Here is a 71,090-nt window from a genome sequence, read left to right as displayed (position 1 = left end):
GCTTCTCACTTTCCATCAAATTTAATTTGGAAGAATCTCTGCAAGAATACACCCCACGCACCCAAATTTTTACGTATAGTTTTACGATGAATATGTGAGTTTGGCCAAAGAAGAAATCAAAGGAAATTCGATCTTCGCAATTGGAATTAATTGGTTAAAAGAAAGATTCAATTATCTCAAAATTACATGCATAGCTGTAATAAATCGCAGCAAACCAAATTCAAGCCTTTCGCATCCCTAGCTACTGTTCATAAAACCCTCGAAGATTACATTAAACCTGACGAAATTTAACAGGAATTCGCTTCGCAATTGTTGTTCTGCATGAAGGGCAGCCATTCATCCCTTGCTTTTCATGGATGATGTTGCATTCCACGCAAAGAACCTGATGAGCACAAGGCAAGAACACCACCGATATCTCTTCATTCATGCACATAACGCATTCCCTCGCACGTCCGCTCCCAAATTTATTCGGCAACACGAGCAAGTTCTTGGTGGTTTTCGATTGCTGCAACGCACGGAATGTGAAGAAGTCATCGCTGCTGCTCGAACAGGAACCATATCCGATGTTAAGAGCTGCTATTTTCGATCTTTCGGCTTTCAATCTCAATTCGGAGATCATATTCTCAAGATTCTTGATATCTTCTTTGGTTTTGTGAATGTTCATCTCGGCCATTTGTGTTAGGCTTTCTGCCTCAGCTATGGCCAAAGCTTCATCTTCCTCTCTTTTGGATTTAAGGTATGTGTAATTCGCGATGGCCTTGAGTTTCTCCCTCTCCTCTTGCCTCAACAGTACCTATAACAGATCATCACAAAAAGATTCGACTTACATATACGATAAACATATGATACAAAGGTTAAACTATCTTTTTGCCACCAATATAAGAATAAGCATACCTGGAACCGATCTTGGCGTTCTTTCATCTTTTCTAGCCGATTGTTTAACTCAGCTACTTCATTTTTTGCACTAGCCAATTGATCCAGGCATAAACCTTTTTCGGCATCCAACGACTGACATTTCCTTATCGCGTCCTGCTCCCTCTCAATACAATCCTCCAAATATTGGTAAGACTGTGTTGCCCGCAGATTGGAAACACCCATCTTCTTCCTCAACATAGAATTCTCCTCTTGAAGCTTGTGAAAGTAGGAGTTAGCCACCTCGATCTGGTTGACGGCATTGGACAACGCAGTTTCCATTTCAAAGATTCTCTTATTGGTACTATCCTCCATGATTTGCTTCTCCTTAATAAACTTTGCCCCCTCCTCTTTCTCTTGCCTCAACTTTTTCAACTCCCCCTGATCTTGGGTAAGTCTTTTAGTAGCCTGCATAACTTTCTCCTTCGCCCAATCTGCCCAGTATTGGAGCATTTTCTCGAGTTCTTGCTTACGAGGCATTAGTGTCAGGATGTCTCCGTCTTTCTCATCTTGTGGGATGTGCTTCTGAAGAGTTTCATCATACGGGATCCCAGCGTAATAATCAGTGTCCTTCAAAGTTTCAGAAACATGGGTCTTAGCCTTCAAACGAGGATCTCGAGGAAAATTGGATTTTGCTTCAACTGAGGCAGAAACCATTACTTTAACAGGCAAGGCAGGAGCAGATACATCAGGTTTGGATAAGTTTGCCTCAGCGATCTTCGTCAGCAAATTAGATTGCGACTTTAGTGATTTCTCCAGCACCATATTCCCCAAGGCAGTAAACTTTGCTTTGTAAGCGTCTTGTGAAGCATGATCCTTTTGATGTTTCTCCAATTGAAGTGCTTTTCGCCGGGACTTATCTTTCTTAGACTTAGCCTTTTTACCGACCCCCCCGGATTTCTCATTCATGAGTACTCCTGCTGGTGCTGAGGCCCGAACATGATCTCTAGCGAGGCATAACTGGTCCCTCATTTCCTCGACGGAAATAGAAACTTTTTTCCCTGGATAGGTGGTGCAATTTGGTGGATGGAGAGGAGGCCTGGGAATGGGGATGTCGGGGCATGAACTTGTAGAATCAGGCATTGGTTTATTTCCCGTATTCTGATTAGCTGAATGACTGGTTTGCGAAGCTCCTTCCTCCGCCAAACACGCCCTCGACAGATTCATATCACTCCTCAGCAGACACAGCATTGCTTCTTTGATTGTTAACTCCGGCCTTGCCTCAAGGATCACATTGGTCATCTCGAGTACAAAGTACTCTACCAAGCTCTTTAACCCATCAGATACAGGCTTCTTTGGTATGTTGCACTCCTTTTCTGTCTTAAGTAAATTCAAAGCACCATCCACAATGTTCGACAGTACATCTTTACTTCCACGACTTAGGCCGGAATTTAGAACCGCCCAGCCGGCAGCTACCTCGCTATATCCACATTCAACAACCTTTTTAATTGCGGTTTCAAAAATCGCAAGCATATTACTGGTCAAGAGCCCCTCAAGATGAAGGGCCCTATGTTCTTCCCAGTCATATTCGGGTAAATCATCATCTTCCTCTTCCTCGACAACCTTCTCCACACTTAAAGCGTCCAAAGTCAGCGCCTTGTGGCCATGAAATTCATTCAGAGGTGTGGCAGATTCATCGACCGGAGTTTCTATCACTGCATCAGATAAAATCTCTCTCTCGCTACCACTTTCTTTATCAATATTGGTTGTCAATAAGCCTCCACTGCTATCTTCACCACACTCGTTGCCACCCATGAGTCTTAAACGACGGCGCGGAAAATAGGTTTTGTAATCTCAAACAATTCAAACCTGTTGGTGCAATCGTCTGTGTGATATCAGTGTCCTACCATAACAGAAAAAATACTTAAGACTGCATAAAATTATTTTATAAACGAAAATCACTAGTCTATCATGAACTCCTGATCGATGATAAAAAACACAAAAAGAGAAGTTCATTTGAAAACATCATTAACCCTATGTAAATTCCAATAAAAATTCAAGGAAAAAAAATGCTGAAACCTGGGAACCTTCGGCAAAAAGCAAAAAATTAAGGTTTTTTCCTGCATAAAAACCACTTGAATAATAAGATTAAAACAAGAGGAAAGAAAAACATAGAATATTCATTCTGATTGAAATCTAAAACATGCCCATTCCATACCAACAAATCACAAACAGAAAAAACCAACACTAAAATCTCATCCGAAAAGGCCAAAACCCTCTCGAGTTGATGTCATGACCTTTCCCATTTGCGGGAGAGGCGTATGCCCAATGTACCAAAAAAAAAAAATCTCAATCCAAAAGGGAATTAAAAAACTGCTCCAAAGATGAAGAGCAAGTAAATTCTTGCTTGAACTTTGAATGAATTTTGAATCATCAAACAAGACAAAAGATTCAGACTTACCAGCAAAAAGGGCACTCACAAAACCATGTGAATCGAAAAGGGCTACATTCCATTCATGTTTGAATTAAAAAACTGCTCCAAAGATGAAGAGCAAGTAAATTCTTGCTTGAACTTCGAATGAATTTCGAATCATCAAACAAAACACAAGATTCAGACTTACCAGCAAAAAGGGCACTAACAAAACCATGTGAATCGAAGAGGGCTACACTCCATTCATGTTTTTCTCCGCTCACAAAACACCATGCACACTCACTCACGTTTTATACTCTTTCGCACACCAGAGCTCGTCTTATATAGGCCATCGGGCTACCAACTTTTTGTTAAAGTTCATCCAAACATAATTTTGCCAGTGAATTTTGTAAACCAGATGGCAAGATTACATGAATGATGCCCTTAATCCTCATTAATGTTTCGCACCTTTTTACATCAGCAGCATCCATTTTTGTCTCTTTTACCAGATTCTCGCTAATCTTTTTTACTAAATGGTGTAAATCCAATGAACTCGTAATTCATACTCAGCCCTATACATTAAATATATTCAAATCTTGCAAATATATTGAAATGACTTTTTTCTTAAATTTTGTGATTATTTCCAAGATATTAAAGTTATACTCGTGATGTTTTCACATTTCATGCATTACATAATTATGAAATTTCAGTTGGCAATGCTAATATATTGCCTACCTATATAATTTAAATGTTCGTTTATTTTGATTTTTTTAGTGGTGTCATATTTAAATTTGAGTCGCTTAGATAATTTATGCATGTTATTTGGTTTGTTTGTTGAAGTAATTCGCGTCTTTAGTGGCATCCTTCTTAAATTTCAGCTATATAAGTTAAATTTTTCGCTGTATAAAAAATATGCGCGCAATATCGTATTTGAATTTCAGTTATAATTTGAATGTTCGTTGAATAAATAATCCGCGCTTTTTTAGTGGTATCGTATTTAAATATCGGATATATAATTTAAATGTTTTTTGGGTAAAAAATCTGCTCTTTTAGTAGTACTACATTTGAATTTCAGTAGTATAATTTAAATGTTCCTTGAGTAAATAATATGAGCTTCTATATATATAATTTAAATGTTCGTTGGATAAAAAATATGCTATTTTAGTAGTATTGCATTTGAATTTATTGATATAATTCAAATGTTCATTGGCTAAATAATTCGCGTGTTTTAGTGGTAGCGTTTTTTAATTTCAGTTGTATAATTTATATATTCGTCGGTTAAATAATCTGCGCTTTTAGTATAACTATATTTAAATTTAGTTTATAGAATTCAAACGTTTGTAGGCTAAATAATTAGCGCTTGTTGTAATACCTTATTTGGTTTCATTCAGATAATTTTATTGTAAATATGTGCTCTTAAATCTTAATAGTATCATATTTAAAATTCGGTTATTAGTATTTCAGATGATTTATTATATTTCACTACAAGAAAAAACCGGTTCAACAATATATCAACGACAATAGTTTTTCACTATATATAGTTGAAAGAAATATTTTAAGTTTGCTTTAAATATCTGAATTTGTATCTATATATAGTTGAAAGACTTCAAATTTTGAATTCACCCCTAATCCTTGAATTTACTTCATTTACATCCCCATAACCACTTTTCAATGCCAGTTGAGGGTAATTTGATAATCTTATTATTTCAATAAAAAATAAACAACAATTTTCATACATTAACAAAAATGTTTCGGCAAAATATAAATTTAAATAACACGTGAACTATTACTGTTAGGATCGGGAAAAAGTTCAGAGGAGGTGAATAAACTCTTTAAAAATATTTTCTATTTAAAATTGGTTTTCAAACGTGTTTAGGCGGTTGAAAGTTTTCTTGAACGATTAGAAATATGAACAACTTGAGAAGTGTGGAAAACGGTTAACAATTTCTAATGCTAGCTTCAACTGGTTGTGTGACTTGTTAACAAGAAACAGTTAAAAAAGTAGCGAACGCAAAAAGTAAAGACGAAGGGTTTTTATGGATTTAAGAACCCAATGTCGGATGATGACGATTGGTATTTGAAGCTAAAGAAGGTAGATGCCTTTGTTGGGAAGAAACAGATTTGATAACAGCAGATGGTACTGATAGGTGATGAGCTGTAGATTGGTTTATACAGACGTGTATAGCCAGTAATGCGAGACTGATTCTGTCAGAAGAATTGAAGAAGTGTTATGACATGACACTTAACGAATTCTTATTCCAGACTGGAATTAGATATGGGAGTTTAGTTTAAACTCTGTGATACATTTCTTCTGATATCTTTGAATTGAGTGTTGTGAGTTCGAGGACGAACTCAGATCTAAGAGGGGGAGAAATGTAATGCCCAAGAAGTATAGAATTGATAAACCAAGATTATTAGTCTTCATTAACGTGAGACTCGGAAGATATGAGAACGCATGATATGCAATGAGGGAAGAAAAGACATGAGAAAATAGGGTTTGCAAGACCGCACCCGCGCCCAGAACAGGAGTGCACCCGCGGTCATGCAATGGTGGATTTTTGCAAGAAATTCCGAAGCATCACCGCACCCGCGGTGCTAGCCAGAGTGCACCCGCGGTGCAGATACCGCACCCGCGGTACAGAACATGAGCGCACCCGCGGTCTAAGCTTCTGCAAAATGGATAGGGATCAGAGCATGGAGCGCACCCGCGGTGCGACGTGCAGAACAAAGAATGAAGCCACGTTTTGGTTTTCATGCAAGATATATATATACATATAACACTTGTTCCTCATTCATTATTCAGAAAGAATCGATAGCTTGGAGAGAGAATCTTATTTCTTAAGTTTAGAATTTGATTTACGAAGGATCCGTCTATCAGAATTTAAATCTGATTTCGGTTTTGAGCTCCTCTCACCAAGAGCTACACAAGGACGTAAGTTTTGTTACGTTTTGAGATGTTTTGAGAATATGATGTTGCTAGAATTGCATGTGATTCAGATATGGTGTTTCTACAACCATAGACATTGTAGAATTAAGACAGATTAAAGAACAGACTGTTTCTGTAGTTGTTATGATTTTTGAAAGATATTGACTGAGATTCTACATCAGAATTGTGTTAGTATTCAGATTATGAATTGTATTGACACAGATTATGGGTTCTAGAATTATATTTGTGATGTACAGATTGACGGGGTTATTCAGATTGTATTGTTATGCCGTCGAAACATCAGTTGATTTAGATTGATCAGATTCAGTATTGATTTAGATTGATCAGATATGATATTGATTGAGATTCTTGGTTATACTGTTGATTCTGATCAGATTGTATACCGATTTGAGTATTGATCAGAACAGATTCTGAACTGAGATATATACTGATATTGTATTTCTGTGATTTGTCATTATCAGATTGACATGGACAGATTTGACTTCGAGACTTCGTCTTCGTCAGACCGGGACGGCAAAGGTATAAGTCAATGTGGTATTGGGAGATCGACTTGAGTCGGATTAGACTTGAGTTTCCCTAAATCACATACTTTACTTTATTGCATTGATATTTGCATGGATTGAATAATATACTTGTTCTCTTGATTTTAGATGACAGGTATTAGACGATTTATCTTGTGACAGAAGTGCCTGATAGTGGTGGGATCACCACGGGCACATTGCACGATGTCATGAGATATTGTGTTGGCGGAAGTGCCATAGTCTGCTACTGGATAATTGGCTATCGATGTGGATAGAATTATAGCTCATTCTATTACTGGTGATCAGTATTGTATCGATGTGGATAGAATTATAACTTCTTCTATTACTGTTGATCGATGTTATATCGATGTGGATAGAATCGGAGTTTCTTCTATTACTGGTGATCGATACTATACTGATGTGGATAGAACCAGAGCTTCTCTATTACTGATGATCGATACTATATCGACGTGGATAGAACTGGAGTCTTTTCTATTACTGTTGTTCGATATGGAATGCCAATGTCTGGAAACCGGGATCCCTAGACTAGGATTGAGTCTAGTCTGAATTATAGAATCATGTCGACAGATTGATATTGATTATGTTTCAGATTTTGATACATATATCTGTTACCTGATTACATGTTTTATATTGTTTTATATGATTGCATGTTTCGTTGATTTATACTGGGATTATATTCTCACCGGAATTATCCGGCTGTTGTCTTGTCTGTATGTGTACATGACAACAGGTGGGACAGGATCAGGGTCCAGGAGATGAGGAAAGATCGTGATTAGAGTGGAGGCTCCGGACTTGGATTAGAGATAGGGTTGGACACTTGACATTAGTTGTTAAACCTTAGTTTATTTTGAATGCATGCAGTACATGACTTGTATTGTATTTTATACTGATATGTATATGAGTTTGATTTCACTACGTTCCGCACGTGTATTTTAAAAGAGAAAAAAATTTAGACCCTGTTTTTAATTGATTAATTAGTCCCAATTATGATTAAGAACTTGATTAGCGTCCGGGTCCCCACAACAGGCGGTATCAGAGCGATAGATCCTTTAGATTGAGATAGTCAGAGTTGATAGATCTTTTAGACTGAGATAATAGAGAATGAGCGGGGTAGATTGAACTTTCTTCCTTGCATGTGATTGCTAGCATGAGAGTTATTATAATGTTGAATTACATTATGGGTGCTAGCATGATTTACTGTTTTCCCTATTACATGTTGTTTGTATCTGAGTTGATTGCAGCATGTAATTACTAAGCCTGGATCAGAACCGAGTCTGAATCAGAGGTATATGATCAGAGGAGGGCTGAGACAGATTGTATAGATTATGTACTAATCTGTTTGATTATCAGATATACCACCTCGAAGAGTTCCAGAAAAGGGCAGTACTTCGTCTGAACAGAGAGATGTATCAGAAACTCAGTTAGAATAAAAGATGAAAGAATTTCAGTTGTTACAGCCGCCGATTCTGAATGGTTCCGAGACATCCAAAGATTGTCAGAACTGGTTTGATGATATAGAAATCTTGTTCGATTTACTTGATTGTACAAATGAACAGAGAGTTAAGATGGTGCCTTACCAGTTACGAGAAGCCGCCAGGAATTGGTGGATTACCAGTAGAAGAATGTGGGAACAGAGAGTTACAGTGATTTCATGGGAAATATTCAGAACTGAATTCTATCAAAGATTTTTCTCAGCTTCGTACCGAGAGAACAAGAAATTAGAGTTTGAGAATTTGAGCCAAGGGCAGCTGAATATTGACCAATATATTGCTAAATTCTCTACTCTACTGCATTTTGCTCCTCATTTAGCTGGAAATGATGAAACTGTAGTGAATCAGTTCATCAGAGGGTTGAATTCGGAGGTAGGTGCATTTATGAATTTGCAACGACCTTATCATTTTGCTGATAACTTGAGTAGAGCAAAGAGAGCGGAGATGAGTCTGATTAGACAATTGACAAGGTTGTGTGTGAAGCCACTTCAGACACAGCAATCCCCTCTTCGATATGAACACGGCAGTACGAGTGGGAAGCAAGATTTGCTGAAAGCTCGAAAGAAGGCATTCAAGAAGTTGGGAAGTGGTTACTCTAGCTCCAGTGGTTCTAGCCCGAGTTATACTGGAGTATATTGCAGGACTTGCAGAGGGAGATATCCCACCGAGCAATGCCAGGGAGTGACTGGTAGATGCAATATTTGTGGACAGCCTGGACACTTTGCTAAAGTCTGTCCCCAGAAGCGTTCCCGAAGATTGTAGGGAACAGAGTTTAATTGAGAAACAGATTCAGAACGTACAACAGGTACTATTCTATATGATTAGATTGCATATGTATTGATATATACTAATGCATTTCATACGAATATCTGTGACTGGGTTGCATGGAGATATGCTGTATCTGTTGGGTCTGTTTGTACTGTAGTATTAATTCCCTTACTTGTAAGGAAACTGTTACTATCAGAGATTTCTGATATGTTGTATGCTACAGTAAGATGAGAATGAAATAGAGATAGATTATGATGTACTTGTGTTTTCTGATTTGAACGCATTATTGATATGTATATGCTGAACAAGTACCGACATATTGTAGAAGTTTTCCAGAAATGGTAAGAGTCAGACCAGAGATGACTGATCAGTGGAGATACCACGATAAGGATTCTAGATTTAGAATTCTTTTGATATCTGTATTGTATATGACTCGATTAATACAGAAAGGAGCAGATTGCATCCTTACGTATTCAGTAGATCCACTGAAATCGAGTTTAGTATTGACAGATTGGTCAGTATTATACAAATTGGCTGATGTTTGCCTAGATAAGATTTCAGAATTGTGTTATATCAGAAAGATAAATTTCAGAATTGAATTGAGATCAGGGATTGTTTGTATAGTAGATTTAGTACAGAATGGTATTGACTATACAGAATGATACAACATGAATTGAAAGAATATTTGAAAGATCATATTAAATATTCTGGGAATTGTGATGATGGTATTCAGAATAGATGATATCTGATGTTAGTAGACTGATTGATTTTGAGACAGTTGATATTGTGATCAGTGACTGATCAGATACCGATATCAGAAAGATCAGACAGTCAGAATTGTCAGAATTGTCAGAGATTGATATTATATGAGTTGACAGATTATCTGATATGATTGTGTTTTGAATTGCTTGAGAATTATTGCTTCCAGATCAGCATTTTATACAGATCGTATTGTTTGGGGAGCATATTATATTTGCAGATGATATATAGCAGTTAATCAGAATGGCATGAAGATCTGATTGATTTGTCAGAATTGATAGTATTGTTAGAACCTACAATCCTATATATTTACTAAATTAGTATAGATTATGGTTCTTCTGAATCAGTATTGATACAGATTTTATGAACCGTTGAGAGTATATACAGTTCAGCTGGTATCAGTGAATTCGAGAATTTCAGCCGTTCAGAAACGTGATCAGAGTGGTCAGAACATTATTTCGATAATCAGAGCAGAGTATCGGTCAGAAAAATAGATATGTGATTTTGTGTTTTGTATTAGACTTGTTGTGTTATGATATCAGAATGTTTCAGAGTTGTATAACAGAATTGATATTTATAATCAGAGTCGAATACCAGGTAGGTATTTTTCTTTAAATTTTATTATTAACTGATTTGTTTATACCGAATAGTTTGAATCTGAAATTACAGATAGTGTCAGAAATGCATTGTAGTGGATTCAGTGTTCATTTTGCTGACTGAGAATGTATGAGATTCGAACAGACAAGTATGATATAGACAGATTAGATCAGTCGTGACAGAATTTGTACAGAAATGTTGGCAGAAATTGTACTGATACGTCTGAATCGCTAACAGAGAAGACAGAGAGAAAGAAATCGGAAGATTTATCACAGACTTAGTATATTTCTGATTCGACATGGGGAGTATATTTCGATGAATTTCGTAATAATATTATCCCAATATTTTCCAGATTGTGATATAATATGATTATGATTGACAGATTGTTCAATCTATATCTATTAGTTGTACAAGATGATGTACAAACAGAACCAAATGAAACAGATTGATGTCAGAACATAGTCAGAGTGACTAGAATGTAGAAGTAGACTATATCAGATTGTGATTTTGATTAAGTTTGCAATTATGGCAGACCATACCATAAGTTATTTTGCAGATTATTCACAGATTGACAGACAGTCAGAGTGTATTATCCAGATATTGGAAGATATCCAGAACTGTGATGCTGGATGTTAGCACTAATTGATATGACTTATTATCATTGTGTGACAATAGCTAAGAGCTTATCAGATAGGTAAGGAGATAGTTATAGACAAGACAGTATACGATGAGTACTACAGATTTCTTTTGAAGAAAATTCAAAAGGAGATGAAGATAGTTCAGAATGGACAGATTTAAGAACCCAATGTCGGATGATGACGATTGGTATTTGAAGCTAAAGAAGGTAGATGCCTTTGTTGGGAAGAAACAGATTTGATAACAGCAGATGGTACTGATAGGTGATGAGCTGTAGATTGGTTTATACAGACGTGTATAGCCAGTAATACGAGACTGATTCTGTCAGAAGAATTGAAGAAGTGTTATGACATGACACTTAACGAATCCTTATTCCAGACTGGAATTAGATATGGGAGTTTAGTTTAAACTCTGTGATACATTTCTTCTGATATCTTTGAATTGAGTGTTGTGAGTTCGAGGACGAACTCAGATCTAAGAGGGGGAGAAATGTAATGCCCAAGAAGTATAGAATTGATAAACCAAGATTATTAGTCTTCATTAACGTGAGACTCGGAAGATATGAGAACGCATGACATGCAATGAGGGAAGAAAAGACATGAGAAAATAGGGTTTGCAAGACCACACCCGCGCCCAGAACAGGAGTGCACCCGCGGTCATGCAATGGTGGATTTTTGCAAGAAATTCCGAAGCATCACCGCACCCGCGGTGCTAGCCAGAGTGCACCCGCGGTGCAGATACCGCACCCGCGGTACAGAACATGAGCGCACCCGCGGTCTAAGCTTCTGCAAAATGGATAGGGATCAGAGCATGGAGCGCACCCGCGGTGCGACGTGCAGAACAAAGAATGAAGCCACGTTTTGGTTTTCATGCAAGATATATATATACATATAACACTTGTTCCTCATTCATTATTCAGAAAGAATCGATAGCTTGGAGAGAGAATCTTATTTCTTAAGTTTAGAATTTGATTTACGAAGGATCCGTCTATCAGAATTTAAATATGATTTCGGTTTTGAGCTCCTCTCACCAAGAGCTACACAATGACGTAAGTTTTGTTACGTTTTGAGATGTTTTGAGAATATGATGTTGCTAGAATTGCATGTGATTCAGATATGGTGTTTCTACTACCATAGACATTGTAGAATTAAGACAGATTAAAGAACAGACTGTTTCTGTAGTTGTTATGATTTTTGAAAGATATTGACTGAGATTCTACATCAGAATTGTGTTAGTATTCAGATTATGAATTGTATTGACACAGATTATGGGTTCTAGAATTATATTTGTGATGTACAGATTGACGGGGTTATTCAGATTGTATTGTTATGCCGTCGAAACATCAGTTGATTTAGATTGATCAGATTCAGTATTGATTTAGATTGATCAGATGTGATATTGATTGAGATTCTTGGTTATACTGTTGATTCTGATCAGATTGTATACCGATTTGAGTATTGATCAGAACAGATTCTGAACTGAGATATATACTGATATTGTATTTCTGTGATTTGTCATTATCAGATTGACATGGACAGATTTGACTTCGAGACTTCGTCTTCGTCAGACCGGGACGGCAAAGGTATAAGTCAATGTGGTATTGGGAGATCGACTTGAGTCGGATTAGACTTGAGTTTCCCTAAATCACATACTTTACTTTATTGCATTGATATTTGCATGGATTGAATAATATACTTGTTCTCTTGATTTTAGATGACAGGTATTAGACGATTTATCTTGTGACAGAAGTGCCTGATAGTGGTGGGATCACCACGGGCACATTGCACGATGTCATGAGATATTGTGTTGGCGGAAGTGCCATAGTCTGCTACTGGATAATTGGCTATCGATGTGGATAGAATTATAGCTCATTCTATTACTGGTGATCAGTATTGTATCGATGTGGATAGAATTATAACTTCTTCTATTACTGTTGATCGATGTTATATCGATGTGGATAGAATCGGAGTTTCTTCTATTACTGGTGATCGATACTATACTGATGTGGATAGAACCAGAGCTTCTCTATTACTGATGATCGATACTATATCGACGTGGATAGAACTGGAGTCTTTTCTATTACTGTTGTTCGATATGGAATGCCAATGTCTGGAAACCGGGATCCCTAGACTAGGATTGAGTCTAGTCTGAATTATAGAATCATGTCGACAGATTGATATTGATTATGTTTCAGATTTTGATACATATATCTGTTACCTGATTACATGTTTTATATTGTTTTATATGATTGCATGTTTCGTTGATTTATACTGGGATTATATTCTCACCGGAATTATCCGGCTGTTGTCTTGTCTGTATGTGTACATGACAACAGGTGGGACAGGATCAGGGTCCAGGAGATGAGGAAAGATCGTGATTAGAGTGGAGGCTCCGGACTTGGATTAGAGATAGGGTTGGACACTTGACATTAGTTGTTAAACCTTAGTTTATTTTGAATGCATGCAGTACATGACTTGTATTGTATTTTATACTGATATGTATATGAGTTTGATTTCACTACGTTCCGCACGTGTATTTTAAAAGAGAAAAAAATTTAGACCCTGTTTTTAATTGATTAATTAGTCCCAATTATGATTAAGAACTTGATTAGCGTCCGGGTCCCCACATGGGCTCTGTTGGTTGAGCCGTTGCATCTTCTTGTTTTTCTATTTCCTCCTCAATCTGATTAGTTTCATGTGGGTAATGTTCACTGGTTTATCTGCCTGATGAAGTTATTCTTGGACTGTTGGACTTTGTTCAGAAATGTTTTCAACAGTTCTTCTTAAATCTATCTCATCATCACTGCTAGATTCATGGTTAGTAGCATCTAATTTATTAGTTAAATCATGAATCCTGCTACTACTATTGTCATGACAGATGGATGATTCATCGAATACAAAATGTATGGATTCTTCAACAGTGAGAATTCTGTGATTATATACTTTATATGCTTTTATCACTGCTGAATATCAAAGGAAGACACCATTATCAGATTTAACGTCGCATACAGTTAAATGTGTCTTGCCATTATTATGAATAAAACACTTACAACCGAATATGTGGAAGTATCCAATTTCGGGCTATTTGCCGGACCATACCTCATATGGAGTCTTTTCATGATTCTTGTTGATCATGGACTGGTTATGAGTATAACAGGCAATGTTAACAGCCTCTGACCAAAATCGTTGAGAGATTCTGGATTCTTCTTGCATAGTCCTAGCTGCTTCCTTGAGAGTGCGGTTTCTTCTTTCATCAAATCCATTTTGTTGCGGTGATCTGGCAGCTGAGAGCTCATGCTTGATGTCATGATTTTCAAGATAGGATGACAGGAGTTGGTTTAGAAATTCAGTTCATATATCATTCCTGATCATGTCCACCACTACAGAATTTTCATTTTGAAGTCTCTTAAGGAGCTTGATGAGCTGGGTAGCGGTTGATCTTTGGAACTCAAGACTATTACCCATGTGAACCGGGAAAAGTCATCGATTATCACTAAGGTCTATTTCCTTCCCCCTAAGCTCATTACTGATATGGGTCCAAATTGGTCCATGTAGAGTAGTTCCAGGCAACGAACTGGTGGATTTCTTCCTTTATTTTTGAATGTTGAGCAAACTTGTTTACCTAGTTGACAAGAATTGTAGATTCTATCTTTTGCTAAATCAATTTTAGGTAAACCAGATACCAACTTAAGCTTGCTGATATAGACAATGGATTTGAAATTAACGTGATTGAACCGTTTGTGCCAAAGCCAATTTTTGTTTCCATTTAAGTCGATGAAGCAAGTAGGAGCATTTGAATTATCATCATTCATTTTACCTTATATGTGTTCTGCTCTCTAAGACCAGTCAATACAATATTGCCTACAAAATATTTAACAGTGTACGTGTGCTTGTGAAACTCAATGATGTAACCATTTTCGCTAATTGACTTATACTAATCAAATTATGGCACAAATTTTCAACTAAGAGCACATCTTTAATGATAATTTTGCCATGGGTGATCTTACCTGTATCCACAGCTTTACCTTCAGATTTATCAATAGATGTCCAAAAACCAGATGAATCTTCCAAGTTCTTCTTCTTCAGTAACTGAATCATTGAAATGAGAACTTGGTACCCTTTTCTATTTGGGTCCTGAACTGATTAGACCTTAGGGACCCACACCTGGATTATCCTAATAGATTTTCCATTGTGTGTCCAAAGATGGATGCGGTTATGTGCATAATCTGGTGGTGTGTGCAATGTTGTTTCTTTTACAGCATGTTGTGTTGTTCGTCTGCCATTATCGCTCAATATGTACCTCTTCTGAACAAGTCGGCCGTTGTAGTGTCGGTTAGGTCTTATTTTCAAGTGATATCCGATTGAACTTAGCTTTCTGCAAGACCAATCTGAACTGTTGTGTGTGGTTGGATTTGTCATGCGTCTGAGCCATGATCGGTTGGACTTTTCTCTCTCAAATTTGACATATCCTAGACCACGTTGCCTTCCATAGTTCTCAAGATTTACATTATGTTTGAGTTGGAATTCAGGCTCGTTGTGTTCATGTACCGTACTAGATCTGACAAATTTAATTTATTTAAAATGTCTTTCTTGATGTTGTAACCTAGCACAGTTCTGTCTTCGACTCGTTTCTGCATCTCATGCATCTTTTCAAGAGAGGCGGAGGACTTATTCCATTAGTTGACAGTGTTCATCAATCGTTTATTTTCTTTTAAAGTGACTTGGAATAATCTTTACAAGTCATCATTCTCAGCCGCTAGAAGACTTAACTTTACTTTCAAATTGTCAACCTCCTTTAGCTACGAGCAGCTGGATAGGGTTGACTTGTTTTTCAAGTCTTGTTTTTCTATCTTAGCCTCATCGAATTACTGCGATAGTCTCTTAAACTCATCCATCATGTCATCCAGTGACGTGACGAGGTCTTTCCTTGTAAATTCCAGAGAGTCAAAGTCAAATACCATTTCTTCGGTGGATTCTGATGCTTCATCAACCATGAGACATTTTACTGCCTCATTGTCGCTTTCACTCAAAGATTTCTCGGACATGGATCTTTCTGAGTCTGAATCGGCCCATTTGCTTTTTTCTTCTTCTTCAATTAAAACTTGTTCTTTCTTTTTGGTGAAATTTTTATCATCTTTGGAGCGTCTCCCATCAACCGGTCTCTTCTCATCCTTCTTGGGCCTGTTAAACTCTGCAATAAAGTGCCTTTTTTCCCCACAGTTAAAACAAGCTCGATCATCATCTGTATGGTCTTTCTTTTAATATGGTTTAGTAAATTGAGATTTATTTTTACGTATAAATTTACCAAACTTCTAGACAAATAAGGACATAGCTTCATTGCTCAGTTGCTCAGCTGATTTCTTACTTATGGACTCTTCGACTAAAAGAGTAACTGTGGTAACTACCAAGGCCTTGGTTTGTCGAGAAGGGGATGGTTCTTCTTCAGTTTGAATTCTGAGCTCGAACTCGTATACCTTAAGATTGGCAAAGAGATCTTGAAGCTCTGGTTTGTTCAGATCTTTTGATTCCCGCATCGCTGCTGTCTTCAATTCCCATTCTCTGAGAAGAGCTCTCATTACCTTCAAGACAATTTCATGGTTAGAGTATTCTTTACCTAGAGAAATAAGTTCAATAAAAATACAACTAAATTGTACATCAAATTCGGAGAGAGTTTCTCTCGGCTTCTTTTTTGCGTTGTCAAACTTCTGGATTGCAACTGTCAGCTTATTTCTTTTGTCTGGTCGTTGCTTTCACACAGCTGTGTCAGTTTTTCTCATATCTCCTTTGTTGTGGAGCAAGTTTTAATCTTGGCAATCATATTCTTATCCAAAGTCTTATAAAGGATATCTTTGACGACGTTGTCAAGATTTGCCTTCTTCTTATCCTCAGCTGTCAATTCGAATCAATGATTTTCCGCCATTCGGGAGCACCTTCAGTTATAGCCACAAATGGATTGACTTTCAAGATCTTCATAGGCCTGTCAGTGATGACATACCTGATGTCATCGTCCTGGGCTGCTAAATGTGTCTGTATACGTATTTTCCAGTCATCATAATATTCTTTAGAAAATATATGAATATTTTTAAAAGATGTCATATAGATTGTAGATATCAATGTTCAAGAAAACCCTGCGCTGACACCACTTTTTAGGATCGGGAAAGAGTTTAGAGGGGCGTGAATAAACTCTTTAAAAATATTTGCCTTTAAAATCGATTTTCAAACATTTTTAGGCGGTTAAAATTTTTTCTTGAACGGTTATAAATATGTACCACTTGAGAAGTGCGGAAAACGGTTCACAATTTCTAATGATAGCTTCAACTGGTTGTGTGACTTGTTAACAAGAAACGATTCGAAAAGTAGTGAACGAGAAAAGTAAAGACGCAGGATTTTTATGGATGATCGGAGATAAAAACTCATGTGTCGCCCCTTCTTCTTTTTTAGGAAGGATTCCACTAAAATAATTTGGCTTTAAAAACTTTTTGCAACAGCCCACTACAATCAGGACTTATCACACAGCCTGTTTTGGAACTCTTAGTGATCACTTTATATTTCTGGATTTTAAGAACCCACAGTTCACGAGACAACACAATCAATCAAATAACCAAAAACTTACTGATAAAAGAAACATTGTACGTTTTGAGTAACACGAAATTGATCTTTGAATGATCAGATATATTTCTGCTGAGTGCATGCTTGATGAGCGATGAAATATATGAATTTCAAGAGCGCTCAGATCTTTGAAAGCTTCAGTAGTATGTCAATCGCGTGGTTGGAAAGCTTAAAGTTGATCGAACTTGTATCTGCATTCTTCAGCTATTCTTTTATAAGCTATCTTCCCAACGTTCGGAAAAGATACATAACGTAAAGATGTAGCATTGGAATGATGTGTCACTATCAACTGTAATTTCATTAAATGCTCTTCATCAAAGCATTTAATGTTCTCTTTGATTGCACATCTTTGATTTTCGTTCCTTGAAGAGTTGCTGTTGAGCATCCTTTTACGGCAACTGTTATTAACATCATAATTTGTATGATGTGTAAGCAATCTTTCTATTCTAGGATAGTGACATTTAGTGCAGATCTTCTAGCGGTGCAAAACCATTGAATGCCCTGAGTCGGTTAGAGAATGTATTTCACTAAGTTAGCAATAAATAGCTCTTTAATGAAGCGGTTTGAGGACTTTCATCAACCAGTTGAAAACTTCTAATGTTTGAAACTTCTTCAAGCGGTCGAAGACCAAGCGGTGGAGATCTATACGGTTGAAATTTTTCCTGTTATACAAAGAATATTGCAGTTGTTTCCTGAAACATTTAGGTGTTATTTTGATTCAATCACCAAAACTTTAGGATAATAATAATTTCTTAACATTTACTAATTTGATTAGTTGAGATGTGACACTCTCTTAAAATGGAGAATACATTTCCAATTACTGGAGTTTATCTAAGCCACGTTCCAAATCTAAATAGGCTTGAAATCATGAATATAACATAAGAAGGATGTCAGAAGGGTGTTTCAGCATATATTTTATGTTAAGATAAAATTTAAATTGATACTGACTCAAGCTAAATTGCTAAATACGGCAAGAAATGAACTAAACTAACAATACTATTGTTGATAAAACATCACTTATGTTGATCAACTTTGCTGACATAACAAGAGACGACAAAACTTTTAGAGAAAAATCAAGTTGTCCAACAAATCGTTCTTCTAAGCATCTTACAACAACTCGAGTGGAATCAATCTGTTAGCATTTATTATGTGACCAAAACAAATCAGCTATTAGACTGATGTGACGACACTCTATGAAGACAATAGAAAGCTATCTCCAATTTTACTCTGAGAGTTGTCAACAAAGAGAGAATGAATATCAGTTGGTTACTTTTTTTCAGTTAATGTCCAAGGAATTTGAAATAACCATTGCTATATTTGGAAACACGACAAGGACACGTGACACTTTCTGCTTGATTTTTGCATATCCAATACATATGTGAGTACCATATATATTTATTAATGTTGGGGATCAACACCTATAAAAGATTATGTATCAAGTGTAGAGACTACTGTTACATTGATCTTCATCAAGTATTTTATCTCAAGTTGTTCTTTCACATACACAAAGTTTATCAAATTGTTTAAGGATCATTTTGTGCATCTTTTATTCTTACTTATATTTTGTTTACACGAGTTGTATTGTATTGTGAGAATCATTGTAACTATTATAAGCTTGTTTTTTTAACAGATCAAGTTAAGAAAAGAGTGTGCTAGAAGTTTAGTTTAAGCATCAGATAAGTCCCAAGTCAGAGTGGGTTTGTAAAAAGTGTGGTACCGATCATAGTCTTCTAGTGAATATTTCTGAAAGCAGAAGAATGAGAAATATAGAAGCTTAGTCTTTGAACTTCTATAAAAAAATTCTCACATCTTCTACTTACAGTCACTTTATTTTTATATTAGCTGTTATCATGTGTTGAGCTTCTAACTTGAATTAATTTTTTAGACTTGCATATATCGAATTCACTTAGTAACTTGAGTTGTTTTTGCACTTAGATATTTTAGTACTTAAGTTACTCGGTCTGATTGAAATATTAACCTGAGCTGTTACCGCAGCCTATGTTTTGCATTATTGTTCATAACATCTTCCGATGCTCAAGTCTAGCACTGAAAAAAATAGAGCTGATAACTAAGTATGTTATCAAATTATATATATAAATAACTAATAATGAAGTTTTCAAACTTATCATTTATAGAAAAAAGTGATAAACACACGTGTGTAGGGTTAACGAACACATGTGTGGGGTAGCATAGAGCTCACCTAAACAAAGCTCCAAATAAATATCTTTTTTCCAGTTATTGGGCTCTACTATTCAAGTCGAGCTAACAGCTAGGAGTTCACCTACTAAGGGCGAACTTCACACTTCCAAACTCTCTATGTACACTTAGCACACTTCCTAACTCCTTGGCAATATCATCATGTGGCATATACCTCTTAGCTAGAATGCCTCGTGTAGGTTAACATATTATATGTTGGATATGAACTTGCTCATATTGGATATGATCCAATAGTTGAGAGTTCACCTAATAGGAGCAAGCTCCATATCATGATGTCAATGCAACTCGGAGAATGAAAAGGTTGGATGAATGATGATGAAACCCAATAAGGGGTAAGATAAGAGATGAAGGAGTGGATGTATGATTAAATTGTTTATTTTCTCTCATTTGAATCTTCCTATCTTTTTTGTAGCTGTGAGCCGTAGCCTAATATTATAAGCTTGAACATACCTATTGACTGGGTGATATTCCTCCAACATTTAGTGAAGAAGTGTATGAAAGATGAGTTTATGGAGCGTTTCAAGAAAAAAAAATCCAGAAAATATAAGCATTCCTTGAACTAAAACACATTTAAGGAATATGAATTTTTGACTTCCATGCTACACACGTCTGATTATCTTGATCTTTTCTAGTGAATGCTTGAGTTTTGAAGTTGCAATGTGTTGGAACATGTCATGTTCGCAATCTTGATTTTGATGTTAACTAAACTTGTTAATATATTTCTAACATATTTACTCATGTGTGAAGTTGCAAACACAAGAAGAAAACTAACCGAATTTAGCCAAACTGACTGGTGAGCTTCGGTATTTTGATGATATCTCTCACTAGATGAGTCAAATGACAATCTGCTAACTTGACTGATCAGAAAACTCAATTTGGAACAAGTCATAAATCCCGTCAGTTGGGGAAAATTGGATGTTATCAAGGTCTAACTGATCGCTGAATTACTGAACTGATTGCACGAAAACAACAATCAGTTGTATGAGCACTTACATTATTTTGGTCATATCTCTCAGCTTGTTTATTGGAATGAAGCGATTCAGTATGCGTTGGAAATATAATTCGATGATCTACAAATCTTATTCAGAAGTTAAAGTCTGAATCGAAGCTTAAGATGCTGATAAATGACGATGAAATTACTGGTTCTACACAAACTACAGCTGAAACTGAACCAGATGAACTGGCAGCTGACCAACTGAACTGAATTGGACCAGCAGCTGACCAACTGAACTGAACTGAACCAGCTGCTGATCAACTGAACTGAAAGACCAGCTAAGTTGATCAGAGTTGACCAGTTTAAGCTCAGAAAAAGTCCAGTAAGACGAATTTGACCGTTGCAATTTCAGAAACAGTACAGAAACTTTCCAAATGGTCATATTCTTGTATCTAACATACATATATTTTTTTGGGGCCTATTAATACAATATCTTGAAGATCAACCAAGAGCTTTTGAAGGGGATTCAAAGCATAGGGAGTTAGCATGAAGAAATCTGCTAGTTGGGAGCACAAGCCCTTGTGTGAGGATACATTTGAGATGTACACTATAAAAGATAAATTACTCACACACACAATCATTCACACTTATACAAAAGAGTTGAACTTCAAATATTAGTTGAGTGAGTCTTCGCACAAAGACATAAAACAATGTGTTGTAGTCTTTGCATATGAGACATTAAACAATATACCGATTGTGAGGCGCTTCCTACAATCTTGACTGCTAGGAGTTCTAGTTGGGTGTTGTCCTTCTGGAGTGGATTTGTACAAGGTGTTATATAAATCAAAGTCTTCTTGTGGATCCTTCCCAAGGGAAAAAAGGGGTTACGTAGGACCATTTGAAATATCCAAACTGTTACGCCTTAAACGCATACAAATCTCGAGGATGAGATTAATGTTTTTAATGCTGTAACATATCCCAAAGTTTTTGTTTTGATGATACCAAAACTTGGATTAAAAATGTACTAATGTTTTATATTGAGGCATGCAGGAAATTAAGAACAGGTTACGTTCGGAAGATCCGACATTCGGTTCGGACGGTCCGAAATTGTGCAATTCAGAAGCAAAATAGAAGCTGTTCGGAAGCTGCGAGGAGAGCGTTCGGACGTTCCGAAGACGTGATCGGACGTTCCGAACACAAGCAATCAAATCACTTCAATGCGGAGACAAATTGATATGACTGATTGATCGAGTAAGATTTCGGACGCTACGAAGGACATTTCGGACGCTACGAAGTGTTGAAGATTTCAAATCTCCGGAAACGCGGGAATGTTCGGACGGTACGAACTTGAGTTCGGACCTTCCGAAGCTGTTCACACACTGTCTGAAAGAACTGTTCGGAAGATACGAAGTTTGATCGGTCCCTCCGAAGCGCATGTTCGGACCCTACGAAGTCAAGAACGGACGATCCGAAGTCATCCCAAAATTACGGAAATTGATTTCAATCACATCGGACGTTCCGAAGCATAAACAGAAGATCCGAACCTTGGCGTCCAAGACTAGTATAAATAGGCCTTTGAGGATGCATTTTCAATCATCCCACTCCACTCTCTTGTCTCTTACAAAGCTTTCTACTATCTCTTGTGTGCGTTGATTAAAAGAGTTGTAATATCAAAAGAGTTGTAGAAAAAGAGTGAAAGTAATACTCTCGAGTGGGTTGTAAAGTTCGTGGCTATCCTTGGAGCCCTCAAGGCCAAGTAGACGCATCGAGGCGTGGTTGTAAAAGCTAGCTTGGAGCTCCTAAAGCCAAGTCGATATAGTGATACCTCGATCCTCATCGAGAAGGGGAGACGTAGACGATTCTTCGTCGAACTTCCATAAACATCTCTATCCCTCTTTACTTTACGCATTCATTTTATTTGTGATTGTCCCTCAAGTCTTCCGCTTGCAATTTTTGCAAACTCGTTTTAAAAACGCTAAAGGGCCTAAAAGAACCTATTCACCCCCCCTTTAGGTTCTTCAAGTGGTATCAGAGCAAGGTTTTTCAAAATCTTTTAAAATGGCCAATCTAGCAAGCGAGTATGCCCAAGGACAATCCACAAATCGTCCCCCTCTTTTCAATGGTACTAATTACGGATATTGGAAAAATAGAATATCTCTATACATCCAATCCGTCGATTACGACCTTTGGAAAATAACGGTGAAAGGTCCCTATATCCCCATGAAAACGGTGGATAATAAGGAAATTCCTAAGGGAATGGATGACTTCACCAAGGACGATATGAAACTTATCTCTCAAAATGCTAAAGCTATGAATATTCTTCATTGTTCTCTAGATATGAATGAATACAACCGAATCTCGGCTTGTACCTCCGCCAAAGAGATTTGGGACAAATTGGAGATTTGCCACGAGGGAACCAATCAAGTCAAAGAAACGAAGATAGACCTTCTCCAACTCAAGTACGAGACCTTTGAGATGGAACCCAAGGAGGATATCGACACCATGTTCCGGCGGCTCACCCAAATCATCAATGAGCTTGCCCAACTTGGTGAGAACTACCCAACTAAACAAGTGTGGAGGAGAGCCCTTCGAGCATTACCGGCGGAATGGGATGCAAAGCGCACGGCTATCATTGAATCCAACAAGGGAGATGCGGCATCCTACGACCTTGATCAACTTCATGGGACCCTAAAGACCCATGAACTTGAAGTATCTACCCGGAAGGAGACAAAGAAAGATGACGATAAAGTAAAGGCGAAAGGGATCGCCTTGACCAGTCAACTTGAAGATAGCGACGATGAAGAAATGGCACTCCTCACTAGAAAGTTCAAAAGATTCATGCGGAGTTCCAACTTCAACAAGAAAGACAAAAAGTTTGAGAAGGAAGTGACCTGCTACAACTGTCAACAAAAGGGTCACTATGCAAACGAGTGTCCCTCCAAGAAGAAGGCCGGCAAAGACAAGAAAAAGGCCCTTCTAGCCACGTGGAGCGACAGCGACAACGAAGAGGAGTCTACCCTATGCTTCATGGCGAAGGAAGATCATCTGACCGACTCGGATGACGACGAGGTACCCTCTTACGATGAATTACTCTCCGCTTACACTAGTATGTACAATAAGGCTAAGTCACTTAGAAATGAGAATAAGCAACTTAAAACTGAACTAGAAGCTAGGATGCATGACAACACTAAGCTCAAGACAAACCTAAGAGACTTAGAGAAAGCCTTCAACAAGTTCAATGTGAGTAGCGGTAAACTAGAAAACCTCTTGAGCATGCAAAGGTGTAACTTCGACAAAGGAGGTCTAGGATATGAAAAGAAATCAGTCAACTTCGCTAGTCTTATCTCAAAGGCAAAACCAAGAACACCACCAACATGCACTTACTGTTGTAAGATAGGCCACATAAGACCTAAATGCAAGAAACTTAGACACCAACACAACAAGAATAGTTATTGGAAATGGATCCCCAAATCCCCAACTACTACTAACCCCAAAGGACCCAAAGAAACGGGTACCAACTATCAAACTGTATCTCAACCTTGTAGGGACAAAGGGGAGACAAGTCATCGAGCACTTGGTATCTTGACAGTGGATGCTCTCGACACATGACGAGAGAAAAGAAGCTGCTACAATCCATTCGACCAAAAGAAAAGGGATCGGTGACCTTCGGAGACAACAGCAAAGGGATCATAGAAGGCATCGGCTCAATAGGTATATCTAACTCTACTATTATTGATGATGTACTTCTTGTGAAAGGGCTTAAACATAACCTCCTAAGCATTAGTCAATTGTGCGATAGGGGTTATGAAGTCAAATTCACACCACACGATTGCACTGTATCACTCACAACTGACAAAACCATTAGTTTCAAAGGTTATAGAAGTGAAAATGTTTACAAGGTCGATTTAAAGATTTCATCTTTTTCAAAAATAAAAAGCCTTGTAACATTAAATGTTGATGACAACATTCTTTGGCATAGACGACTTGGTCATGTTGGGATGAGCACCATAGAAAAACTTTTAAAACTTGACCTAGTTTCCGGAATGCCAAAGCTGAATTTAAAATTAGATTCTTTTTGTGATGCTTGTCAACTTGGTAAACACACAAAGGAATCTTTTAAAAATAAAAATTTTGTATCCACTTCTATGCCCCTTGAATTACTTCACCTAGATTTATGTGGTCCCTCGAGGACAACTAGTCTAGGAGGAAAATCTTATGCTTTTGTCATTGTAGATGATTTTTCACGTTTTACTTGGACATTGTTTTTAGCCCACAAAAATGATGCCTTTGATCATTTCAAAATTTTTGTCAAAAAGGTTGAAAATGAGAAAAATCTTTTGATCAAACAAATCCGTAGTGACCACGGAACGGAATTTCAAAATGAAAATTTTTCAATTTTTTGTCAAAGCAAAGGCATTGGTCACAACTTTTCTTGTCCTAGAACTCCTCAACAAAACGGTGTCGTTGAGAGGAAGAATAGGACCCTAGTAGAGATTGCAAGGACCATGCTATGTGAGCATTCTCTACCAAAATATTTTTGGGCTGAAGCAATGAGTTCTGCTTGTTACATCATCAATCGCGTATCAATAAGGCCAATTCTCAAGAAAACTCCATACGAACTATGGAGAGGGAGAAAGCCTAACATTTCTTACTTCCGCGCTTTTGGATCAAAATGCTTCATCCACAACAATGGTAAGGACAACCTGGGTAAGTTCGATGCTAAATCGGACAAAGGTATCTTTCTTGGTTACTCTACTTCTAGCAAAGCATATAGAGTCTTTAATAAACGTACTTTACTAGTTGAAGAATCTATTCATGTCATATTTGATGAAACTAACCCTTGCTTGCCTAGAACTGTTGTTTCTGATGATGATGATATAGATATCCTTGGCGAAAAGTTGGAGTCCACAAGCCTAGATGATGTTCCTAAAGATCAAGAGGACGCACCTCTTCCGAAGGAGTGGACTACACACAAGGATCATCCCATGGACCTCATCATTGGTAGCCCATCGAAGGGAGTATCTACTCGCTCTTCTAATATGTGCAATTATCTTGCTTTTCTTTCTCACATAGAGCCTAAGAACATAGAAGAAGCTTTACTTGATGATTCTTGGATTATTGCTATGCAAGATGAACTAAATGAATTTAGAAGGAATAAAGTTTGGAATCTTGTACCTAGACCCACTGATAGACCTGTCATAGGAACTAAATAGGTATTTAGGAACAAGTTAGATGAGCATGGTACAATCACTAGAAATAAAGCTAGGCTAGTAGCTAAAGGATATAGTCAAGAAGAGGGAATTGATTATGATGAGACTTATGCCCCTGTTGCTAGACTAGAATCCATTCGCATGCTACTTGCTTTTGCTTGCTCTAGAGACTTTAAATTGTTTCAAATGGATGTTAAAAGTGCTTTTCTTAATGGTGATTTGAAAGAAGAAGTGTATGTTGAGCAACCTGTTGGTTTTGAAGATGTGCACTTATCTGATTATGTGTATAAACTTGATAAGGCTTTGTATGGTTTGAAACAAGCTCCTAGAGCTTGGTATGAGAAATTATCTACCTTTTTGCTGTCTAATGGTTTTTGTAGGGGTAAAGTTGATATTACCTTATTTACCTTGACTAAAAATAATGATTTGCTGATAGTACAAATATATGTAGATGATATTATTTTTGGTGCTACTAATGAACACTTGTGTAGAGATTTTTCTAAGCTTATGCAGGATCACTTTGAGATGAGCATGATGGGCGAACTCAACTACTTCCTTGGTCTCCAAATCAAGCAATGCAAGGATGGTTTCTTTGTCAACCAAGGAAAGTACATCAAGGAGATGCTAAAAAAGTTTGGGATGGAGTCTTCCAAAGCCTCATCCACACCTATGAGCACGACAGTCAGACTCGACAAAGATGAGGGAGGTAAACCTGTTGACCAAAAGTTATTTCGTAGCATGATTGGCTCCCTACTCTATGCGACTGCTAGTAGACCTGACATTATGTTTAGTGTTTGCTTGTGTGCACGATTTCAATCATGTCCAAAGGAATCACACTTATTCGCCTTAAAACGCATTTTCAAATATCTTTCAAATACTCCAAATCTCGGATTATGGTATTCTAAGAACTCATTTTTCGATTTAAAAGCTTACTGTGATGCCGACTTTGGAGGATATAAGGTGGATAGAAAGAGCACTAGTGGAACTTGTTTCTTTTTGGGAAATTGCTTGGTGTCATGGTTTTCTAAAAAGCAAAACTGTGTTGCACTTTCAACGACCGAGGCCGAGTATATGGCTGCCGGTAGTTGTTGTGCACAAATTCTTTGGATGAAGTATCAATTACTCGACTATGGTGTTACTTTTTCAAAAATTCCAATCTTTTGTGATAATACAAGCACCATATGTCTAACAAAGAATCCAGTTCAACATTCTCGTACTAAACATATTGACATTCGACATCATTTCATTCGTGATCACATTGAGCAAAATGATGTTGAACTTCACTATGTTGACACCAAGAATCAAATTGCTGATATTTTTACAAAACCACTAGATGAATCTACTTTTATTCGTTTGCGTGGTGAACTTGGCATGATTGAGTTGTAAACACTAGTCGAATACTCTCGTACATATTTGTTAAATTGAGGGGGAGTATAATTAATGTGAGCATTATAATGTCGGATAATACAAATTAATTGTATTTATCCATAATTATGGCTCAACATTCATTTATGTGCTAAATATTTTAAAATTTAGGTGTTCCTCATCTTGGCTACTTCGGAATCCACCGAACGTGTTCGGATCGTCCGAACCGAGCCATAGAGAGTCGCGGGATGCGGATTCTTAGATTATGTTTTTTGTTATTTTTGTTTATTTTATCTTTATGCATCATTGTATAAAAGACTTGCATTTATTAGTGGATATTTTACCTGTTTATTTGTCTCTCTTTATACTTATGTCTTTTTGCTTATCACAAAAAGGGGGAGAATTTATTTGGTTAAAATTGCTGTTAATTGGTTATTAAATAAATTCGCCTTAATTCAACCTCTTAGACTTGTTATTTGATTAAGGGGGAGTTATTTAATAACATTTCGATTATGTTGATTATTGTTATCTCAATTTTTAACCAAGTTTTGTGATCATCAAAAAGGGGGAGATTGTTACGCCTTAAACGCATACAAATCTCGAGGATGAGATTAATGTTTTTAATGCTGTAACATATCCCAAAGTTTTTGTTTTGATGATACCAAAACTTGGATTAAAAATGTACTAATGTTTTATATTGAGGCATGCAGGAAATTAAGAACAGGTTACGTTCGGAAGATCCGACATTCGGTTCGGACGGTCCGAAATTGTGCAATTCAGAAGCAAAATAGAAGCTGTTCGGAAGCTGCGAGGAGAGCGTTCGGACGTTCCGAAGACGTGATCGGACGTTCCGAACACAAGCAATCAAATCACTTCAATGCGGAGACAAATTGATATGACTGATTGATCGAGTAAGATTTCGGACGCTACGAAGGACATTTCGGACGCTACGAAGTGTTGAAGATTTCAAATCTCCGGAAACGCGGGAATGTTCGGACGGTACGAACTTGAGTTCGGACCTTCCGAAGCTGTTCACACACTGTCTGAAAGAACTGTTCGGAAGATACGAAGTTTGATCGGTCCCTCCGAAGCGCATGTTCGGACCCTACGAAGTCAAGAACGGACGATCCGAAGTCATCCCAAAATTACGGAAATTGATTTCAATCACATCGGACGTTCCGAAGCATAAACAGAAGATCCGAACCTTGGCGTCCAAGACTAGTATAAATAGGCCTTTGAGGATGCATTTTCAATCATCCCACTCCACTCTCTTGTCTCTTACAAAGCTTTCTACTATCTCTTGTGTGCGTTGATTAAAAGAGTTGTAATATCAAAAGAGTTGTAGAAAAAGAGTGAAAGTAATACTCTCGAGTGGGTTGTAAAGTTCGTGGCTATCCTTGGAGCCCTCAAGGCCAAGTAGACGCATCGAGGCGTGGTTGTAAAAGCTAGCTTGGAGCTCCTAAAGCCAAGTCGATATAGTGATACCTCGATCCTCATCGAGAAGGGGAGACGTAGACGATTCTTCGTCGAACTTCCATAAACATCTCTATCCCTCTTTACTTTACGCATTCATTTTATTTGTGATTGTCCCTCAAGTCTTCCGCTTGCAATTTTTGCAAACTCGTTTTAAAAACGCTAAAGGGCCTAAAAGAACCTATTCACCCCCCCTTTAGGTTCTTCACAAACATTCAGAAACAAATTCATGTCTATTTGTTTATTACATTTACTTATCATTTTTATAGATTAAAAGATGTATTGTTGAAGCATTTTATGTGTTCTTCAAATACCAAAATATTGCATACCAAATGTTTGATAAAATGCTTCAACCAAAATATATTTACTCATTCAACTTGCATATATTTTAAATGATTTACAAAATGTTTAATCGGTTTCTACGAAGGATGTTGGAACATTTCATGTTCTCAATCTTGATTTTGATATTAAAAAAACTTGTTATTTTTTTCTAATGATTTTACCTAAGTGCGCAGAAACTGGAACTGATCAGGATTCAAACTGATCAGTTATCGAGCCAAAACTAAAGCTATCAAGACGCAAATTGAAAGCGCCAACTGATCGCCCAAACTGAATCAGTTCAACCAAAATATCAAAAGATCATTTGACTGATTGTCCAGCTGATAGGTAGTTCAGCAAAAGACCTTCAGAAGCCCGACCAACTGATGAAGAGCTCAACTGATGAAGAACCAGCTGACCAGTTCAACTGAAGCAGTGAAATCAATCCACCTGACGAGCCAACTGAATTCACAAAACCAGTTCAAGATCAATTCAACTGACCAGTTCAGAACATCAGTTATGAATCAATTAGTTTGCAGAACACGACAGGCTTATTCAATTGAATCCAGCTGTGCGCACTGAGGAAAAGCTTTTGTCCAGTCAAAAGAAAATAATAGACATTGCAGCAGTGCTTAAAGCCAAAACGCTCCAGAATGGCTGTCGGAAAGTATATACATATTTCGAGGAACAGATTCAAAATGCAACGGATACAATAAATACGATCAAGCTTCGCGCATATAAATAGAAGATGAAGATCAGTGAAGAAAAAGAATAAGAAGTATGTGAAGTTCTAAAGAGAAATAGGGCATGCCAACTAATTAATATAGAAGCAAAATTCTCAGTGTATGAGAACACCTTCGTGTTGTATTCACAATTCAGTTCACATGCACGCACACACACCATCACTCAAATTTACAGATAGTTGATCTTATTGACTAGCTGAGTGAGTCTTGCACAAAGACGTAAAACTTGTGTCTGTAGTTTTTAACACATAGACGTTAAAAAAATGTTAGCTGGGAGGTGCTTTTTATTTTAGAACTGATTTGATTAGTTCGAGATATATTCAGTTCAGTTCTCACCATAACTGAACTGATATATGTAAGAACCGATCCCCCTTATTTCAGTTATTCAGTTTACACGAGTTAAAAGCTTTAAACTGATTTTATTTTTTAACAAAGGATTATTTTGAGTATTTTTCACTTGGTTTAGAACCAAACTCAAGCTAATTCATCGGTGTTTACATTCTTAGAACACGAGCTATTGCAGCTCATTAAGAATATTGTGTTTGAAGCACCATCAAAGGTGCCTTAACCGATCTATCAAAAGATTATTTCGAGTAATTTCCGCTTGGTATAAAAATCAATCATGATTTAATTTATCGGTGTTCAATATTTCAAGAATCGAGCTATTGTAGCTCATCGATGGTCCTCTTAATGGATCTCATCAATTGATATCAGAGTAGGTTGTTCTTGAAAGAACATTGAAACTGATTTTGATGTTTAAAATTCGAAAATTTTAGATTTTTTAAAACATATGTACGCAAAACGGAATTTTCATATAGCTTGCAGCGACCATGGGAAAAATGACATATTTCCTTGCTTGAATGTCCAAATGACAAATCGCTTTTTGTGTTGCAAACTAGACTTGTAGATGTTTACAGCGGTATAAAATTTGAGCCTATTTATGCTCGAGAAAAATCAATTTATTCATTGAAGCCAGAGCATATGTGATGCAGCAGAAAATGAGCCGTGGAGAAAATTGGTTAGTCACTCCTCTAGTTTTATAAATTTCAAAAATATAGGAGGAGAACTCATTATAATTTTAATAGATAGATTATTTTAAATATTTAGGGGGAGAAAATTTTGTGCTTAAAATGTTTTGAAAATATGATTTTTTGATTCACACTAAAAGGGGGAGAAATATATTAGTCGAATTAATTGTTTATCCAAGTTTTGTGATCATCAAAAAGGGGGAGATTGTTGGAACATTTCATGTTTGCAATCTTGATTTTAGTGTTAACAAAATTTCTTATTATATTTCTAACATATTTACTAATGTATGAAGTTACAAACACAATAAGCAAACTGAAATTGAATTTAGCCAAACTAAATTTCGGGCGAACTTCGGTATGTTGATGATATCTCTCAACTGGATGATTCAAATGACAATCCACCAACTTGAATGATCGGAAAACGCAATTTGGAACAAGCTGAATTTCACGTCAGTTGGGCCAAATCGTATGTTATAAATGTATAATTGATCGCTGAATTACCGAACTGACTGCACGAAAACAACAATCTGTTGGGTATGAGCAGTTGCGGTATTTTGGTCACATCTCTCAGCTCGGTTATTGGAATGAAGCGATTCAGTATGTTGTAAAGATAAGTCAATTATCTACAAATCTTATTCAAAAATCAAAGTATGTGTCAAAGCTTAAGATGCTGAGAAATGACGATGAAGTTACTGGTTCTGCACAACCTGCAGTTGAAACTGAACCAGACCAACTGAACTAAATTGAACTGAACCAGCTGCTGATCAACTAAATTGAACGACTAGTTGAAATGAACGACCAACAAAGTTGACCAGTTTAAGCTCAGAAAAAGTCCAGTAAAGTGAACCGTTGCAATTTCAGAAACAGTACAGAAACTTTCCAAACGATCATATTCTTGTATCTAACGTATATATCATTGTTGGAGCATATTAATACAACATCTTGAAGATCAAATAAGAGCTTTTGAAGGAGATTCAAAGCATGAGAAGTTAGCATAAAGAAATCTGATAGTTGAGAGCACAAGCCCTTGTGTGAGGATACATTTGAGATGTACATTGTAAAGGATAAATTCCTCACACGCACACAATCACTCACACTTATACAAGAGACTTGAACTTTAAATATTAGTTGAGTGAGTCTTCACACAAAGACGTAAAACAATGTGTTGTAGTCTTTGCACATGAGACATTAAACCATATGCTGATTGTGAGGCGCTACCTATAATCTTGACTGCTAGGAGTTCTAGTTTGGTACTGCCATTCTGGAGTGGGTTTGTACAAGGTGTTGTATAAATCAAAGTATTCTAGTGGATCTTTCCCAAGGGGAAGAAGGAGTGACGTAGGAGCATGTGAAGTATCTAAACATCCATAAACAAATTTGTGTCTATTTGTTTATTACAATTTCTTATTATTTTCATAGTTTTAAAGATATATTGTTGAAGCATTTTATGTGTTATTCAAATAACAAAATATCGCATACCAAGTGTTGATAAAATGCTTCACCAAAATATTTTTACTCATTCAACTTGCATATATTTTAAATAGTTTAAAAAATGTCTAATCGATTTCTACGAATGATTATTTCGAGTATTTTCTGATTAGTGTAAAAATTAAACCCGATTTAATTCATCGATGTTCAATATTTCAAGAACCGACATATTGTAGCTCAACGATGATCCCTCTAATCGATCTCATCACAATGAATGTGAATTTTATGATTTTTGAGTTGTGATAATTTGATTGAGTATGACGGAATTTGGAAGGTTGAAAAGCTTTGATTGTGTCATTTTTTGTTGTGAATAATTGAATATTTCTTAGTTATATTTTTATTCTTTGATTTGTTGATAATGAACAAAGTCTAAGTGTGGGGGGATTGATAAACCAAAATCTTATAGAAATTTTAGGAATTTAATTTTATATATTTTTGTTTATGTGTAATTGTTATTCCTAATTATGTGCTTATTTGAATTAATATTGTTAGATTTGAATAAAAGAGAGAAAAAAGCCTAAATTGGGAGATAATATGATTTTATAAGACTCCAAAAGAAACAAAATACCAAAACATGGAAATAAATTAATATTTTATTTCTTGAAAATATTGAAATTTTGGAAGAAAATCTATGCAAATCTTGATACAGATGAGGCCTCACATTGACAAACAAAATTTGTAAAATCTTATCTATAATTTTTAAACTTGACATGACCTTTAATGATTTGGAGGATAAGGTCCATTAAGGAAGATAAAAGGCAGCATACATGAAAGAAGCGTGAAGGGGACATAACAGAGGGGCAAAGAATATAATTGAGGAAGCATAGAAGGGAGAAAAGAGAACAAGTGAACAACAATGAAAGAGAGGAGAGAAGCAGAAGACTTTAATTGTAGCAGAGAGGAAGAGAGACTTGGAGGAAGACAGAAGTTGTTAGAGTTTGAGAGAGATGAGGAAGACAACTTCAAATGAAGAATCGCGCCAGCCACATGTAGATTTTCTTATTCTTTCCAAAATATTATCACATGAGCTAAATGCATGCTCCACAGCAAGAGTTAAGATCTCATTTGCTATAATTGATAGAATCGGGAAAAATTTTGTGTCTTTTGCGACCATTACCACAAAATATTGAATTTTTGTTCATCATCTTTTCACTAAAATAAAAAAAAATCATAAAAATAATTCTCAAGTTCATTTTTAAACTTGACGATTGTTTGGGGCATTTAATACGCTCTTTTAATAGAAGTTGTGCTTTTGTGAGTTTAGAACTACTAAAAATTTCAGTTTTAGTGTCTTTGATCTGAATTCATTTTTTTATAAACCATATTTTGAATTATATTCTTTATAAATTTCATACAAATAATTTCTAACGGGACTTACTATCAAAGAAATATCGGATCAAGAATAATCTTTAATTAGAAATAATGCATCATATTACATTGGTGACATTTCAATTAAAACATCTATTTTGCATTTATGATCTAAAAATAAATCGACTAAGAAAATTTCATAAATATAATAAAAAAACATTCTTTCATTTAACTTTCATTTTTTTCATTGAAGAACTCAAATATTCATTAGTAATATATTCATTAAAAACTAGTGCTATGATGTAACAATATACTAAAACTAGATGAGCGGTTGAATAATGAACTCCAGATAGTTGTTCACTTGAATTATTAAATATCTCTAAAATTCCACAAATTTTCTTATATGTGTTCCACTGATATGAGATAGATAAAAATTAGAATTTCCATCACGTTGTACAAAAAATGAACACAATAAGTCTCTATATTCGAATGAACCTTTTTGTAACTTATATCTCGAGTTTCAACCAGTTGATCTATCTCGTAAGAACGTTATAGGTCGCGTATCATTAACCTTACAAAATTTGCCTCATTTTTTCATTACATTTGGATGAGCTCAAAAATAAGAAAAGCTGACCTAATCTAATGATTTTAATCCATATTGCACACATAAATTAAAAAGTAGGTCTCTTGTGAGACGGTCTTACGAATCTTTATCTGTGAGATGAGTCAACTTTACCGATATTCACAATAAAAATTAATATTCTTAGCATAAAAAGTAATATTTTGTCATTGATGACCCAAATAAGAGATTCGTCTCACAAAATACGATCCGTGAGACCATCTCACACAAGTTTTTGCATAAACTAAAAACATGACAAATTCAAATAACCACCGAGCATGCCTTCGAGAGATTAATATCACAAATCAATAGACACTGGATAGCCACCCATGAGTCCGGTTATGTAATTTCAAATCCACTTTCTCTCTATGAACATTTTGCAAACTTCATTAATCTATTAAAGCTCCGTTTGGTATGTGTGATGAGATAAGTAAATGATTAGTAATTAGAGTAATTGAAAAATGAGATATATGGATTAATAGTATGGTGAGATAAATAACATAGTGTTTGGTATGATTTTAAAATGATGGATTAATTTTGTAAATTTTATTGTAATGATCAAAATACCCAAGTGTTAATTAAATATATATTCTTACAATAATTAAATAGATAATTAAATATTTATAATTATAATTTAAATTTATTAAAATTAATTTAAATATATTTATTTGAAATATATTTCAAAATATTATTGTAATCATTAAACAAAATAAACTAGAATTTAATAAATATTGTTTTTTATAAAAGAATTAATTAACAAGATTATAAATTTAAAAAAAAATTAATTTAAGATAGATTTGTATTACAATTTATTTTCTTTAAAATAATTGAAAATAATAAAATATATGAAATTAATTTATAAAAAAATATAATAAAAATTTAAATATTAAATTAATTATTAAATTTTCAATAATATTAATTTTCATATTATATTGAAGAAGACAATTAAAGGGTATTATGGTTAATATAAAATATTATCATGATCACTATTCAATAATTATAAATTATCATACTTTTTTAGAGAGTAAAAAGTAATTAGGTATATGAACTATTGAATAAATGTCAAATTGGTACATGAACTTTTATTAATGGTTTTATTGGTACATATCCGCGGGATTCCGGCCAATTTCCGATGACATTTAACTAAAATGTCCAATTTGCCCTTTATAGATAAAGATTAATTAAGCTAATAAATTTTATCCCATTTTATTCTTATTTCTAAACCCTTTCTTCCACTGTATTTTTTCACCATAAAAAAGTCTTTCTGCTTCCACGATACGCATTCCATTTTCCCCTAAATATGTTGAAAATCGATTGTCTCCACACAAGGTAGTCTCTCTCCTTCTTATGTTTTTGTCATTTCTTCTCATTGTAGTGTTTTTTTTTTGTAATGATATGCTTTGCTTGAAAGGTGTTCGATAGAAAGTTTAAACTAGTTTGGGTTATTAAAAACGCTTCATAGAAATAGTATTTGATTGGTTTGTGTTTTATTCTAATGTATATTTATATGTTTCTTTTAAATATACAGCTCATGATGAAGATGATTTTGCACCACTGTGATGAACAAATTGCTTTAAAGGATGTGCCAAGCCTTCAAAATTATGATTTGTCCATGTTGGTACGTGATTCTATAATAGCAATATTTGGTGCAGATATAGGTCAAATTGGTGATTTGACTGGATTAATTGGATGGCATTGTACCACGTTCTAAAGAAAGCTTTCCTTTGAACTGTGATAAAGATTTTAAAAATCTTTTTATGGCATATGAAGTATTTGGTGATGCGTCATTACATCTACGAGTGCGCTTATTGCACAATACTTTTGAAGACCATGATCAACTAAACTATGTTGAAGTTTGTGTGCAACAAGAACTCATGAATACTGATTTTAAAAATGATGAACTCACAGTTGATGTTGTAAAAATAGAGGAAGAGTTATGTTGTTGGAGTGACAATAGTGTTAGTAATGAAACAAATGAGAAAAGATTAATTGATACAGAGAAGGAATTTGAAAGTGAAGGTGATGAAGATGATTCAGATTACAATTCTGATTTGACCAATTTTTGAGTAGTGATGATGAAGTTACAACCTTGATGGCAAAACTAAGTGATAAAATGCATGGAGATGTCTTTGAAACTGAGAAAAATGGAATTATAGAATTTGAGGTTGGTCAGATTTTTAAGGATGTGGAACATTTTAAGAGTGTTTTAGAGGATTTAAAAGTCCAGGAGGGTTTTAGAATGAAGAGGATTCATAATACAAGAAATATGCAAACAGAAAGTGCAAAACCGATGGTTGCCCTTGGAGGATCCATGCATCAAAGTGGATTGATGGAGTAACTTTTAAAATTAAAACTTATGGTGGTCCACACACTTGTGTTATGCAATGCAGAGATAAAAGTGCAACATCCAAGTGGATAGCTAAAAAATATGAGAAACAAATTAAATCTGCTCAAGGAATGATAGTTGGGGATTTGGGATCTGCTTTTATTGATGATTATGGTGTTCATGTTGATGTTTGTAAACTTCATAAAGCGCGAAAAAAGGTGACCAAAAAGTATATGAGTGATCATGAGGTTAGTTATAAAAAACTTCCCAAATATGCTAAAGTTTTGAGAAAATATAATTCGGGCGTAACCTATAAAATATTGTGTGAAGGGTTAGATTTGTGCAATCCAAATTGTAATCCCATATTCAAGAGATTTTTTGTTAGTTTTGTTGCTCAAAGAGAGGGGTTTGTGAATGGATGTAGGCCCTTCATTGGGGTAGATGGTTGTTTCTTAAAAAATCCTTTTGGAGGACAACTTTTGTGTGCAGTAACACTTGATGCAAATTCTAGTATTTTTCCAATTGCAGTGATGATTTCTGAGGGAGAAAATCAGGTTAGTTGGGAATACTTTCTTGATTGCTTACATTGGCATTTAGGAGATGAGAGATACTTAACCTTCATGAGTGATAGACAAAAAGGTCTCATAAATGCCACTAAGAAAATTTATCCTAATGCTAAGCATAGATATTGTGCTTGGCATAGGTATAATAATTTCAAAAGCTTATTTCCTGGACCAAAGTTTAGGAGTAAATTTTGGGCGGCAGTGAAGGCTACTAATGTGTTTGACTTCAATGATATTATGGATGAGATTAAGCAAGAAAATACAGCAGCGTGGAATTGGTTGATGCAAGAAGAACCTTTTCATTGGTCAAGACATGCTTTTGACATACATGTGAAGAATGACCATGTGACAAATAATATGTCTGAGTCATTTAACAGTGAGTTAAAGGTGATGAGACAAAATCCGATCCTTACATTATTGGAGCATATAAGAAGAAAACTAATGAAAAGATTTTGTGAAAGACAACAAAATGCTATGACTTGGAACTCAATTGTGCCCCCAAAAGTTGAAAGCAAATTAAGCAGAAACTTTCGAGAAAGTAGACAATTGCATGGATTTGAATCATCTGAGCACTTATTTGAAATTAGTGATGGCAAATGGTTTGTTGTGAATTTGAATTCAAAGACTTGTGAATATGGAGAGTGGCAGATTAGTAGAGTTCCATGCAAGCATGCAATTTTTTGTATCAATCATATAAGAGATGATCCTATGAAATATGTTGATAATTTTTTAACAAAAGCTGCTTATTTGAGGACATATGAGAGCAATATCAATGCTATTCCTGATGAATCTATGTGGGAGGATGAGAATTATCCTAAGATGATCGTGAGAAAGAAAGAAAGCAAACGTGGTAGGCCAAAGTTAAAAAGAATAAAAGGAGCAAATGAATCCCTTACTGGGAAAAAAATCAGAGATCTGTTCATTTGAGTTGTAGCATATGCAAAGAACTTGGACACAACAAAGCCACATGTCCTCGCAATCCTGGGAATTTTGGTAAAAAATTGAAGAAAAAGAAGAAAGGTAATATAATTTGTATTAGTTTATATTATTTTGGACACTGAAATATTTATTATTGATCTTATAGAGAATGTAAAATTAATTAGTGTTTGTTGTAATATAGTTGTTTAAATTTAAAATTTCTTAGTCATAATGTTTTTTTTAAATGTCAAATTTTTGTTGTTAAATAATCGTCATTTCCTCACCCTTTTTTTTTGTAATTATTTGACAGGAGATGTGCAAGAATCTCATCAAATTGGGCATGATGGTAGAGTTTCAAACTTTTGGAAATGCAAGGATAGCTTTTGTGTTAAAAATTAAACTACGATTCACGATGATATTTTATATGTTTTGGAAATGACTTTTTTTGGTAGATTGTTCTGGAAATGATAATATGATATTTTTGGTAGATAATATCAATGCTATTCCTGGGAAATGACTTGTTTTTGGTAGACCTTAAAAATTAAACTATGATTCACGATGATATTTTTTTTGTATTTTTGTTCAAAGTTTCAATGATATATAAGGTGATTAACTTTCAAAATTTTATTTATTACTCATGTACTTTGTTGTGCTTAAATAATCTACGTTGTTAGTTAAATAGCACGGGACACAATCTATCGTGGTTTGATTGATATTGTTTAGATGGGTTCGTTATATTAAATAAAATTTGAAATTAATTGTTAGTTAAGAATTTGTTAAAATATCATATTCAATAAATGGTTATGTAACTAAAATATTACCTTTTTTTATCACAACCATTATTTATTTGAAAATGTTTTCAAAATTATTAATGAGAAAATTACGTATATATAAATCAAAATTTTAGCTAAATATATAATTTATTTTCTATATTATCAATTTATTTATTTAAAATTATTTACATATTGAATGTATTAATATAATATATCTAATTATTTTGTTGTAAAGGATATAACCTATCTAATATAATAAATATAATATACAAATATTCCTAATTAAAAAAAAGAAATAAATTTGTATTTTTTTGTAATAAAGGGCAAATTGGACATTTTAGTTAAATGTCATCGGAAATTGGCCGGAATTCCTCGGATATGTACCAATAAAACCATTAATAAAAGTTCATGTACCAATTTGACATTTATTCAATAGTTCATATACCTAATTACTTTTTACTCTTTTTTTAGAGAGGTATTTAATCACACAAATAACATGAATGGTGAGGGCTTTCGAGCATAATCAAGGGTCTATAAATTAAATAAAAAAATGAACCAAACGTAAGATAAAAGGTGATTATTTAATAACCATTCTCTTATCATGACTACCAAACATACCCTAAATTATATCTTACAAATGAATTTGAGGATTTGAATTGAAGAAACAAAAATATATAGGGATGAATTTGTAAATTCTCTAAAAATGGGGACTATATGGTTAATAATATCCAAGAACCCAGGACTCAGAAGTGTGAAGGGGTTGGGTAGAAAAACATACGAATTGAAATCAGAGATTTCTCATGGAGAAGAGCTCTCAGAGAAATAAAAGGGTTTGTTTTAGCTCACCTCTTGGCTGTATCTTTTACATTGTTATGATATTTTTATTTTGATAGGATTCATGTTTTCGATTGTCATGCGTGTCTGCGGCGCTCGTTGCTTATTTGTTAATTTTGATGAAATAATCTGTGTTCTTTATGCATTGATCGATGTCATTTTTATACGAAAATTCCATTGATTTGGATTGATGTATATATGTGGGAAATGGGAATGCCAAGTTTGCTTCTTTTTTTAATTTCTATCGGGTTAATTTGGTTTGTGGGGTCTTAACGTGTTTTGGGTTGAAAAACCTTTGAGTTTAGAAACATATTATTGATTAAGAGTTTATTTTTCAATGTAATAGTGGAGACTGGTGCTTGTGGGCCTGCCCGTTGGATCAGCTGCGAGCAAGATTTTCGTTTATCTGCACTAAAGCTTGTGGAAGAAACTTTTTGATCTATAAATTCTCTGTTTGCGTAATTGCATATTTCTGTGTGTTTGTTCTTCAATTTGTTGCTGTTTGATGAAATGGATATTCATAGTTTTTATTGATTCTTGTGTTTTATAATGTTTCTTGCTGCAGCAATCAGGGGATGCGTTGAAACAGGTGGATATTTGGACTGCGCAGTGCGGGGAATGCTTCAAGTGGAGGACAATCCCGACTGTAGAAGAGTATGAAGAAATTCGGAGCAAAATCATCGAAGATCCCTTTATTTGTAGCAAGAAAGATGGTGTCACTTGTGAGGATCCGGCTGATATTGAGTACAATAACTCCCGAACTTGGCTCATGGACAAGCCAAATCTACCTAAAACACCGGTTGGTTTCAAGAGAAGGATTGTGATCCGGAGGGATTTCTCCCGATTGGATTGTTATTATGACACACCTAATGGGAGAGTACTGAGGGCTTCAACTCAAGTTGGCAGGTTCTTGAGTGACAAACCGGAGTATAATAACATCTCTGTTTCGGATTTCAGTTTCGCAGGTCCAAAGATAATGGAGGACACACTTCCTCCACCTCTCAGTTAGCAACAAAGGTGTTGTGATTTTTATGTTCCATCTCAATATTTACCATAGAGTTAGTCATGATACCACACACGGTTTGTGGGAATGCCCATTGTGACCTTTGCTACTCTGCAATTTTTGATATGGCTTGATATTGAAAATATATGGCATATCTTTTGTGCACAGGCCTTTGTTTTAATATAATTGGGGTTAAGATGAAAGCTTATGTCACGTATTGTTGTCAATGCACTTGGATACATATAAATAATCGATTCAACATTTTGCCATGCAAGCTCTTTCCTCAACGAAGGGATCTTTATTAATTGTAACAACTACGGTCATACATAGGGCTGACATTTCGGTATGAATCTTTTACATGTTCCCCTCTTATTTGATTCTTGCTGTCACTTTGGCTTCTTCAAAACCGTGCATCAAAACCGGCACATCGGTGTAGGCCAGTGGGATGTGATGGATGGATTTCAACAATGAAACCGTGTTAGGTTCTAGGGTAATTTTTCGAGAATGCAATGGCCAGTCTGAAGGTAGAGTCGTTGGTCTTGTAACTTTCATTTAGAGGCTATAATGGCATCAATGAGAGTAGTACACAGGAGCCATGGTCAAGTCTAGTTATACAGTGTATATCTGTATTGCAGCAAACATGCCGGCTCTAGGCATGTTGCTAGGAATATTACAATTAACCTCCGGAGTCTTCTTTATCTGATTCAGCTGCAAGATTCATCCACTCAATAAATTTTTGGAATTGTGCACAAAAATATATACTAAGGGTGTGTTTGGTTGAGTGGATTAAATAAGGATAGATTAATAGTCAAATATTTATCGCTAAAATTTTAAGATGTTTTAATAATTATTTTGACCCGATTCAATATCCAATTTTATTAATCAAATACTTATCCATAAAATTGGATCTTAAACCGGGTCAAAATGATTATTAAAACAACTTAAAATTTTAACGATAAATATTTGACTATTAATCTATCCTTATTTAATCCACTCAATCAAACACACCCTAATAGTATGGATGCATGCATCACGACAAACTTGGGAAGATTCAAGCATGCGAATTTATGGTGTCCCTGAACTTGTTGACTCGAATGAATATCATTCTAATATTCCATTAATTTAAATGTTGCTGATAAATGAATTTGCTCGAATGAATATCATTCTAAAATTCCATTAATTTAACTATTGATGATAAATGAATTTACTTTTACACTATTTATATAAGTTTTAATCTAACTTTCTTTTCACGTACGAAATAAATATGACAAGGGTGCTGTCCACCTCCCACTTCAGATGAATGTATTTAGCAATATATATTTTCAGGATAAATATAATTTTTGGGAATGGTCCTTTTATCTAAATTCTTGCCGTACTCCGCTCATTTTGAAATTGCTAATATTTGTATGCATGCATGGATCCTCCGAGTATCCTTCCCTTCCTATCAGTGAACGAAGCCCACCGACATCTCTCCTTTCATCTCTCCCCATTCAATTTATGTTTCCATCACTCGTTTTTTTAACCTCATTTCCAAAACCCGTATCTTTACCAGCCTCCAATGGCTGCCTTCTTTTTCTCATTTACATAACTGCAGGATGGCCTTCTTCCGGAGATTCTCTTCCGTTGGCCTCCTGCTTCTCCTCCTCCTCCTCAAACACCCTGATTCTGCCTCTGCCACCACCACAACAACCAACCACCGGCACTCCACCATCCAGAAACCAGGCACCCCTTTGATTTTCCAGGAAGCCCCAGCCTTCCGCAATGGCGAAACCTGCACTTCTGATAACTCCACCATCCATGTAGCGATGACCCTTGATGCAAACTACCTCCGCGGAACAATGGCTGCGGTTTATTCTATCCTACAGCATTCTACCTGCCCTGAAAATGTTGTTTTCCATTTTCTTTGGGTGAGGCATGAGCCTGAGGTTTTATCCAGCATCAAAACAACATTCCCTTATCTTAATTTCAAGGTTTATGGCTTCGACACGACAATGATACGGGGATTGATTTCCAAGTCCATTCGCCAAGCATTAGACCAGCCTTTAAACTATGCAAGAATCTATCTTGCGGATATATTTCCACAAGAAGTTAAGCGTTTAATCTATCTTGATTCTGATCTTGTGATGGTGGATGATGTTTCGAAACTATGGGGTGTGGATTTGAAGGGAAAAGTTCTGGCTGCACCCGAATATTGCCATGCAAACTTGACTAATTACTTCACCGAGGCCTTTTGGTCAAGCCCCGAGCTGTCGAGAACGTTTGAGGGACGAAAACCATGCTATTTCAATACCGGGGTGATGGTTGTGGATGTGGAGAAATGGAGGCAGGGGAACTATAGCCAAAGAGTTGAGGAATGGATGGTTGTGCAGAAACACAAGAGAATATATCAGTTAGGTTCTTTGCCACCTTTATTGCTTGTTTTGGCTGGAAATATCAAGCCGATCGATCATAGGTGGAATCAACATGGTTTAGGGGGTGATAATATCGAAGGGAAATGCAGAGGATTGCACCCTGGCCCTATCAGTTTACTCCATTGGAGTGGGAAGGGGAAGCCATGGTTGAGGCTTGATTCAAGAAAACCTTGCAATGTTGATCATTTGTGGGCTCCTTATGATCTTTATCGCTCATCTTAGCATTCTTTTGAAGAGTGAAGATCAGTGGCTTTCATCGGTTATGTACTTTCAAGCTCTTGGTTTGAAAACACACCATTGGAATGACTGATGGGGGGATGATGTTTTAGGACAGCAAAGGGGAAGGTGGAATTCTACGACTTTTTCTTGTTTTTTAATTGAACTTTGAATAAGACAGAGACCGTTCTTGTTTTCTTGCTCGTTGCCGTTGTTTCGAGGGATAGCAGAAGGATATAGTGGACTATTTTCGGTATGGAGAAAAGATGACAAGTTTGACAGTTGAATTTGCCTGATGATTTGCTGAATATCGCACATCCAACTTTATGATCCACTCAAAACCCGATGAATTTTGACCCTCTTACAAACTAATTGTTTGTTCATTTATTTGTCTTTAATTTTAAAACTCTGTTAATTTTGTGTAATTTTATGACGTGAAATCACATTTCAACATTGTACTTATTCCTAGTATTTTTTCTACTTTTAGAGATTTTGTCCATTGTTTCATAGAACTGTCATTCATATTTACAGTTACTATTTCAGATGCCTTGATGTTCTATATCGACTAGAAAATTCTTTCAAACATAAGAAAGTTTATTTCATTGTCATGCCAGGCTAGTGAAGAACAATCGTTGGTAACATTACAATGCCAATGTGTACTATTATTAGCATAAAAGAAGCCACATATATCAAACATAGGAAGTAAACTTTCCAGAATGAGAGACCACGCGGGTGCGTTTGCATAAATGTCAAGAAATTGTAGAAAATTTCACAATATTTACCTATGACCAATGGCATATAACAACCCGACTCAAGACTCATTGTTGTCAAGGTGGTAACTCTTCCTCATAGCTTCCCTCCTAGTTTCGATGAATTCGTGAGCCTTCTCGTTTATCTTGGAATCCACTCTAAACAGAGGCATCAACGGCCTCAGCTGTTTCTGTTTCATGGCTTGACCGGCTGAAAGACCGACACTTTCTTGCACTGAGATGCTTGTTTCCGAACCGTTGAATTGAGAATAAGCCCCGTCCAGGATTTCAAGATCTTGAAACTCTTTTTCTTGATATTTTCTGCCTGTTTTCTGCTGTATTTGAAAACCATCTTTTTTCTGAGGTGCCTGACTGAACCCGTCTTCTTTTTGCTCCGGTATCTTGCGTATTATGGATCTTTCGTTACCCAAAATTGGGTCACCTTTCTTAGAAGCATGGACTGAAGCCTTGTTGACTTCTAAATCTGTATGCCTGAATTCAACCACAATATCAGAACTCGACGTCTTATTGATAGACTTGAACGAACTCTCTTCGTGCACAGAGGAACCATTTTCAACCAGAATGGGGCGAGAAGGGGCTGGACGAAGTGACATACTCAACATGAAGTTGATTAGTCTCCGACAGATGGTAGGAGCCTGGGGATTGGTATCCGTTTTCCGCATTCTCTTGATGTTGCAAGTGAAAAAACAGAAAAGGATAAGGTTTGAGTTTGATGGTATTTTCTCGCCAAATGAAGCATTATCTGTCGAGCACTCTTTATCAGCAAAAGGCTCTCCCTGTACATATGATTCCATTCTTCGATATGGAGCTAACCTAAAAGTATACAGAATATTATATATCATATTATATGTATCATACGATTTTATAATTCTCATTCATAAATAAAAATACGTTTCTGATACTCATAATCAGATTTGGGACCCTTGGTCTATCTCAGTCAAGGTGAAAGGTTCATCATGGACCTAGGTATGCTCTTATAAATACTAGGTTGGATGTCTAATTCGATTCATTCACTATATATAGTTTTTCAGCAGCATCCTTAGCTGTTCCCCTTTTATTTCTTCAGTCTCTGACCTGAGCGTCGGAGGAGGCTACGCCAAGACACCTTCCCGGCCCCCTTCTAACGGTCTTCTTCTTGATTTCAGACTCATGAAAAATTCGAAACCCACGTTTGAACTAGAGTCGCTTTCTGGAATCAGACCCTAAATTTTCAGTGAGTAGCAATTTCTAAAAATAACTCGGAATTTATCCAAGACGTGTGCAAAGTTTTGATGATCTAGTATATAATTAATCTATTTGATGTATTTTCATGTGCAACAACAATTATTCCAAAATATAATACAATACAATACCATGATACGTTTATAAATTCTGGTAAATTGCATCTTTGTATATAGGATGTTGCTTTCGTGCTCTCATTGGTCAATCCCCTAAGATAGTCAAAAGTATGTGACACCCAGAAAGAATAAAAAATCATCATGACGTGAAATAATTACATCAAAACCGTGACAAAAGGGAATTTGGTTTGCCCCTTTTCTCGAAACATGCTTCATTCCTTCGTCTGTGCATCACAAACAAAGCATCTTCTATTACAGTATCTGTTTCCCATTCACACTCCAATCTTTATTTTAAAAAAAAAAAAACAAAGGTTCGATTTGTTTTATAACCGCATTTATTTTCTGTCCGTTTAAATTGTTTTTAAAAATTGTCTGGACTGCAAACATCAATCATCTGTCTAATATTAAAACCAACAACTTGTCAGTACTATGAGTTTGGTATGTCACAAGAAAATTGTGGTCGACGTCTAAAGGAAAGCATGCATTAAACATCTCATTCCCGAAATCTAACTTCCTTTTGGACCCGATCACACTCCAATGATGCACCTTGAAACTCAACCACTTCTTTGAAACTTCTGCCTCTGACTGAATGTTTAGCAGCCAACACCTACACTTATCATAGGGAAAATGAGAAAAATACATACTTGTTTCTCGACGACGACGCGTATGCCAAGAACCATAGACGAAAGTTTCTTGAGAATTAAAACAAGGACATATAGTTTGTTACAGATACACCCGAATTTAGTCGAGAGGCAAAATTGATTTTATTTTGAATGTAAAACATACGTTTTTTCAGAAAATTAGCAGGAAAAAAAAATTAGTAGTTTTTTTAATTGAGAGAAACACGGCAGTGTCTTTGTTTCAAATCATTTGTTAGGAACAAAAACTTCAGCAATTTTGAACTGGTTGCCTCTTTTAGCTTCTTTTTTCTTACACCGTGAGATATATCGCGTTTTCAACACGTAAACTGTTTCAGTTTATAATCGGTTGATATGGGTCACATGGGTGGGTGTTAGCTCCTCCATAGTTCTCCAACTGCATTGGACATGATAATCGAAAACTTGCCGGATGTGAGGATTGCATCTCATAAATTTATCCAAATTACAAACAAGTCAACTATTCAAGATTGCAGGGGAAGATTGAAAAGGCTATCGTTATTTCAAAGTAAAAACAGATCAGATAAATGATCGACCATCTGAAGACGAATCGTTACAATTTTTCTGGAGCAACATTTTTACTGTGCAGCAATACCTGTTGTGATGAAACCAAGTATGAAAGGTCGAAGTCAATGCCGGAAGGTCCTCACAACCTGGTCATTTCTTCTTCGACATAGAGGACAGTTTGTTAAATGTGAAGAGCATGCCATACAACAGCACATGTGCCCACACCTGAAAACAGAGACCCGTGCCAACCATGTCAGTTTTGATGTCTACATAACAGCATCTAGAAAAATATATGCGAAATTTGGCTCTGAAGGCATTTTCTCTTCTCCAGTACCAGTATTCCAATTTCGTTCTGCCCGATATTGCTGAATTCTATATGCTGAAATCAAGTTTATGGCATAAAGTAGCAAGTTGTCCTTTAAACGAGTTGGTGTTTGACAGGTTGTATACGCTTCAACAGAAATTTTTAGCAAATTCAAACTTTCAGAAAGCACTTACGGTATGAAAACTGCATTATACTCCTGCTCTAAGCATATTACACACAAATCTGGCATCATTTTGTCTTTCTTGGTAGTGTCGGATACGTTCTCAACTTTACCATTCAAACCTGTAATTTGTAAAGAAGCAAACAAGAATAATTTTCTTAAATATGGCCCAAGCAAACCAAAGAAGGTGTGATGAAAAAAATGTATGTTAAAGGCTACCTTCTTCCTCTTTCCCGGCTCTTTTTGCTGCTGCCGCAAGAACCCTGAATATAAATATTTTTACTGATCAAACCACAAATTTAGAAGACTATACAATAGGAAGAACCCCATTGAAGCAAATATTGTTCCACTGTGCAATGAAGTTGAAAAGGACCACAACCTCTTTCGCATTTCCCAGTGCCGTCTTCTCTCCATGAAATATTGGAAAGCGTGCTTAGCAATGAGATAAACCCCAAACACAGTTAACCCCAGCGACGCACATTTGTACCACCTGAAGGAAAAAATATGAATCTCATGATGTAAATTGTGATTCCCCATTGCAAACTAGCGTTCAACAGGCATTGCTGGCCAGTTCGAAGATTGAATAAAAATGTAGTTACACTATTTGGAAGTATTTGAATAACATTAACATAGTGTATGTAATACTTTTAGAGTTGAACACCAAAAACCGTCAAGAAAATTAAAGGAAGTCATTTGTAAAAAAGTATTGATCCTTTGAACACGAATTGCAGTAGAACTGAACACTGGTAATTTCTAAAAAGTTGTGTGTGGAAAGAAAAATAGAGAGACAACTACACCTTGACCACTTCCCAAGATTTGCAATGAGCTGTTCAATTGGTTTATCAGACACATAAAACGGTCCTTTATGGGGTCGCTGAATCCGAATCGCTCCAATGTCATCCTTAACAGCCTGAGAAAGAGAGGACATCAAATATTTGTAGACATGCAAACAATTTCTCTTTTTCTTATAAAGCATAAATATATTCTGCCACAGTTAAGGGTGAACGTCTAAAATGGGGTACAGACTACCTGATTAAAAAAAAATTCTCCCAAAGGTTACAATCGGATTTGTTTTTGAGGATTATTATACTATCCTAAATTAAATTCGATACCCATTCATATGACACTCTAACCCGAAATTCTAATTTGTAGAGTCTGGGGATGCTCTTGCATTAGATGTTTCTTGAAATTTGGATTGGATGAATTGAAAATTATTGTGTCCATCTTGGAATGCTCCTATAACAGGATGGAAATATAGATTTTCTTGTACCCGACTTTACCCAAAAAATTCGGATATCTGAAAAATCAGGTAACCTGTATTTTAGGTCAGGTTTGGGTAGACGATGATTATCCGACATATGTGGATCCGACTGGGCAACCCCGAACCCCATCTATACATTGGCCAGTTACCAATATGACAATCTTTCTCTGAGTAACATAACAGTTTCAAAATGATTTTTTTAAAGTAAAACTGAAAAGGAAAACTAGGGTACCCTAGAGGGGCATCATACCTCACCAACAACTGTCAAGGGCGTACCAGTTGGGAGAAGACGCTCAATTCTCTTGACTCCGAGCATCTAAACAAATAAAATCACCAAAACATTAAATAACAGAATAATAATGCTGGATACACGAGTAATTACAAGCATCATCCACACCTTAAGACCTTGAAGATATTCTAATGTTCCACGCACCAAGGACCTTCCGGATTCCTCAAAAACATCACTTCCAACAGTCAATACCAAACCTGTGGCACCACGAGCCCCAACAATGTGTACACGAGCTGTCATATCATCCTGTAATTGGAATAAAGTTATTAAAACACGGAAACTGATCACAAGGTAAAGAATGGTGCTTAAAAAAAATCATGTTTCCATTTAACGTTTATCTCCATAACCTTCCCACAAATCCTCCGGGAGTGGGTGTTTTCAAGAGCCTGCATCCAGTCAATATGGAACTTACAAGCAAAACCCAAAACTAACCAGATACCAGGGAACTTCTTTGCACATGGAAAGCATCAAAGCTGAATCTTGTATCCACGATCCTGCATCATTGTGTTTCAAGAAGTGTTGTTCTGCCTGAAATCACAGTTAGAAAAAAGATTCCTTGAAATACTGTACCAACAATATATGAAGTTCTGCCTGAAATAACAGTTTAAAAAAAACATTCTTTGAAATACTATGTAAAAAATATAAGAAGTTCGCGCTTTCATGGAAATATATCCACATACCGTTTGCTCCACAATTACGCCCCGCAAACCACTGTACTCGCAATTAATCGGAGTATCAGAACCAACCCTCCCTGATGCCGCCACGACCAAAGGCAACACTTTGTTTGCAGCATCCAATATCTGAGCTGAAAGTAAAAGAAAAAAAGTTATTGATGGGGGAATAACATGTTCTCATTTGAACTCCAATATCTTTATATGAATTAACATAATAACCAACGAAAACAGTCAGAAACATTATGTGGCAAACAAGAAAAGTACATAAACCAAGAAAAAAGAGTAGATTATCACATCTCTGCATCTTCAAAACTGAGAAACAATTTAATTTTAACATGAGATAGTAAAAATGCATTAATCGACAGGGTTATGCACTTGGTTAAACTCTATGAATCAAATACCGCTAAGCATAATCCATAAATTACGATAAATGGCTTCTAAGGAAACAATTACATTATATACACTCCATATAACAATACAAAGAAAATATCCCACTAACCCAAGTCCTTCAATTGATCAACTCGAGTCACTGACTTCAAAACATCAGCATCCCTACGAATTAAGAAAACCAAATCAAACACTTTTCTATATACACAAAAACAAATTGGCACACGTCGTAAAAGAATTAATCTGACCTTCCGCTGCTCCTGCCCAGAAGGTAAAGCGCCGCTGCACTCAAGCAGCAAGAGATTCCTCCAACTGGAACCATTTTCGATAAAAATGGAGTGAAAAGGACTTGGCTCTTCACAATCCAATCACAATCTCCATACAAATTTCAGTAAAAAACCAGAAACGAATAATCAAATCACAAAATTAGTGTGATTGTGCTGCAATTAGTTGTGAATAACTACGGAGAATCGATGGATTCGAGATAAGGGGGAACTGGTTGATTTTGCGGGAGGAAAATCACAGGGCGAAAGGATAGATTTTCAAAAATTATATAGATCGCGAATTAGATCCCATGAGTGATGTGCAGGGGAGGGGAGGAAGCAAACCGTCCATTTCTAAAAGCGCTATTTACTGTAAGCTATGTTGCTCTACTGTCTCATAAGTCGCACTTATTGAAGATCGATACAGTCATCCTTCTCTCATAAAATAATATCCGATACGTTTTTTATACTAATAAAATATGCATACACATTATATGTAGAGTGAATCTCATATGAGACCGTCTCATGAATCTTAATCTGTGAGATAAGTCAACCCTACCGATATTCACAATAAAAAATAATACTTTTCATGGATGACCCAAATAATAGATCTGTCTCTCAAATACGACCCGTGAGACCGTCTCACACAAGTTTTTGTCTTATATTTAATAGTACATCGATGCATGTATTGCGCGCTTGTATAATATTTTTTATAATTCATATATTTAAACGAGGATCAAAATATAATTATAAGAAATAGTGAAGGACTATACTGTAATTTTGAAAAATAAATTAAAAAATAAAGAATAAAAAAATGACCTTAATGAGAATTGAACCTACAACTTAAACTTCCAGAAACAATGACTCTATCTGCTGAACTATATATAACTTACATTAAAATTTTAACAGACCATAACACAAAGTTAGTTACTCTAAGTGTCTCAAACTTAATAAAATAGTATAGATTATTATTATTTTAATTTGATCAAATAATACTAAACAATTAACACAAAATTATTTTCAATTTAGAAGAGTTGTTCGATTTAACAAAAAAGTTTTGTTTAGATTTTTTTATACGTAAAATATGAAGTTACTTGAGAAAATTTTTAGTTATTTTGGTGTACTTTAAGATGATTAATCTAAAGATCTCACATTTAAGAATGACAAAAACTTGTGTGAGACAGTTTCATTGGTCGTATTTTGTGAGACGGATCTTTATTTGGGTCGTCCATGAAAAAGTATTATTTTTTATGCTAAGAGTATTACTTTTTATTGTAAATATTGATAGGGTTGACCCGTCTAACAGATTAAGTCAAATGAGACTCACTCTTTACTAAAATAGTACAGATAAAATAAGATAAGATCAATAATTAATTAATTAACTATCTCAATTTCTTTGATAACTTTTCAAATTAGTCTACGCCAATATTGTATCTCATCATAGGGGATGGAAAAAAAATTGTGAAATAATTTTTTTGTTTAAAATAAAAAAATTTATCAAATCACATATTTGTTTATTTACAATTTATATAATTAAATGGATGAAATATATAATAATTTGATAGGTTGTGATTAATTTGGCGGCTATAAGCACAACAGGTTATGACAGATCAAACCTAAATGTGTTTGATAAGGCAGTGGCCGCCTTCTACCAATTCCAACGTGCGGCGCGTGAGTTGCGTGTCATACTTAAATACCTTTCACTAGTTGGCAATACAATAACCACCACTTAAAAGCACACTTCCCATCATTTTCAATAAATTTAGGATTAATTTATTTTTTAAAATTAAAAAAATATCAAATGAAGCCACAAGCTTGAATTTAAACCTTAGCTTATGATAGTAAATGAGTTGAGTTTAAAGTGATGAATAAATCCTTTAAAAAAAATTTGAAAATATTTAAGTTTTTATATGTTTATTAAATTGGACTAAGCAATTGTTAACTATAAAAGTTCTTTTCTCAACCTGACATATGCAAATGGATCATTTTAAATTAGATTAAAAATGTGAAAACGGTCCGACTAGATCTATATAATGATATAATCAAGAAATTGGGTTTGTAACAAGATAAACATGATAAAGATAAGTACAGTAAATAAAAAAACACATAAGATTTGTTATAGAAATTCGAAATTTAACTTTTTCTACGTCTCTCTTTCTTCCACTCAAGAAAGAATACACTAGAAAACTTTGGTTACAAAGGTTTTTACAACTCACTTCAATTTATGTCTTATGTATTGCATAACTCTTGTTTTCACGACAATACAACTTTAATTAATGAATCTTTAGCAACTCTTATAATGGTTTGAAAAGTTGTAAGAAGCCCTAGTTTGATCTTTGATGATATGTAATAACTTGAACGAGAGGCTTATGAGCTGTTGAAGATTTGTTCAAATAAATGTGCTCGAAAATCTTGAGAAAACCAGAGCTTAAAAGCTATAAGTTGTTCGTCGTTCAGACACTTCAAATGTAAAAAAAAAAAAAAAAAACCCTCACAATTCATAATTTTTCTTGATTCGGCGTCTTGCCAAAAATAGTGATTGATGGCTCTTTAAAATTGATCCTCATGAGAGAAAAGACGGAAACACATTTATGTCTCATTAACAGACATTTTTGATTGAGTTATTGTCTTGTTTCTTTTGCATGATTAGTTAAGAAGCAGTAAGTATGATATCTTTGGACTCTGGGAAGTCTGATTCTAATCAAAAAGTACTGAAACATGTAGTGTCCGGTTGAACTGGATAATATCAAGTTGTAGTACAAGAGTAATCCGGTCCGATTGAATTTTGATCCAATTTTGAAATATGCATTTGCTAACAATGCGATTGGACTACTTAAGCTCTGGTTCCACCACCTTTGAGTACATTAAACGATGATTGAATATTACAAAAATTAGGTATAATTTGTTATCACTAACACTAACACACCGTTTGATATGTGTGATTGAGTAAACCTTGGGATAAGATATATTAGTGATAGTAAGACTTAAGATACGGATGATTAAACTACATGTGATATAGTATATAGTGTTTGTTAAAGTGTGCTAACATATGCTGTCAAGTACACATCAATAAAACAAAAAAATAAAATCACGCGTAAGTACTACAATGCCCTTGCACATGTTTCGAGTCTACGTGTACAGCTCATTTTCTTCTTTAATGAACTGGTTTGCAGTGAAGCACATTTCCATTTTCAGATCCCTTGTTCAGACTTGCACGTCACATTCTATTTCTCGTTCCCCTTCAACCATTAACTCATCTCAGCCGGCACAATCAACAATTGTGTCGAAGAAAACAGTGGCGTCCAAACTTAAGATACGTATTTATGTTTCATTTTTCGCATCATTTTTGTTGGTCGTTCATGTTTTTAAGCTGATGTCTTTGTTAGAAATCTTGTAGCATTTTCAGCTTCTTTAATTCGAAGTGATTTTTTCATCAGATCATTTCATTTTTTTTTTGGTGAAAAATTGCTACCCAGTGTACTCAATTTTGTTTTTCAAACTTTGTTTTAGGGATCACATAATTTAGATGATATTGTTAATTATGTTGTTAGATTGTTAATTTCTTGTTAGCATATGTTAATCGGACGGATGTTTACGAGCAATGATAGTTTTATAGCATCTTCGATGTTAAAAATCATGTTTATTTTAGTCGAAATTATTTATTGCTTAATGTCATCAAAGTGAGTGTAATGAGAAAAATTCATTTTTGTTTACATCTCATGCTTCACATATTTTTGTTGGATTCATGTTTATAGACAAAGCAAGTTTGATTATTTTGTTTATTTGACAGATCATTTGACTACACTATTCTTCAATGCCATTTTTTTTATGTCTGATTTAGAACATTTACTATGCAGTTTGCTATGGACCTAAGAAATCCACCCCAATGTCAGTGCGGGAATGGGATAATGCTTCTAAGGCAGGCGGGAGAATTTGCTACACGTCCCAGGAAATATTACTACATCTGTCCGGCATCTTTGAAGCATCCAAACAAATTTATCTGGTATGATGAATACCATGGACTCCATAGCATGCCTAATCTGGAGCCAACTTTTAACGGAAGTGTGTCAAGTGGTGCGCCATCGACCAACTTTGGTAATAGAAAAAACGTGCACACTCAGCCTCCCTTCAATGAGTCGTCAAACCAAGCTGAGTCATCGACATCGAATATCGAACACATGTCAACCTCGCCCTCAAACCTTCCCAAACATGTCCAACCAGCCTCGAAATTAACTGAAGAGCAAATATGTTGTTGTTTTGGTTGCTTTTCCTCTTTGCTTTGTGTCATCCTTTCAGCAATATTAGTTTTAATTGTTTCCAAGTAAGATGCATTGCTAAACGTGTTTCTATGTTAGAGCACTATGCGGTTGGATCGTTTAAGCTGCTACTGTTTCTGGGATGTTAATCGTGGGTTTATATGTGACGTATCTTGCTTCTGACATGAGTTGTCACAGTTTTTTTGCTTGGAAAATGTATGGTGCGATTGTAACAGTTTTTTTATTTGAAGCAAGTTAATGCAAGATATATACATTTGGTTATACCCACCAACCATGACACTTGATTTCAATGCGGGTTAGTGATGCATACTCATTTTTTTTTCGAGGTACTGATCCTTTGTGACATCCTTTTTAATATTTTTCAGTGATATTAAGCACGAAGTACCAGTTGTTTTTAAGATAGTGTATATGCTTCTTCAGATGTAATGTACTTGTCACTATTAATGTAGCACATGAAATGAATGTATATATCCTTCCTATTTTGTTTTATTAATGTGTCTACTTTCGTACGTATGATTTTTATAACTGGCATATGATTCCTATTTTCCATAATAAAATGCGTTATTCTAGCATTTATGTAAATGAATTAACTTGATAATTATTACATGCATTTAAATTATCCAACTACCCAAAGATTTCATTTTGCAGAATCTTATTACTCCACGTTTCAAATCAATTTAACTCAAGTTTGACATTTGTGTTTTGACTGCCTTTAATGAGTTAGTTGTGAGTACATATTCTCTATTTAAAGCTTACAAACGTATGAGATGAAGTGCATAGAGGAGACCTAATATTATATTCAAATATCATTCTTCCTCATCTACTTCAACGTGAGAATGAGTAAGAAAAAGAAACAAGCTTCTGATGATAGTGTTACAAGTAGTTGGAAATATCTATTAAGTTACTGGAAAGAAGACTTCGGGTACGTTTATCTCACTTCAGACGACGAAGTTGAGATTTCACCATCCCCTCCTAAATGCAAAAAATCCAATTGTGCCCAAGATGTAGCTGTTTCGTGTGCAGAGAAAAAAACTTCATGTGATAAGGAGGGGCTGACAGGAAAGAATGATGTGCTTCTACATGTTGAAACTGGTGGTTGTAGTCGGATGAAGACTTTGCATTGCACGGTGAGCGGTGTAGGTAAGGAGTGCGATTTCAAAACAATTGATATCCAAAGCTCGCAGTCTAGTTGCTCACCTATGAAAAAAAGTGGCTGAGAGTCTTGTTGGATATTTAATCTCATGGTGTGTATGACCTTTTTTGTTTCTTTTTTGGCTTCTCAACAATGTATATATGTTATGGTAGATTGAAAGTTGAAGTAAGTTTGATGCGGTCTTTTTTGTGTATTTGTTGTGAAGCTTGTGGTAAAGGTTTGCACACACCTTATTAATGGTTAAGTACAAATGTATTTGCTATATTGTGTCGTAAGCATTATTAATTATTAATGCGTTTTATTTTAGTACGTGTGAGTGCAATCTTCGATTTCTCATTTCTCACACATTTGCTTATTCATCTTCCTGTTTTTTTTAAAATCTTTGAAACCACATTGAGAAGCACAATTGTACGAAAACGGTACGTGGAAGCCTACAACTTTACTTACAATTCGATTGTCCATGCACAACGAAGGAATTCTTGTGCTATCAAACATGTCTGGTGCATATAAAAAACAAGTTACCAAATGGGAAATCAAAATACTGGTGAATCGTCATCAAAACATATATAGCACTAAAATTTGTTTAATATCATATTAAATATTTGATGATACATGTATCTCATATTAATAAATAAAAATTATGAAAGTTTATAATTGTTTATAATGAGTTTATTTAAACTCATACAACAAATTTAGTTCAACAAATTGTAATTATGGATCCCTGACTCGACTCATCTCGATCCGACTCATGAAAAATATTATTTTTTTAGTATATATTCTACGTCTATTAATTCTCTTCATAACCCAACATCAATATATAATTATGAGTATATCATATTTTTATGAAAATTTAGATCAAATATTGTTGATCTAAAAGCTGCACATATATTACTAGAAACAAGTAATCTGAAAATTCTATGAACAAGACATTCACTTTCAGGAATACCATATAACATTTCTTCCCCAAATAAATCCATATACATGTGCCAACAAAGTGGAAGTCACATATCATGACGTAGCACAGTTATTTCAACATAGAAAAATACAAATATTTAAATACCACATGAACAAAAGGGGAAGGTAACATAGAAGGCAACAAGATAATACGAACACAGCACTATCAATCAGTTTTAGTAATCCTTCGCACAAACGATAATTTTTCATCGTCGTGAAGGTTGAAGAACAATGCTAACTTCTTTGGTTTCTCTATCAATATCTCTGCTGCAATTTGCTTTTCATCCTTGCTTAGTCAGGAATCTTTTGTAACACTTCCAGTACGTCCTTTGAAACAGGCATCGCGATCTCGTAGTCATGACTAAGACGCTTACCAAGATCAGCTATTGCCTCCTTTGTTATAGCAGTAAAGTTATTGATGGCATCAACAAATAATTCTTCACCTTGCGTTGATTGTTTTCGTTTCTTTTTAGCTACCTTTTGCTTCTCCGATGCTGCGAAGGAGTTAGTATTTGCAACAGAATTAGACTCACCACCACCCTCCATGTTCAGAGGTATGTCTTCGAATCCTATATTCACGTCAGCTCCTATGACATCCTCGATGTTTATAACTTGTTGAACCGCAGTTGCGAAAGTTGATGTTCTCTCCCCTGTTGCACGATCAAATCCAAAAATTTCACATCAATCTGTATAATGTGGCCATGACTTGAATCGCCATGTTTTGACACTACTATCAATCTGTCGATTATATTTTAAAGAAAAGATATTCAGTTTTATAATTAAAGTATCTTACAGAAAATATATGTAATGTAAAATAAAAACGTAAACAAATTGTTTACGTTCAAGTAATCGTCACCTTCACAAATGCGTCCCACGCTTCATCTGATGCCTCGATCATTTTTTGTGTATCATTCCACCCCATTATACTTCTACTCAACATGGTAACCAATGTGCCATGATTTTTTTTCCATACATGAATTTTCGAGTTGATATGTGGATAGCCTCGTAAGTCGGTCCCTGGGAATATTTTCATTATTGCCTTCTCCAGAAAATTCAAGTAGCCACACTTGAAACCGTTCTCACTTTTCCATCCAGTTGCAATTGCTTCTTTCAATGATTGTATCAATACTTCCTCCTCACGAGCACTCCACACCCGACGACTTTTTTCAGTTTTCTTCACCTTGTTACACATTGTACTGCTACATGTTCCAATGTCCATATTTACTTGTGTTCCTGTAGTACCTGCCAATAAGAAAATAATGACGAATTAAAGTAGCACATTGATTCATAGATTAACAAGAAAATAACCATCTGCACAATGATAATAAAGAGAAAAATATAATGGCGTAAATTTAGATAATGAATCACATCAAAGATATATCCAACACTCGTGTCATCAGGAGTGCAACAACACAACTGTGATAACGACGAACAAGTCTTGCTTGCAAGCAACACAACAAGTATTACAATACAGTAAAGTTTATGTTCTAGATTTGGTATGATACTTAATTATTATACACCGACATTGCAAGGTTATCTCTCCACAAATCCCAAGTTGGGGAAGACTCGATATTGTCAATAAATTCCTCTTCAGCAGCTTCTGTTGTGACATTAATTACTTCATCAACCCCTTCTAGTGGGTCTTCAGGCATTTCAAGACGGATGAAATTATGTAACAGCATACATGCCAATATGATATGGTTTTGAACTTGCAAAGGATAAAATGTCGGACTCCGTAGTACTGCCCACTGTCTCATTAATAGACCAAATGCTCTTTCAAATACATTACGTGCACGACAATGTTTTGAGTTGAAATACTCTTTGAAGTTTTGTAGACCTCTAGCTCCAACTGCTCAGTCGTCCATATGGTACCTTGTTCTCCTGTAAGGTGTTAAGAATCCATCGACGTTTGCATAACCATTATCACATAGATAGTAGCATCCTCTAAAGTTTTGCCAAAGTTAGGAAAGATTTGGAGTGTGCTACACACATGTTATAATGTAGAAGTAACACCAAATTTAAAATCTATAATTTGTGGTCCTTTCGTATTAAGCACCAATTAACATGATAGAGTATTATAATGAAAAATAATTCACACCTCGCGGAACTTTTAGACCATCCTCTCGGTGAATTGCATCTCTAAGAACCCTAGCATCTGCCGCCGATCATTCCCACCCTATTAGTGCATAAATGAAATTCATGTTACGGTCACACACTGCCAATACGTTAACATCTGTTGTTCCTTTCCTTGTTTTGTATCTTGGCTTGTCTTTATTAGGTACTTGAACATTGACGTAGGTACCGTCCAATGCTCCAAGACAACCTTACAAAGTTTGTGAAAATACACGACGACAATTCAAATAGATAACAACAGTGGGTGTAGTTTGAAAACAGAGGAAAAGACCTATAGGGACCAAGTGTTTACTAAATGTTTATATCATTTTACCTTAAAAAATTTCCAAGCTTCGTTCGAGCAGTCTTCGGTCACTGGATCTAGCTTCACGAGAAGTAACGGGTGTAGTTTCAAAACACATCTTAGCACGTGGTGAAAATGAGTGCTGACAGTATGCCCACTACGTAGGTAGTCATGGCCAATTACCCTATTTTTCTTGTGATGTGCTAAAATAGACAAAAACATGGCAACCTTTTCCTCAACTCGTATATACCTAGATTCCACTAGGCCACCTACATGGGTTAGGAGATAGCATAGACGTGCAAATGCATTACGAGTCATTCGCAAATTAACAATACAGTGGACATCTCCTATGTCAATTATCCTACGTAAGTGGTTCACTTGAGCATTTATTCTTTCAGGATCATCATGCCTTACACGTCTTCTATGTGGCCTACGCTTTCTTTTAGTTAAAAATTTGGCGTAATAACGCGACACAATGGTCAGGAACACAAAGGAAGCTATTAGAATTTGTTGCAACACTAGCAACTCTTGTGTATATCCATCTTCTTCACCTACGACACATAGATGTATGTCACGTCATAAATTTTGTAGATAATACATATGAATGTCCAAATCTGAGTAATCATGCAGTAACATATTGAAGAAGTCGAAGTACACATCTGCAGTAATGAAAATCTAAACAGACCGTCGAGGTTAAGGATGGGGAACATAAGAAATAACACCAATGGTTGGAGATTAATGATGGAGAAGATTAAGAAAAAAAATACAGAAAAATAATAAAAGGTAGCAAGTGGGAGCATGGACTTTGAATTCAAGACAAATATATCACAAAAAAACAAAAAACAAGAACAAATCGTAGCTTTGGCAGTAGGTTTTTTCTGTAAAATTTTAGATGCTCACCTCTACTTTTGAAGAGAAATGGTGTATTTCGACAACGACTTCTTCAAAAGCGTCTAGCTCGGTCAACCCTGTTCTCATAAAGCGATTGAAACTTCTTCTTGGCTCACAGTTTTCATACTTCTTTTTTCCCCATTCTTTCTTCTGCCGCAGCTTTCTCGTTCCCGAAAGACCTTACTCATGTACGGTTCTTTCCTTATTTTAATATGTTTATTTTTAACTAAGTACAATTAATGAGGGCAGTATGGAGAAATTAAATGAAAATCAAGAACATTGTACAAGCCGTGAGAACACATCTCAAGTGTGTGGTGTGATATCTTGTACTAAGATTTCAATATTTAATATCGGGCCCATGGACATGTTATATTTATAAATAAGTCAAAGGAACAAGGGATGAGAGAGTATGTGTGATCTTATCCTTCTCTCATCCACCGAGACAAACAGGGCCTAAATGAAATAAACAGACGATGCTTAATTTCAATGATAAAATAAAATAATATTACCAATTAATTTTCAGTTAGAAGTTTTGTAATTTGTGATTTTTAAATGCAATTTTTTGTGCATTTTATCCACTTCGGATTGTGAGATGTTTTTAATAAAATATCATGACCAAATATAAATTTAAATTTATTAAAATTATTTGGATATAATAATTATCCCTACTAGAAAGAAATCGGCATGTGATATTTTCATTATTGTACGGTTTAAAATATTTGAATTGCATCATTATCATTTGATGTATTTTTTTTTGGGTTAAACTACAAATGTTAAATATTACAATTGATATCTAAGTCAATGACATTGTTGGGTTAAGCGTGCATAAGTGAAAGTAGTACTGAGATATGTGATCTAGTGGGAAGTTCTCGTGCGTCAAGCGCTGACATTGCGCCGCTTGATCTGGTTGGCTAAATGGGCCATAAAAGAGTGACACCAGATCTTAACGGGTAATACTGTATCTGCTTGGGACATGACTGACGGTAGAGAAAGAGTAAGACTGATTTCTAAGCGATATGAAACAGTACCAGAAGATAGACACGGACCTCCCTGGACTCATGAGCCTAACAGCCCGACCCATTAGCACCAAGTAAGTGTACTATGTGCTGCCACAAGTATAGAAAATAAAGTAGTGTCTTGGCTAACACCTATAGCTTTTGGCCTAGTGGTAAGCTCTTGATCCTACCAATTGATATCAGAGCGAGGTCATAGGTTCAAGTCTCCTAAAAAGCATTTTTCTATACTTATTTGGGGGGGGGGGGGGGGGGGGGGGTGTTGGATTAAGCGTGAATGAGTGAGAGTGGTACTAGAATGAGTGACCTCTTGAGAAGTTCTCATGTGTCAAGCTGCTGACGCAGCGCCGCTTGATCTGGTTGGATAGGTGAGCCGTAAAAGAGTGACTCCGAATCTTAACGAGTAATACTCTCTCTGCTGGGGACATGGCCGATGGTAGAGAAAAGGTAAGAATGATCTTTAAGAGATATGAAACAACACCAGCAGATAGGCACGCACCTCCCCGAACTCATGGCCTAACAGCCCGACCCATTAACACCCAAATATGTTCATTCTGCGCTGCCACAAGAATAAAGAAATAAAGTAGTGTTTTGGCTAACAACTATAGATTTTGACCTATTAATAGCGCTTGATCCTAACAGGCACTCATTTGATTTCCACAAATTATAGAAAATGCAATCATTTGGTGGTTGTGGGAATGTGGAATTGCTCGTGCTATGAGACCAGTTGACATGCGGCTTATATATTGTTGTACGATTTAGAGTATAAGAGATTTAGAGTTACATTGTTGTCACCATATATAATTTTTAGCAAAGAGATAATTGTTTGATCCTAAAAAAAAATATGAAATTAGTAATGACAACATAGTGAGGAAAAAACAATCATCAAAATTCAAGATAAAATAATATGTGGAAAAAAATTTAAAAAAAAAACAATAATCAAAATTGAAGACTGAATAATGTTTAGAATAAACAAATCTTGTAATTACTTCAATAATAATCATTTGATATTTTATAAGAAATTTTATTCATATGATTCTCAAACATGAATAAACCATCATTAACAAAACTAATAAACATTTAGAAATATAAACTAAGAACATATTAAGTTCTAAAATATTTAGATTTTTCTAGTTACTCAATTTGTTTCACCTCGTCCCTTGTTGAGTAAAGACAAGTTAAAGGAGGTTTAATACACATGTTTTGTGAATTAGTCTAATTGTTGTAGTTTTTCTTTTAATATGGTGGGTGTAGTTTTTCTTTGAAATGTTCATTGCGTGTTGGTTCTATATTTTAACTTAGCCTAAAATTAGACAAGCCCAAAATCAAATCAAGCCCGGTAAGAATAATGGAGGAAACAGATCAGATAAAAAATTTAATTTAATTGTCTCTTCCCATTAATTTAAACACAAAAACTCTTGTGAGACGGTCTCACGGTGGGTCGAATCTCTTATTTTGACCATTCATGAAGAATTATTACTTTTTATTGTGAATATCAATAGGGTTGACATGTCTCACAGATAAAGATTCGTGAGACCGTCTCAGAAAGACTTACTCAAATTTAAATTAGTTGTTAGATTAATCGAAGTCCATCGATTCAAATTGATTTGAATAGATCATAGAGCACCTAAACAAAAGAAGACCGTGGAAAGAAATATAGGAAGATCGTGAGGCATGAGGAGAGCGGAAAAATCGTCTAGTGTTTTGAAGAAAAAGAGAGAATCAACTATAAAGGAAAAAAACAAAACACACATATATCTCACAAATTCTAGCAAAATCCCTGCTGAATTTTTATAGTTTTAATCAAGTGTTTTCATAGTTTTTATTTCAAATTTCAGTAGTTTAAGTCATTTCGTTCAGAATCAAGCAACGTTCTTTTGTTATATGTTATTTTTTTTAAAACTCTTACAAATTATTGTGAACATAAATCATATTATGAGTTTATCTCTCAAATTCTAGTAGTTTTTCTTTAGTTTTCTTTGTTTATGGCGTTGTATTTATTTATGAGATTATAAAGGACGATCAAATTTAGTATCCACAATTATTGTGGTTTTAGAAGTTAGATTTTGTTAATTTTCGGAATGCTAAAAATCTTTATTTTCATTACAAAAAAAAAAAAAACTTCTTACTACATTTCTAACATATTTATTCAAGTGTGTAGTTGCTTATTCAATTTAAAAACTTCGAAAACTAAAATCCGATATCAACAATGATGAAAATCTAGCGAACAAAAGTATTTTAATAATAACTCATAGCTCGATGATTCAAATAACAATCCACAAAAGAGAATGATTAAAATGATGATAAATCGCGATGAAATTTATGGTTCTGCACATGATGAAATCAACAACAACCGAATTCAGCAACACATAATTCAACACCGCAGATTCAGCATCATGGAATTCAGTACCACATATTCAGCAGACGGATCCATCACAATATAAATAAGCAGACCAATTCAACATTCTGTATTCGACAGACTTGAATTCAGCATAACAAAATTAACAGCAGTCAGAATTCAGCAGCGGTCAAATTCAGCAAATAGCCACCAAAGAGAATATGACTGTTTCAATATCAGCAATGGTACATAAATTTTCCAGACGATTATATTCTTGTTTCAAACATTTATATCTTTGTTGAAGGCTATAAATACAACAACTTGAAGATCAACTACAAACTTTGGAAGGGGATTCAAAGCATGAGTAGCCTACATAAAGAAATTAGCTAGAATGAGAGTAAGCCCAAATGTGGATATACGTTTAAGAAATATACACACAATAAAGGATAAAATCCTCAAACACGATACTCACACATATACATTAGAGATGAAGACCAAATAATTTGTAAAATAAGGTTGTAAAATAATGATAAAGGTCGTTCGAGTTCGAGAGTGACATCTATCATGTTAACGTCACATTTCACTAATGTGGACATGAATTCATTCATACAGATGGATCACTGAATCCCCTTTCGAACTTTCCAAGGAGTTATAACTTATCCAGTGAAATAGTCAATGATAATGATTACATACAATTAATCATTAAACTCGAGATAACATAGATGCTCTGCATATTACGTGTGAATTAAGGAAAAAACACATCAAATTAAAGAATTAAAACAAAAATTTTCAGACACACACAAGTGCTCCATCCCGACCCATTTATTAAACGAGCGCGTGGGTCATGATACACGGCATCTATAAATATCCGTTTGCTGCTCATCCACCTACCAGGCGCCTTTTTCTTTCTTTTCATTTCTCTTTATATATATATATATACACACACACTCTCTCTCTTTCTCTTTTGGTCATTTTATTTGAAGGCCGAAGGAAATCCTTTCCTCGACCCATTAGAACCCTAATCCGTTGAACTGAGTCCACTACCACCCAAATCCTTCCAGATCTGACCGCGCTTCCCTTTAATTCTCCATTTCCGGCTTTTGTCTTGAATTCTGATTTCTTTGTAACGGTTACATAGTTAATAGTGTGATTATAAGGTGAATTCAGATATCCGGTGAAAGTTTTTGGTTTCGTGGTGGTCGTGGTAATGGGAAGGGTTTGCAAGGAGACGGCGAAACCATCATCTTCTAAGGCGCCGGAAACGGAGCCTTCGGTGACGACATCAACGTCGATTACCGAGACGATAAACGGCTCACACAATTTCAAGATTAAGGGGTATTCTTTGTCCAAGGGGATCGGGATCGGGAAGTACATAGCATCGGATACATTTATTGTCTGTGGGTACTCGTGGGCGATCTATTTCTACCCCGATGGGAAAAGCGTGGAGGATAACGCGACGTATGTTTCCCTTTTTATTGCGCTTGCTAGCGAAGGTGCGGATGTGAGGGCGCTTTTTGAGTTGACGCTGTTGGATCAGAGTGGGAGGGAGATGCACAAGGTTCATAGCCATTTTGGTAGGGCGTTGGAGAGTGGGCCCTACACGCTTAAGTATCGTGGCAGCATGTGGTGAGTCTTCGTTTCTTCATGGGGTTTGTTCGATAGGGTTTTGTGGATTATTTACCTAACTCAGCCTATGATGATTGATTTATCTTGATTATTATCTTTGTTTCATAGAGAAGAATTGAAAATCAAGTTAGTGTTCAATCTGGACTAAAATGCTTGTTATTCAGTAAACCTTGTTGTCTGATTCTTTTTGAAGTTTCTTACTCTGGATTCTTTTTTATTTTCTGGATGACTTTCATTTTTTTAATGCGTACTGTACCATGAAACCATGAGATGATGATGTTTGTGTTAATGTATCTTTCATGCCGATACAACTTTTCTATTGTATGCTGGCTGAATGAATGATGGCACGATGCATCCATCGTGTAGTCGAGGTGTACTGATAGCATATAACTTCTTGCCAAGTGTATTATATCTTGGACTCGGAGGTTATAAATGATTCTTAGGAGTGTTTTGGGCAGACCATTACACTATTTTTTTTGACATGGCTACCTCAGACGTAGCTTCATTATGCTTTGAAAATGCTTCATTTCTTTGCCAACTGATAACAGTTTTCTAATACATCTATTATCTGCTTGTGTCATCTGGTGCATTTTGTAATTTTCTCTCTAAGGTCAGGCTATCTTTACATGGAGTGTGTTTTTGTTGCAGGGGATACAAGCGTTTTTATAAAAGGACACTTCTGGAAGCATCAGACTATCTGAAGGATGATTGCCTTCAAGTTCATTGCTGTGTTGGGGTTGTCAAATCCCATACAGAGGGACCTAAGATCTACACTATACCATTACCACCATCAGACATCGGTCAGCATTTCGGACAGCTGCTGGAAAGTGGAAAAGGAACCGATGTAATTTTTGAGATTGATGGAGAAACCTTTGCTGCTCACAAGCTGGTACTCGCTGCTCGTTCGCCAGTATTTAGAGCTCAATTATATGGCCCAATGAAGGATCAAAATACGCAACGCATACAAATTGAGGACATGGAAGCACCTGTCTTTAAGGTCGTCTGCTACTCCATTTTCCTCCCAAACAACGATCACATTTTTTTGCGTCATTAACTGATTTTTTTATTACTTGTCTGTTATTGTTGTTTTGTGGGGGTACAACTATATTGTCTATTTTAGGACATGCATCATTGTTTCAGTCCACCTTATGCTTTGGGAATAGATGTTTTTGGGGTCTTGTAAACGTTATTTGCACCTGGATCTCGAGCTTGTTGTCTACATTTTAAGATGCATTTTTTTGTTTTTTAACTGAAAACTGGGCCAAGTTTAGTGGGTTCTTGAGCTGAATCATTTCAATTTTGTTGTAATGGGGACAATTTACTTGAGATTACCCATTTTCATTATCATGAAATTTTACCCTTGTGTGGGCTTTCTCTGAGACAGTAGTCATCGAATCAAGGAAGTCGGTCTTATACCATTTTAAAACTTTCAAGTAAGAAAGAAAGGTAGCAAGGAGATTCCCATTCTTTTGGTATATTATTTCACTGGAAAGAAGGATTCTTAAAAGGCTGAGTCGAAAAAATCAAAACTCAGGGTTGCTGAGAAAGAATGATCTTATGGTAAATAAACTGAAATTTCAATCGTAAAGGTTGGTTGAGGATGATTTGTTGATAATATTCTTATTTTATGGCTGGTACATACCTTCTTACCTGTATTTCTACTAAAAAAATTCTGGAGATTTGTTTTCAACCATCTTCGTCTATCACATGATTTTGACATCAAGACAGTTTCCTTGTGTTTTTATGTCATCTCTAGAGCTTCAATTTGGATCATTCTTCACAATCCTACCTTATGCCTTTTACATCCCAATTTCACTGAATGTTTTCAATCAGTTTTTGCATCTTATCCCTTTTAACTGGTTACTCTATGCTCTGAAGATATCCAATATGTATCACATGGCACAAGTCCCACATCTATGCGCCGTCATTGGGCTCTTTTTTTTTTCAATATCCGATTAATGCTAACTTTGTTGAAATAATGTCAGATTGCCAGGTGATCTTATACCAGTGTCTTTCTTAAAAGTTCGCTGTGAAGAATTTACTTTTTTGGTTCATCTAAGTAATTATCTCTATACCGTGTCCCTCATTTACACTATTTATGTTTATTGCAGGCTCTACTTCATTTTATGTACTTGGATGTTCTACCTGACCTTGAAGAGCTTACTGGTTTGAACTCAAAATGGGCCTCAACCTTGATGTCTCAGCATCTGCTAGCAGCGGCCGATAGGTATGGCTTAGATAGGCTCAGGTTGCTCTGTGAGTCTAACCTCTGTGCGGATGTTGCTATTCATACTGTGGCTACAACTCTAGCTTTGGCAGAGCAGCACCATTGTTCCCAGTTGAAATCTGCGTGCCTAAAATTTGTCGCATTGCCTGAAAATCTTAGAGGTAATTGTTTTGTTCTCTGTAGTTCTAAATCTTAGTTCATTTTACTAGAATTCCACGAATCCTAACCGATGTATATCTATTATAAATGGCTGTGTTCTACTTGCTACCTGGCTGTAATCTACCATGATTTCTGCTTCAGAACTTGACTGTTGGTGCTATTCCTATGATAATTATGCTAGTCTTGATGCATCTTGAGAGTAGTTATGATCGATTCCTCGTACATCCTGCATTTTAGCCATATCATTCATATGAAGGTGGATTTTTTGGAAGGTTGAGTCACTTGTAAGTTTGTTGACATGTATATTATTTCTTTAGATTTGCCATATAATTATTTTTAGTCTTTCTTAATTTTTCAGTGATCTAATTGTGTCTATCTCGAACTGCTATGTTTCTGACAAGTTGATGTTTCGTTCTGCAGCTGTCATGCAGACTAATGGTTTTGACTACTTGAAAGAAAGTTGCCCTCATGTCCTGTCGGAACTATTAGAATATGTTGCCAGGATTAACGAGCATTCTGTTGCAGCTGGAAAGCTGGGCACGGAAGTAATTCTCGACGGAAGTGATGTGAATGGTCGACGCGTGAAGCAGAGACTGTAGAAGCTTCTTGTGACTGGTAATTTTTAACAGCTGAGAGAGGGAGTAGCATAGAATCTTCACTTGACATTTTTCCAGCTGTGATGTCCAGTTGTAAATGTAATATTTCTGGGTTGTCTTATTCCTACAAACAACCAAACAGGAACTTGTGCACTATGTTGTCAATTGTATTTTGTGAATTATTGGTTCCCTTCATTTTGAGGGTACGATATATTACCAATGCTTTGATATTTATCCATTACCCAATTGATTGGATGGGATCCCACTTCATTTGAGCTTTTGTTTGATTGAAATTGAGCCAAGGGTATATTCCCTAATCTCTGATAATAATACATGTAATTAATTTATCATGTTCTTACTTTATACATAGCAAAAAAAAAAAATTAGGACTCAATTGGTTGGATATGATTTATCCATTATAAAAAATTGATAGATAAGGAAATATAATATGTTCTATTAAAATAATACTATTTTTGATATAATTTTTATGATTTTTGTGTACGTGATAAATTAAAAATTATTATGACTTGTACCAAAAATATCTTTCTAATTGAAGAAGAAAGAGAATCTTAGTTTCTTTTTTGTGCTAGAATAAAATGACAATTGTGGAATAAAATGATAAGTTTCAAAAACGGATTGTGAATACAAGTGTGATGAGTTTATTTTCCAATTAGTACCAAACGCACAATCTCACGTTATCATGTATACCAAAAAGTCTTAAGCACCATATGTTGGATGAGATAATTAAATGGATTAATAGTTTGATTGATATGTTGTTGATAAAGAATGATACGTAATATTGTGTGATTAATTATTTAATGTACGGTAGAAATTTTATTAATGAGATAAATTTTGTTTTGACCAAAATACCTTACAGTACTCAATTAAATTCCCACAAAGCACAGAAAATACCTTGCAATACTCAACCAAATTCTCACTCATTCTTCCATTGGGGACTGGTGCACACCACCTGGCTCCTCACCTACTTGTAGTGGTAAGTCCCACTGCTCTTATTCCGCTAATGCCAGATAACCTTGAATGCACGGGAACGCCCGGATGAGGGCCAATTAGTCTCCACTTTCTTGGAACTCGGGACTGACCTTCAAACAGCATGCTGTTCAGGGCCAAACCGACTACTCCAAGAGCACTCATCCATAAACCGGTTACTGGTACAAATCAGGCGCTCCTACCGGTTGAGTTGGGATTGACAGGCTCGTTATTTAATATATTCAGCCCCACTCCTTGAGGGAAGTCTCAGTGTAGTTTGCCGATGAAGTAACAACTTAAAATCTTCCAAGATATTTTTTTCTAAAATATAGAAATAGTGACGAAGTCGGTTGAGAATGAAACTAGGAAAGACTAATTGGCCAATCCACATCCCTAACAATTGAATTTCACACCACGAAATATCTTATTCTTTCCATAGCACATAAAATATTTTCTTCCAAGTGTTCCTCCCAAAATGTTTTCCACGTCGATTTTTCTTCTTTTACAATGATTCCAAGAAAAGGAGCCCAACACCAAGCCCTAATCAACAACAACTTGTAATTAAGATTGTCTATGAGTATTTTCGCATCTGCAAATACTACATTATTTTTGAAGTTTTACACAAAACACATGACTACTCAGATCTGAAGATGGGTTACAATATGTGGGAGAAGGCTGGTTGTTGTAAGTAATTTTATTATGAGAATCTTCTGATTTAATTTTTTGTATAGAGAAAAAATCATAGATCCGTTCGGAAGCTGTTGTGCAAACCCAGTTGAAGAAAACATCGGAACTTAGGAATAAGATTTTCTGACGGCATTGAAGATAAAGAGCGAATGAGAAACTAGATTTAGCAATTGTGAATTTTTTTGATCTAAAATGAAGGGAAAATTTCGTATTTGGCTACCAGTAATCCTTATTACTGGGGAGGGATTGCTATAATATGTGGCAGAGTCGATGACTTCTTTTCCAATATGAACAGTAGAAATAATATCTGACAATGCCAGTCAAGGTCCTTTAAATCAAATCAAACATGGACTAGAAAATTTATCTAGCCTTAATCAACCCTACCAAACAAGCTCTTAGTATATGTTCGCGTGCTCATAGAAAAACAATTTATGTTAAAACAAGAGTGTGAACATATAAATTAAAGTAAAATTTATCTTAAATAAATAAATTTGTATGAATACTAACAACGTTGTTTTTTTTTTTTAAAAAAAAACTGAAGTTGTCAAAAATCCATTTTTCTATTGAAAATTTTAAAAACGAAACAAGCATTTTAAAAAAAAACTGAAGTTGTCAAAAATCCATTTTTCTATTGAAAATTTTAAAAACGAAACAAGCATCAAATATGATGTCATGAGCTATTTTATTTTATTTTTTAAAATTTTATTAATTCAAATATCAGTTTAATTTATCAGTAATTTTTAATAAATTCAAATCCTTCGTTATTTTAATAAATTTGTCAAAAATCCACATATATGAAGGGCAACTTTTCACAGCAAATATAACAGAGGAGTCGCCTGCCAACCCAACCCAGCTCGCAGAAAATGGTATGCTTCGAATTTGATCCTTCTCTGTTAGATTTTTACTTCTCTCTTTCTTATTTGTTCTTCAATTTGCAGTTGTTCTTCTCGTACTTCAAGGAATTGGTCGGGAGAGAAGTGACGGTTGAATTGAAGAATGATTTAGCGATCAGAGGGACCCTTCATTCCGTGGATCAGTATTTGAATATTAAGCTCGAAAACACCAGGGTTGTTGATCAAGACAAGTACCCACACATGGTATCTCTCTTTTCTTTCCCATAAGTTTGTTAATTTAGGGTTTAGTTTCTCTACCCCTGATGTAGTTCCGTGTGTTTGATGTTTTTGGTTTACTGTTTCCGTTGGTGCTGTTCCGCAATAATACGAAGCTATGGTTTTCCTTAATTTTGTGAAAAGGTAAATTTTTTAGATATGTATGGTTGTGCAACTGTGTAGCTTATAATTTCTTTATGCGATTTAAATAATTTATGTAGCTTATAATTTCTTTATGCGATTCACGTCGAATTCTTATTGTGGGGTTGGATTTTGATTTTCCTCTATCTCTTATACTGGCATTATGCTAAAGTCTTCGTTCTTGGGTTGTATACTGCCCAATTCCTCTCTCTCTCCGAAATGTTGGTAACTAGAATTTGACTAGTGTTCTACCCGGAACTTAAGTTTAGTGTATTCTGGCTTCAAATTTTGTCATTTTCACCATTATTTCAGCTCATAACTCGGGTTGAATGTTTTTGTGTTCATATTTTCGTCGGTTATTTTTAGGTATATCCAGTTTGTTGTCATCATTAATTGGAGAGCAAGCATTTTTGCGTTGTTCTTTATATCTTTTTCCTCTGTCACTGTTTGGCGGATCTTGTTTATTGCTGGTCATATTATTTTTGGTAGCCCTTTGGAAACAGTTTTAATCAACTCGTCAGCTTTTCAATG

At 35.4% G+C, this 71,090-nt stretch overlaps 7 protein-coding genes and 2 long non-coding RNA genes across 14 annotated transcripts in view; 6 read left to right on the top strand and 3 right to left on the bottom strand.

Annotated features, from left to right (window-relative positions):
- Positions 1–166: 166 nt before the first annotated feature.
- On the bottom strand, positions 167–3,565 carry LOC140833298 (putative E3 ubiquitin-protein ligase RF298). Its single transcript, XM_073197673.1, has 4 exons — positions 3,474–3,565; positions 2,932–2,972; positions 895–2,721; positions 167–793 (listed from the first exon to the last, which is right to left on the bottom strand). Exons 3-4 carry the CDS (start codon positions 2,665–2,667, stop codon positions 272–274), a joined length of 2,295 nt encoding a protein of 764 aa, XP_073053774.1. The 5' UTR covers positions 2,668–2,721; positions 2,932–2,972; positions 3,474–3,565; the 3' UTR covers positions 167–271.
- Positions 3,566–35,340: 31,775 nt separating this feature from the next.
- Positions 35,341–38,708, top strand: LOC140833297 (uncharacterized). Of its 2 annotated transcripts, XR_012118402.1 has the most exons (3): positions 35,341–35,641; positions 35,841–38,221; positions 38,430–38,708. XR_012118402.1 is itself a non-coding variant. In XM_073197672.1 (2 exons), the coding sequence occupies exon 2, from the start codon at positions 36,692–36,694 to the stop codon at positions 38,126–38,128; it is 1,437 nt and encodes a 478-aa protein (XP_073053773.1). In that variant the 5' UTR covers positions 35,341–35,641; positions 35,841–36,691; the 3' UTR covers positions 38,129–38,415. The 2 variants fall into 2 exon arrangements, 1 of the variants encoding a protein (XP_073053773.1); XM_073197672.1 differs by lacking the exon at positions 38,430–38,708 and having other exon boundaries at positions 35,841–38,415.
- An 829-nt stretch (positions 38,709–39,537) lies between these two features.
- On the top strand, positions 39,538–40,998 carry LOC140833296 (methyl-CpG-binding domain-containing protein 4-like). 2 transcript variants are annotated; one of them, XR_012118401.1, is made up of 2 exons: positions 39,538–39,722; positions 40,073–40,437. XR_012118401.1 is itself a non-coding variant. In XM_073197671.1 (2 exons), exons 1-2 carry the CDS (start codon positions 39,693–39,695, stop codon positions 40,733–40,735), a joined length of 474 nt encoding a protein of 157 aa, XP_073053772.1. In that variant the 5' UTR covers positions 39,573–39,692; the 3' UTR covers positions 40,736–40,998. The 2 variants fall into 2 exon arrangements, 1 of the variants encoding a protein (XP_073053772.1); XM_073197671.1 differs by having other exon boundaries at positions 39,573–39,722; positions 40,292–40,998.
- A 1,170-nt stretch (positions 40,999–42,168) lies between these two features.
- Positions 42,169–43,866, top strand: LOC140833737 (probable galacturonosyltransferase-like 4). Its single transcript, XM_073198089.1, has one exon. It carries the CDS (start codon positions 42,325–42,327, stop codon positions 43,360–43,362), a length of 1,038 nt encoding a protein of 345 aa, XP_073054190.1. The 5' UTR covers positions 42,169–42,324; the 3' UTR covers positions 43,363–43,866.
- A 208-nt stretch (positions 43,867–44,074) lies between these two features.
- LOC140833735 (E3 ubiquitin-protein ligase SP1) lies at positions 44,075–50,357 on the bottom strand. 4 transcript variants are annotated; one of them, XM_073198087.1, is made up of 12 exons: positions 49,971–50,357; positions 49,835–49,887; positions 49,342–49,466; positions 49,094–49,189; positions 48,770–48,907; positions 48,623–48,688; positions 47,909–48,021; positions 47,491–47,601; positions 47,331–47,374; positions 47,125–47,233; positions 46,715–46,851; positions 44,075–44,939 (listed from the first exon to the last, which is right to left on the bottom strand). In XM_073198087.1, exons 1-11 carry the CDS (start codon positions 50,042–50,044, stop codon positions 46,749–46,751), a joined length of 1,032 nt encoding a protein of 343 aa, XP_073054188.1. In that variant the 5' UTR covers positions 50,045–50,357; the 3' UTR covers positions 44,075–44,939; positions 46,715–46,748. The 4 variants fall into 4 exon arrangements, with proteins under 4 accessions (XP_073054188.1, XP_073054187.1, XP_073054189.1 ...); XM_073198086.1 differs by lacking the exon at positions 44,075–44,939 and adding an exon at positions 45,891–46,070; XM_073198088.1 differs by lacking the exon at positions 44,075–44,939 and having other exon boundaries at positions 46,514–46,851; positions 49,094–49,185; positions 49,379–49,466.
- Positions 50,358–53,169: 2,812 nt separating this feature from the next.
- LOC140833295 (uncharacterized) lies at positions 53,170–54,523 on the top strand. The gene is made up of 2 exons (XR_012118400.1): positions 53,170–53,406; positions 53,827–54,523. It is a non-coding gene; the product is annotated as an uncharacterized lncRNA (long non-coding RNA).
- Positions 54,524–56,332: 1,809 nt separating this feature from the next.
- LOC140833734 (uncharacterized) lies at positions 56,333–59,861 on the bottom strand. Its single transcript, XR_012118550.1, has 2 exons — positions 59,686–59,861; positions 56,333–57,019 (listed from the first exon to the last, which is right to left on the bottom strand). It is a non-coding gene; the product is annotated as an uncharacterized lncRNA (long non-coding RNA).
- A 4,106-nt stretch (positions 59,862–63,967) lies between these two features.
- Positions 63,968–67,905, top strand: LOC140833732 (BTB/POZ and MATH domain-containing protein 2-like). Its single transcript, XM_073198083.1, has 4 exons — positions 63,968–64,653; positions 65,302–65,650; positions 66,765–67,041; positions 67,460–67,905. The coding sequence occupies exons 1-4, from the start codon at positions 64,235–64,237 to the stop codon at positions 67,636–67,638; spliced, it is 1,224 nt and encodes a 407-aa protein (XP_073054184.1). The 5' UTR covers positions 63,968–64,234; the 3' UTR covers positions 67,639–67,905.
- A 2,148-nt stretch (positions 67,906–70,053) lies between these two features.
- LOC140833733 (sm-like protein LSM2) overlaps positions 70,054–71,090 on the top strand; it is a 1,864-nt gene continuing 827 nt past the window's right edge. Inside the window, exons 1-2 of the mRNA XM_073198084.1 lie at positions 70,054–70,175; positions 70,248–70,406. Coding sequence (XP_073054185.1) covers positions 70,173–70,175; positions 70,248–70,406 — 162 coding nt within the window. The 5' untranslated portion in view covers positions 70,054–70,172. The remainder of the gene's footprint in view (positions 70,176–70,247; positions 70,407–71,090) is intronic.

Source organism: Primulina eburnea, chromosome 6, assembly GCF_022965805.1.
Source record: "Primulina eburnea isolate SZY01 chromosome 6, ASM2296580v1, whole genome shotgun sequence".
Lineage (NCBI taxonomy): Eukaryota > Viridiplantae > Streptophyta > Magnoliopsida > Lamiales > Gesneriaceae > Primulina > Primulina eburnea.
The sequence above is the reverse complement of the archived record's forward strand: the minus strand, read 5'-3'. Positions and strand labels throughout refer to the sequence as shown.

Excerpts from the sequence above, each read along its gene's own strand:
- LOC140833297 (XM_073197672.1), top strand. The coding sequence starts at position 36,692 with ATGCAATGCAGAGATAAAAGTGCAACATCCAAGTGGATAGCTAAAAAA.
- LOC140833732 (XM_073198083.1), top strand. The coding sequence starts at position 64,235 with ATGGGAAGGGTTTGCAAGGAGACGGCGAAACCATCATCTTCTAAGGCG. Across the intron at positions 65,651-66,764 it reads TGGAAGCACCTGTCTTTAAG|GCTCTACTTCATTTTATGTA; the intron begins GTCGTCTGCTAC and ends TGTTTATTGCAG. Across the intron at positions 67,042-67,459 it reads ATTGCCTGAAAATCTTAGAG|CTGTCATGCAGACTAATGGT; the intron begins GTAATTGTTTTG and ends TTCGTTCTGCAG.
- LOC140833298 (XM_073197673.1), bottom strand. The coding sequence starts at position 2,667 with ATGGGTGGCAACGAGTGTGGTGAAGATAGCAGTGGAGGCTTATTGACA. Across the intron at positions 794-894 it reads AACGCCAAGATCGGTTCCAG|GTACTGTTGAGGCAAGAGGA; the intron begins GTATGCTTATTC and ends GATCTGTTATAG.
- LOC140833735 (XM_073198087.1), bottom strand. The coding sequence starts at position 50,044 with ATGGTTCCAGTTGGAGGAATCTCTTGCTGCTTGAGTGCAGCGGCGCTT. Across the intron at positions 48,689-48,769 it reads AATATCTTCAAGGTCTTAAG|ATGCTCGGAGTCAAGAGAAT; the intron begins GTGTGGATGATG and ends TTATTTGTTTAG. Across the intron at positions 47,375-47,490 it reads CACTGGGAAATGCGAAAGAG|GGTTCTTGCGGCAGCAGCAA; the intron begins GTTGTGGTCCTT and ends ATTTATATTCAG.
- LOC140833737 (XM_073198089.1), top strand. The coding sequence starts at position 42,325 with ATGGCCTTCTTCCGGAGATTCTCTTCCGTTGGCCTCCTGCTTCTCCTC.
- LOC140833296 (XM_073197671.1), top strand. The coding sequence starts at position 39,693 with ATGGAGAAGAGCTCTCAGAGAAATAAAAGG. Across the intron at positions 39,723-40,291 it reads GCTCTCAGAGAAATAAAAGG|CAATCAGGGGATGCGTTGAA; the intron begins GTTTGTTTTAGC and ends TTCTTGCTGCAG.